The sequence below is a fragment of the Euphorbia lathyris genome, chromosome 10 (genome assembly GCF_963576675.1).
Source record: "Euphorbia lathyris chromosome 10, ddEupLath1.1, whole genome shotgun sequence".
Lineage (NCBI taxonomy): Eukaryota > Viridiplantae > Streptophyta > Magnoliopsida > Malpighiales > Euphorbiaceae > Euphorbia > Euphorbia lathyris.
Genome location: NC_088919.1, coordinates 70,621,178 through 70,693,266, shown reverse-complemented (window position 1 = coordinate 70,693,266; position 72,089 = coordinate 70,621,178). Strand labels below are relative to the sequence as shown.

The window sequence follows — 72,089 nt, the reverse complement described above, 5'->3', positions numbered from 1 at the left end:
AGAAAAGAAAGAAATAAGATTAAGATGATGATCGTAGCTCCTGGAACAATTTGGGATTTATATCCCAAATTTGACAAATATCCATTTTGATCTTCCATCTTTATATAATCTTTTAATAATTACCCTAAACTTTTAATTTGCACATCAACCCATCAAATTAACTCCAAATTTTTCCTATAACACCAAATAAAAATCACATACCCCATAATAATAATATATATTAATATCTAGGTATAAATTTTAGAAATTTAGACACGGACGTGACATAGGCCGCTCCGTCTACAAAAAAAATTACACTAAATTAATAAAATTGTAAACAATGTAAATTATACTAAAATACTACTAAACTAATACAAATGATAATAATAAATTACACTAAATTAATAAAATTATAATAAATTATACTAAAATTGTACTCAATTTATACTAAAGTTATACTCAATTTATATAAAATTATACTAAAATAATACTAAATTAATAATAATTATAATAATAAATTACACTAAATTAATAAAATTATAATGCATTATACTAAAATAAATAAATTACACTAAATTAATAAAATTATAATACATTGTACTAAAATAAATACTACTAAATTAATACTAAAATTTTAAATAATATTTTTTTATACAAAAACAGCGTGGGGTGTAAGGGAATCACGCCCGAACCACTGGGCGGGCGTATGAGCATCACGCCCTATCAGTGGTTCGGGCGTATGGCTATCACGCCCGCACCACTGGTCGGGCGTGATACTCATACGCCCGAACCGCAGATCGGGCGTGATGTTCATACGTCCGACTGCGATTCCGGTGATTTTTTTCAATAAACCAACAGATTCAATTCGAGCTACAAATCAACGAAATAAAGCGGTAAATCTTACCATTTTATCTTTTCCTTTACAAATTCTGTCACCATCCATGATTCAGTTCAGTAATTTGTTCGGATTTGAGCAAAAATCGTATAGGGTTCTTGAGAGGTTTTGGGTTATTTGAAATTTAGTGCAAAGGGTAGTATGGTATATTTTAGGGGCTAGAAGTATAAATTTAGGGCTGGGTTTAGTAACCCACTTTTTAAAACATGTAAAGTTCATGGCTTAGTTATGTTTTTTTTCCAAATATTAAGGGTAAATATGAACATTACTCCTTTTAAATTTTCGTTTAAAGAACGTTTTCTTTAACGTCGTTGAGTTACGGAGGTGTAACGTAGCCATTTGTCATGACCATTACAAAGTGAGAAGAATACAATTCAGGTGATGTTGTGTGGGGTAGATAAACAACTTGATCATTCATAGCGACAAACCTAATCTAAGTATATATCAATTCAATATTAATAACTTAACCATGAAAGCCTATATAAAAATAAGAGAAAAATAATAAAAAAGTTTGTGATTTTATCAAGGAATGTAAACGAGTTGAGCCACTTATGAGCGGTTTGATATTCGGTTTGATAAAAGTCCGACCGTGTTTGATTTGATTTATAAACAAGTTGAGCTTCAACACGACGAAACTCGGCTCGAAAGCTCGAGAGCATATCGAATATAGATTTATGAACAAGCTCATGAGTAAGCTCGATTATAATTTTCATGAACATATTCTTGAGCAAGGTTGGTTCAATTGTTTTTTTAATAATAATATTTCTATAAAGGGGAATGTAAAACAACGTATTGTAAATTTCAAAACTATATAGTTTTATGTTAAAGGAATTTCAAATAAATATAAATAACGAGTTGTTCGTGAACGAAGTTTATATAAAAATAAGAGAAAAATAATAATAAAAAAGTTCGATATTAATAACTTAACCACAAAAGTCTACATAAAAATAAGAGAAAAATAATAATAAAAAAATTTTGTCTGCAAATGAGTTGAGCCGCTTATAAGCAGTTCGATATTCGGTTTGATAAAAGCTCGACCGTATTCGATTCGATTGATTTATAAACAAGTTGAGCTTGGGCATGACGAAATTCAGATCGAAAGCTCGTGTTCATGCTTGATTATAGGTTCATTTACAAACTCATGAGTAAGCCCGATTATAATGTTCATGAACATACTCGTGAGTAAGTTTGGTTCAATTATTTTTTATAATACTATTTCTATAAAGAGGAATGTAAAACAACGAGTTTTTATGTCAATTTTAGTTTTGTAAATTTCAAAACTATGTAGTTTTATGTTAGAGGAATTTCAAATAAATATAATGAATGAATATAAGTAATGTGTTGTTCATGAACGAAGTTTATGAACTGAAGTAAATAAATACTTGTGAGTAGCTCACAGACGGAATGTTGAGATCGAGCTCATCAATTTTCTAACGAGCTGGGCATAAGCGGGTCAAAGTTCGGCTCGACTCGGTCCAGCTCAATTATAGTCCAACAACCTCATATTTCTCAATAGAATTTGTTGTATGAAAAAAATGAGAGACATGCTCTGCCACGTGTTAAAGTGTTTGTCACGTGTTAAAAATAAAATGTCAAATAGACAAATAATTATGAAATTTTGAAAGTTCACGGGACAGTTGAAGTTTTGGAATTATTTTATGCAATTAGACAAGATTATGATATTATTAAATGCAATTGAACAAAAATAGAAAATCATTTAAAAGTTTTGAAAGTTTAGGAGTGCAGTTGAAGTTTTGCGCCATATAGAATATCATCGGATGTATTAAGCAAAAAAATAAAAAAAAATTAACCAATACATTCTCATGGACTATCAAAAGTCAATATTTTATTATGCGTCATTGAAGTCAACATAACAACACTTTTAATTAGGAGTGTATATGATTGATTAACCATTCCATTAAAAAAAATATTTATTAGTGTATTTAATTCAGTTAATCATATTTCGATTAACCTATTATTTCAATCGGTTAATTTATATTTCGCTTGGTTAACTATTAATAGCTTTTCATAGGAAAAAATCACTTTAAATTTATAATTTTTCACTTTAAAATAAACATATAATTATTTAAATATTAAGTAGAAATATTGAAATTCAAATACAATTAACATCATCTTCTAAACAAATAAATTTTAATTTATTTTTATACTTTTAACTTAAAAACTAAATATAAATATATACAGATACAATTATATATTGTTATATATAGGGACAGATCTACACTGGGGGTAATGGGGACACGTGTCCCCACTGAAATCTAGAAATCTATAAAATCTCAAGTATTAATTTTGCATTTTTTTCAGTTTGCCCCAACACTAGGACGTCATTGTTGAAGCTTGATTTGATATTGGGGTTAGGCTATGCTTACTTTGTTTTTAACAAAGTAAACCGTACTTTGTTTTTTTCATCATTGGATGGTGATGAACTTTGACAAAGTAAACTCATCCAATGGTGGAAAAAACAAAGTAAAGCTTACTTTGATATTGATGCTGAAGGAAGGAGGAGGAGATAGGTTAACTTTTGTGTTCTGATTTTTATTACACAAAAAGACGTAGACGAGGTTTGAACGACTTCTTTTTTTTTTTTGATTAATTTCAGAACAACTTCTTCTTTTTGGATTCGAACAATAAGCAGGAGGTTCTGGTTTTAATTTTTTTTTGGGTAATTAATTTATTAGTCCCTATATTTTGACAAAACACACTGTTTAGTCCCTGTATTTTCAAAAACACACACTAAAGTCCCTAACGTTTTTCTCGGTGAACTGTTTAGTCCCTAATGTTTTTCTTGGTGAACTGTTTAGTCCCTGCCGTTAGACTCTCATGAAGATTCTGTTAGTCAATTTGGATTTGTGTTCTTCTTTTCCTTTATTTTGCTTTCCTTTAAACTCTAATGCATCTGAAATCAACTTTGAGTGTTCTTGTTCTTAATTTTCTTCTTAATCGTTCAAATTCGTAAGTGTTGAGTCTGTTCTTTTTATTGTTCTCCATGCAAATAGCTTCTTCTTCTAAATTGGATTACTCTTCTGAAGTTTGAAGGTAAATAGTAAAGGGTAATTTAGTCATTTCCGAAGTCATAAACGGTAAAAAATGTAACAAACAGACGGAAGGACTAAATAGTTCACTGAGAAAAAGGTTAGGGACCTTACCATGTGTTTTTGAAAATACAGGGACTAAACAGTGTGTTTTGTCAAAATATAGGGACTAATAAATTAATTACCCTTTTTTTTTTTTATGTATTTTGATGTTCTGTGAATCCTTATTATTTAGGAAGTGTTGTTTACTAATTTTATGTATTTTTCTTTGCTGCTGTATATTTCCTGAATGAAAATTGTTTGATGAAGACAAGAATAGAGATGAAGATATAAAGGAATTCAGGAATTCATAAGAATTCATAAGAGCAAGAGAAGAATAAACAATTAATTGTTTATAATTAATGGCTTATATTATAAATAACACAGCTTTCTGAACTAGATAAGAAGTTGAAGTATAAACCCATAATATTTGGCTGTGAATAATTCCACCTGCAAACTTACATGAGTTGCTAAATTTTTTTCATGTACTTTGTAAATTGTAAGAATTATATGGATTGCTAATTTTTTTTTATGTATTTTGTAAATTGCAATTCTTCGGATCTTCTAGAATGAGATTTTATCTTAAGTTAGATTCTTATTGAATGATTCTTAGTGTAAGTAAGATTTCATATTTCAATTGTGATTTAGATATTTCAATTGTTATTAAGTTGGTTTGAGCGGTTAAAGACATCAAGTTGCTTAATCTAGTGATATTATCCGAGTTATATGCAGAAAACTTTAATTAAGAGGGTATTCATCTAAAGGGTGTTTGACGAGTCTCGAACCGAATAATCGGAAAAATTATCAAAAAAAAATTTGTTAATAAATTTGTGTACAATTTTTTTTACACTGTAGATATAGTTTGCCCCCACTACCTACAAGTCCTGGATTCGTCCCTGGTTATACATATATTTATATTAATTTTATGTGCAATATATAATCGGTATCGGTTTTTGAAATGAGAAACCGTAACCTAATCTATTAGTTTCAATTAACCTATTTTTCGATTTGATTTCGGTTTCGGAAATCGGTTTTTCAGTTAGTTTTGTGGAATCCTACTTTTAGCCACTTTTTTTTTACTGCTAACAGAGTTAACTACATGTAATCTTTTATATAAAAAAGGCTAAATTGTAAAAATATCTCTAACGTTTACAATTGGAAGCAATTTTACCCCTAACGATGCAGTCAAGAGTAATTTTATCTCTAGCGTTGGCAAGTTGGGTCAATTTAAGACATCAATATAAGACACGGATATTTTTTTATTTCTTGTACACCAATTGCATATATCAGTTGGTCCTTAAAAAAAAGATTTCATATTTTTGTGACTTGATAATAGGATTGGAGATAATATTTTTAATTCGGTGAAATATTTGAATTTTATTTATCCAACTCGTACAAAATACAGTGTATATATTCTTTTCACGTCTAATCATATGTTAGTGAGCCGTTGCTAATTAGTGATTAAATGATGCACATATGGAGATAACAAGATTCATGATTGAGAAAATAATTTGATAAATTATTTCTCAAATTGACCCAACTTGTCAAGATTTAGGAATAAAAGTGCTCTTTGTTGGTCCCTTATAACGTTACAAGTATAGTTCCAAGGGGGGGTTAGGAACTATTTAAAAATTTTAAGTTAGGGCAGACTTCTTTTTCGTGAGAAAAAGGTTTTAACAGCGGCGCTGAGTGAATAGCAACATACGCGGGCCGAGTTGCTTTAAACTGTTTGACTTGGGCTTTGACTTCCGTATTGGGCTGTGGGCCTTTTAATCTGTGTGTCTTATAAACAATTTAACTCAACATTGAACAAACACATTAGTAGAATAAATCAAAGCATTTAAACTTAGTGTGTTTAGAATATATTTTAATTACACTTAAACAATTTTGTCAAATCAAAATTATGTGGAAAGGTGTTTCAACAAACTCCCCCATTTTGATGTTGGCAAAAATATTCAGCGAAGAACTCAGTATTGAGCTCCCCCATGATAGTTGACCTATTATAGCTTAGCAAACTCCTCCGTCAGGGTTGAGCTACTGACTGAGTTTTACTCTAAACATTTGAAGGTTTAATCGAGTAAGTCTAAGGTCAGTTTTCAGATATAGGTCAGCTCATGGAACATATTCTATTTTACTCAGTGTTTAAGCGGAAGTTTTAACATTCAGAGAGCGCTGAGTAATTTGTTGTTCAATGAGTCTTATAAGACAATGTTTTATAAACATATAAGTCAATGTCAAACATGTTATCAGCATTGGGTACGATCAATAAGTTTTATAAGCATTAAACATAGTTGATGTACTTGAAGATACATACTAACTTAATACTCAGCATCGTATATAATAACTCATAACTCAGGTTTGGAGAAAAAGATGCAAGTATTGATATTAATAGAAGTAGTCAGCGTATACAACAAAAGATAAACATACACATAGAGACTACAAACTTAGCATAACTGAGCTAGCCTAATTTCTATTTCTTTTTCTTTTGTTTGGACTGACTATGCTCATGCTGTGTTCTAGCTTGTTCTTTCTCCCCCGTTTTGTCAGCATCGGGAGGAGGAATCCTAAAGGCGTCGGTTAAGACGGCTCTGGTCAGTTCTGTGGACAACGCCTTAAGTCTATCGGCGCTTTCATTGACGCCGTCAAAGATAGCAACTCCATCATCTGAGACCTCGGCGGGTATATTAAGTTCAGCAGCGCTGATCATGCTTACTATGAAAGCTTGAGATTTACCTATCCAGGTAAGTGCATCGGACAGACCAACAACGACTTGATGAAAAGTCTTCAGTAAGGAAGTGTCGTAGTATTGACACTGAATGTTGCTGTGACGTACATGGTTGAAAGTTTATCTGGTGACAGACAATATCTCATTTTGCTTTATGGCGTCAGTGTCCATCTCTTGTTTGTTCAAGTTCAACAATCTAACAGCCTCTCCAATTTGCTCCACTGAGCATTGAGAATATGAGACCATTTGCTCGTTGGTCTTGATTTGCTCGGTGTTAAGCTGAGCAAAGAGCATTTTGACTTCATCAGAAGTTGCATATCGCGTGTTCACAGCTGACAAGGTCTGAACTTGACCTTGAAGAGTGTTGAGGTGTTGAACAATTGTCAGCTGGAGCTCAGCCAGCTTTGTGATGGAATCCTGCTTAGGTTGCTGTGCTTGAATGGAAACTATGACACTCAGCAAATCCTTGAATCCCTTAACTTGATTGAGAAGTTGGGTTACGTGGGAGAGCTGAGTTGTCTCAACAGTAGAAGATCCAGCAGCAGGTGGAGTGGTTTGATGAAGGTCTTTAATTAATGTTTGCACCGAGTCGATGATTCTTTTACCAGACTCGGTGGCATGCAAGTAGCTGAGAGAGCCTTCATGAACTTTCCTAGTTTCCTCAGTATGACCGGTTGGAAGAGGAGTCAGTGGAATAACATGGTCAGTGACTGGAAGTGTGTTTTCAATCTGCACTTGAGTCTCGGGTAGAGCTGATTGATCGGCAGAAGTGTTGATTGGAGAAGAAGTAATCCGAATGCTGTCTGTGCTGACTGGAGCAGGAATGTCTTGAGTCAGCACAATGCTTGTAGTAACAGCATTAACGGGAATTTGCTCCATTTGGCTTGTGGAATTAGCTGAAGCATTCAAGTCGGCGTGTTCCTTTGGTGAAGAAACAGAGGCTTGCTTTTCAAGAGAAGCCGATGGAGTAGAAGATGGTTGTTTTCTAAAAAATTTCAGCTTGAGTGTAGAAGGATCCTTGGTCGGCTTCTGGATAGCAAAGTTAGGGACAGATGGTTTTTGAATAGGAGGGTCAATGACAGACTTCTGACTTGCCTTAACTAATCTTCTTCTGGGAGGAGGAGTGTCAGCTTGGATAGACTCTCCTGAGTGAGAAGGAGAAGTTTCTTCTTGATCAACATTAAGCTGGTCAGCTTCTTGTTCATCTCCAGCAGCCAACTCAGTGTTGGTTTGCTCAGCATTAACCTCGCTAGCTGTCTCCTCGGAGTCAGTATCATCCTGACCGCTTGCTTCTTCTTGTTCATCATCTTCTTCACTATCGCCATCTAACTCTTCCTCAACTTGTGCAATGAACTGATCGTCCAGATGTACATCATCTTCTTGATGCACAGCTTCGGTTCCTAGACACTGTGTATAGTGAGAATCACCAGGAACAACGACGTCAGTAGGGATAGCATCAATAGGGGTCAGCTCTGAAGACTTATTCTTCTTTAGGGGATGCTCTTCTGTTGCAGGCTCATCTTGCCTGCTCCTCTTTTTAGCCGACTTAGGTCTTTCCTCACCTTGATGAGTAGCTGACTTCTGCTTCTTAGTCATAGGCCCAGCTTTCTTCGAAGGTGTCCCGATAGCATTCCTCTTTCGGGCAGCTGGAGCCTTTGTCCTTTTGCTTTGCTTTGGAGCTGTTTCCTCAGCTTGTTGTTCAGCAGCAGCTTTTCCTTTCTTTACTAGCTGATTGAACTTCAAAGCCCTCAGCGAAGCAGCGGTTATCTCAGATCCTCTAGCCTTAGTTTCCTCAGATAGATCAATTTGATAATCTAAGAGGATTCTGGTGATGAGCGAGCCCAGCCTGAGAGTTCCAGTGCTCCTTTGGAAGCCAGCAATCAAGAATACTGGCATATTGATCGGCTTGTATGTCAGCATATGCCATATGAAGCATTGCTCAAAATTCGTTGCTGAGGTAGTGCAGTTGATCTTGGGATAAATGAAGAAGGTCAGTAGATAGTGAGCCATCTTTTGGTGCTGACCCATTGAGGTGCTTGAGATTTCTCCAAAGTGGCCAGCGGGCTTACAGAAGGTGGTATCGTACCCAGTTCCTTCGTGATCCCCAGATCTCCTCAGTTTTGTTCCCTCATTCTTTAACTTCAGCAAGTTAGCAAGATAGGTAGGGTTTATAAAAATGGTCTTTTCCTTTACCACAGTTACCAGATAGTCCTGGTTATCGTTAGCAACTCGGAGATTGTGGTAGAACTCCCTTACTAGGTCAGGATAGGTGTGATCCCTAATGGAGAACAGCTTGGTCCAGCCATTTTTCGATATCCATTCGCAGAAGGGTTGCTCGGATGTCACGAAGGCCTCAGAAACCCATTGTGAGAAGTCTATTTTCCATTCCCTCACGTCTTCGAATACCTTGGTATAGGTTCTGGCCTTGGTCGGCTTACCCTTAGAGGAGGTAGCTTGGCCAGCTTTGCCTTTGCTCGGCGTAGTGACCTTGGTGGTTTCAGGCAAAGTAGTTTGCCTGGAGGGTTCATCGAAACTGGTCTTAGTGACCGGCACCGGAGATGTTGATGGAAACTCTAGTCATTGTTTCCAAAAAAGGTTGGGAAGCTTTTAGAGTCTTAGAGAGAGAGAATGCTTTGCTAGAGATTTCGTTAAGTGTAAAGAAAATAAAAATGGGGATTTACCCATTATTTATAGCGGTGAGGAGTGGATCTTATCGAATCCATGTGTCAGTTTTGCCTTGGGATTGTCAACCGACAAAGATCCTGGCTTTTATGACACATTCGACGCATACGTCATCTTAGGTGGCTATTCGCGTGCTTTTGCATTAATTACAACGGATCTTATACTCAGCGTTTAGAATACTAAGTGTTTTAAATTCTGAGTGGTCAGTTTATACATACGGATGATTTCTCAGTTTGAGATTACTACTCGGTGTGGACATTTACTCAGTATTGATATATATTGCGTTAAGTACTCAGCATGCATTTGCATAAATCATTCAGCGTAGTAATTCACTCAGCATAAGTTTACATTTTGAACAGGAATTTACTAAAGAGGATTAAACATACCAATGGCTTCTCTCAGTATGCTGAACTGTTCACGAGCCAGTGGCTTTGTGAAGATATCCGCAAGCTGCTCATCCGTTGGGACGTAGGTCAGCTTTATCTCACCCTTGAGTACATGGTCTCTAATGAAGTGATGTCTTATGCTGACATGCTTCATTCTGCTGTGTTGAATTGGGTTCTTTGATAGATCAATTGCACTTTTGTTGTCGCATTTGACCTTAATTGTCTTTGTTTGAACAACATAGTCTTTAAGCTGTTGCTTAATCTATAGGACTTGAGCAACACAGTGACCAGCAGCAATGTACTCAGCTTCAGTGGTAGACAAGGCTACTGACGCCTGCTTCTTGCTGAACCAGGACACAAGACAGCTTCCTAAGAAGTGACATCCTCCAGAGGTGCTTTTTCGTTCTAGCTTGTCTCGACCATAGTCAGCGTCAGTGTATCCAACGAGTGTAAAGCCATGAGTGTTGGGATACCATAAACCTGCGTTCACTGAGCTTTGCAAATATCTAAGGATTCTTTTTACAGCTATGTAATGAGATTCCTTAGGGTTAGATTGATATCTAGCATAGTAGCATACTGAGAACTGAATGCCCGGTCTACTTGCTGTTAAGTAAAGTAGAGAGCCTATCATACCTCGATATAATTTGCTGTCTACCGACTTACCATTCTTGTCAACGCAGAGGACAGTATCAGTGCCCATAGGAGTGGATATTGGCTTGCAATTTCAAGATCATATTTCTTCAATATCTCCTTGGCATATTTAGCTTGACTGATAAAGATGCCATTTTTCCCTTGTTTGATTTGAAGTCCAAGGAAGAAGTTGAGTTCTCCCATCATCGACATTTCAAACTCAGTCTGCATTTGCTTGCTAAATTCCTTGCACATTGACTCATTAGTAGCACCGAAAATAATATCATCAACGTATATTTGAGCCAGCAGGGTATCTTTACCCTTTCTCTTAATGAATAAGGTTGTATCAGCTTTGCCCCTGATATAGTTTCTAGTCAGTAGGAAACTGGTCAGCCTCTCATACCAAGCACGTGGTGCTTGTTTGAGGCCGTATAGAGCCTTTTTGAGTTTATAAACGTGGTTTGGGAATTTAGGATCCTCAAACCCTGGAGGTTGATTAACATAAACTTCCTCGTTTATAACTCCATTAAGGAATGCACTCTTAACATCCATTTGAAACAGTTTAAAGTTCATATAGCTTGCATAAGCGCATAAAATCCTAATAGCCTCTAGCCTTGCCACTGGGGCAAAGGTCTCATCGTAGTCAATACCTTCTTGCTGACTGTAGCCCTGAGCTACAAGCCTTGCTTTGTTCCTGACTATGTTTCCTTGCTCATCCAGCTTGTTGCGGAAGACCCATCTTGTTCCAATGGTCTTCTGAATCCTTGGATGTGGCACTAGCTCCCATACATCATTTCTTCTGAATTGGTCAAGTTCCTCTTGCATTGCGCTCATCCAGAATTCATCTTCCTCAGCATCAGCGAAGTTCTTAGGTTCTTGAACTGAGACGAAGGCCACATTGCTGAGGTATCTCCTGAGTTGATTTCTTATCATCAGGGTATTCTCAGCGGCATCAAGGATTGCACTCTCTGAGTGCCCTCTTGGAATCCTTATCTCCTTGGGTAGATTGATGTCTTGTGCTATCTGTGTTTCAACAATCTCTACAAGTGTAGACTGGTTAGTGAAAACAATGTTTGGTTCACTTTTACCTTTGGTCAGCCCTTGAGGGAATGACTCAGCGGCTGTATCTTGATCAGCGGGTGCTGAGTGTGGATCATCCTCGGTCAGCGGCAGATATCTTCCTGCAGGGTTAGTTTCGTCGAACTCAACATGGACTGACTCTTCTAAAACTTGAGTTCGTTTATTAAAAACTCTGTATGCTTTGCTGTTTGTTGAGTAGCCTAAAAAGATAGCTTCATCAGCTTTTGAGTCAAACTTAGCTAGGCTATCCTTAGTGTTTAAAATAAAACATTTACAGCCAAAGGCACGAAAGTATCCAATGTTGGGCTTTCGTCCTTTCCAAAGCTCGTAGGGGGTTTTCTTTAGTATAGGTCTAATAAGAGCCCTATTAAGAATATAGCACGCTGTGTTAACAGCTTCTCCCCAAAAGTACTTTGGAAGCCTATGCTCACTCAGCATTGTCCTGGCTATTTCAACCAAGGTTCTGTTCTTCCTTTCAACAACCCCATTTTATTGAGGCGTTCTAGGAGCAGAAAAGTTATGGTCAATGCCGCTGGCTTCACAGAATTCAACAAACTGTTGGTTTTTGAATTCTCCACCATTATCACTTCGGATGTGAGCCAGTTTTAGGTCTTTATCATTTTCAAGTTTTCTAACCAAATTTGAAAATGTCTCAAAGGTCTCATCCTTGCTACTCAGCAAGATGACCCAAGTGTACCGAGAGAAGTCATCTACAATAACCAAGGAAAATCTTCTTCCACCCAGACTTAGCGGCTGGACTGGACCGAAGAGATCCAAGTGTAGTAATTCTAACGGACGCTTAGTTGAGACAATATTTTTGCTATGAAAAGATTGTTTGGTTTGTTTTCCAGCTTGGCAAGCGTGGCATAATTGATCTTTTTCAAATCTAAGTTCAGGCATTCCCTCAACCAATTGCTTTCTTGCTAATTTGGCCAGGAGGTCCATGCTTACATGACCAAGTCTCATGTGCCATAGCCAGGAATTTTCTTCCTTTGAAACTAAGCATACAGTTTTTGAAAACCTTTTCTCTAAGTCTAGCATAAAGCCATTATCAATCCGAGGGGCAGTTAAAATTAACTCATTTGTTTTTCCCTCGTATATTTTACATCCAGTAGCATCAAATATAACTTTTCTCCCATTGTCATATAGCTGAGCTATGCTGAGTAAGTTATATTTGAGTCCGCTGACTAGGGAGACTGACTCAATAGTAGGATTACCTCCGATGGTTCCTGACCCTACTATCTTACCCTTTTTGTTGTCTCCAAAACTTACGCTTCCTCCTCGTTTACGCTCAAACGTGATGAACTGAGTTTCATCACCAGTCATGTGCCTCGAGCATGCGCTGTCAATATATCACATCTTTGACTTCTCAACACACCTCAGGCTTACCTGCATTGTAGCTAGTTACTTTTAGGTACCCAATTCTTTTTGGGTCCTTGCATGTTAGGTTCAACAGGTAAAGCATCATATTTTATTTTATGGAGACATACTTGAACAGTATGGCCATTCTTTCCACAGAAATCACAGCTGACTTTCCGTTTAGGATTTCTCACTGACTGGTCAGCACCCTAGTGCTGAGCGTGCCAGCACACCTTTGTGGTGTGTCCTTTCTTCCCACAGAAGTCACACTAGACATTCCGCTGGGGATTCCATCTCTGCTGACTAGTACTTCGGTACTGAGCGTTCAGAGGAATATTTCTTTTATTTTGAACCTTTAGTTGGTTCTGGATATTTGTGACGTCCTTTCTCAGTTTCTTTGAATCTGATTAGACTTCAGAGACAGACTTATGTATGATCTCCATGTTATCATGCAAAGTTGAGTTGTCCTGAAGAAGGAATCTAAGGTCACTTAGCTTGACCTCTTCAACCTCGTCACAGCGCCTGCTGAGTGCTCTAATTTTCTTATTACACTTTTTGACAAATGTGTAGAGGTCACTCAAGGCATTGCCCATTTCGTTTCTGTGCTGGGAAAGTGATATTACCTCATTTGATTGCTCCTCATCATCAGATGCAATGGAGGGGTCAGCATGCTTAGAGACGCATGGCTCAGCAAGTTCGTCAGCTATGAAGCATATCTTCGCTGACTCGGTGGCCTCAGCTTCTGTTGATGAAGACTCATCACTGTCGCTCCATGTTGCCACCATTGCCTTTTTGCCGTTCTTCTTTTCTTTCCTCAGCGTGGGGCAGCTTGACTTGATATGGCCAGTTTGATGACATTCAAAGCATGTAATGGGCTTTGAGTTGTCCTTCTTGTATTTGCTATCGCTGGACTCAGCTTTATACTTATCAAACTTTCTGTAAGGCTTCTTAGAATATTTGTCATTCTTTCTGAACATCCTTTTCATCTTCCTTATGAACATAGCCATCTCTTCATCATCTATTGAGCTCCCATCAGTGGAGTCAGCTTTCATGACAAGAGATTTCACCTTGGACTCCTTTACTTTATTGGTTCCTTCGTAGGTGACCTCCAGCTTCTTCCAGATCTCTTGCGCCGACTCACAACCTGAGATTTTATTATATTCTGCAGCATCGAGCGCACAGTGAAGCATGTTTATAGCCGAAGCATGATTTTGTAGCTTCTTGAGATCATCCTCTGTCCATTTGGCCTCAGCTTTAACAACTGTTTGGCCAGCCACAACTTCGACAGGTACAAATGGGCCTTGGACTATGGATAGCCAGGCACTCATATTTGTAGCCTGAATGAAATTTTTCATCTTATTCTTCCAGAAGGTATAGTTAGACCCGAAGAATAGGGGAGGCCGAGTAATGGACAGCCCCTCAGGTAAGATCTGAGTTGTTTGGTTTCCTGGAGAAACCGAGTACTGTTTTCGCCTATAGTGGGGATCAGCTCAAGGTGGTTAAACCTTTTACAGTGAGCTTTTAAGCTCTGATACCACTTGTTGGTCCCTTATAACGTTACAAGTATAGTTCCAAGGGGGGGTTAGGAACTATTTAAAAATTTTAAGTTAGGGCAGACTTCTTTTTCGTGAGAAAAAGGTTTTAACAGCGGCGCTGAGTGAATAACAAGATACTGGCTTAGTCAACTGGTGACTAGGTCAGTTTTTTTACTTGAGTCAGGAGATAACACTTAGAGTCTATTCCTGAGCTCAGATATTCAATGCGCACAACTCAGCTTGACCTCTTTACTTGGTCAGTTTTTGTTTAAGCAAGCAATAAGTATATAAAGGAGTTTAAGGTTAGAAATATGTTACTCAGCAGATTTATCCAGGTTCGGTCTCCAAGCCTACATCCTGTCCCCGGAACACGTTCCGAGATTCGAATTCTCTACTGAGCTCTTTAACGGTACAGCATCAAACCTTTTACAATCTTAGCAATTGAGTATAACAAGAGTACCTTCCTCTATACCTCTACTCAATCCTAATCTCTCCCTGAGTACTATAACCAAGTACTCAGCCTCTCCTTTCTAATCTCTAGAAATGATAAGTGTTTGTCCTAAACAACGATTGCTAAGACACCTTAGATGATTGAATAATCACTCTAGACTTTTACACAAAAGATATGAAATTTAGTGTAAGATTGCTTTGTTTTTTCTTGCAGAACTTTGCGTAGAAATTTGGTCAGCGTAATGGCTTGATCAAGTTCTGTGTGAATGAAGCAACTAAAGGGCTCTATTTATAGAGACATCTGAGGCATCGGTCATTTCGAATTTCGAAATAACCATTGGAGGGAAACGGCTTCCTGTCGTTGTCATCCTGTCTTGCTCAGAGCTCTCGGCCAATCAGATTTTAGTATCTTCTGTCCTCAGTCAGCTTTTGGTCAGCTCGGCAGAATGTCTCTCCATTTATGGTAAGGTCAACTGGACAGCATTCCGTGTCTTCTGAACTTTACCCAAAGTGGAAACACTTTGCCTGGAAGTTGTTCTTAGCCAGCTGCTGTCTTGTACTCTTTGTCGAATCAACTCAGCAGCTTCGTCCCGAAGTTGTTCCACGAAGGTCTTCTAGATCCTTCTTCCACTGAGTTGCGTTTTGTACATAACGACAACGTTTTGACATACGCGGGCCGAGTTGCCTTAAACTGTTTGACTTGGGCTTTGACTTCCGTATTGGGCTTTGGGCCTTTTAATCTTTGTGTCTTATAAACAATTTAACTCAACATTGAACAAACACATTAGTAGAATAAATCAAAGCATTTAAACTTAGTGTGTTTAGAATGTATTTTAATTACACTTAAACAATTTTGTCAAATCAAAATTATGTGGAAAAGTGTTTCAACACTCTTGGTTGCCAATATTAGGATACTATATCATTTTAGCCGTTAGTGATAAAATTGCTCTTACCAGTAAATGTTAGGAGTATTTTTTTCTCATTATTCGTTTACATGCAAATCGATGAAACTCGCATTATTATTTTTCTCCTAAAAATAAAAATAAGGGTTAATTTTAAATAAAACCCTTGTAGTTTTACGTTTTTACAGATAAGTATCTGTAGTTTTTTTTATGTTACAAAACAAACCTTGTGGTTGTCATCGTTAGTTATTTTGAGTTGACTTTGCTAAATTTGACCAATCACGATTTTAAAATGAACATTTTCAAGAATTAAAGTTGTTTTGCATCATATTTACTATGAGATCACATTTTTAGATTTTTCTCTCTCCAAACATTAACTTTCTCTCTCCTAAAAAACAACATATAAATGACCTCAACTCTAAAAAGTTGAAGAATTAAAGTTACTTAAAATATCATTTAATTTTTAAAATTTTTGATTTTGGAGTCGTTATTGGTTAAATTTGATAAAGTCAATTCAAAATGACTAACAATACCGACCACAAGGTTTGTTTAAAAATCACAGTTACGGATCTGTAAAAATATAAACTACACATGTTTTATTTGAAATTAATCCTAAAAATAACTAGTGGTTTGGTAAGAATAAATCTCAATTTGCTTCTGCTCTTTAGAAATAGGTCAAAGTCCTACTTTCTAGAACAGATAAACTGGCCAGATTTGTCAATGACTCGCAACAAAATTTTGGAAAAAATAATATATCCAACATTTGCAAGCAGAGGATATATTGTTTTTTTTTTTTGAAACAAAACCAAACTTTATTACTCAGAAAATATAATATCTTCAGAAATTATATCAACAAGCCAATGCGGTAAAGAATTGCTAAAAAAATCATTAGCATTGTAACAGGCACGCCTAGCCGTACGGTGGGCAGCCACGTTCGCTAAACGAGGAACGAAGGAGACTGAAAAGTCTTTATTTTCGATAAGAATCTTCCGACAGTCCTGAATGAGGATATATTGTTTTCGTTACGCAGTACTCCTCAGAGTTACGATGAACCACTCAACATAATTTTTTATTAAACTCTCTCTTATCAGAGTGAGTATATATTGAGCACTTATCAATCACTCCATGTTTATTAATCTTTTGCTTATATATATATATATATATATATATATATATATATGTTTTTAAAATAATATGATTGGTTTAATTTTTTTTTATAGAACATGGGACGATACAGTAGAGTAGCAGTGATCATGGAATCCCAACTAGGTTGGTACCCCAAGAGCACGCATTGAAAAACCGATATTATTAAAAATAAAATAGAATAATATGATTGGTTTAATTAATTGGTGGATCATTTGTGATCGAGTGGTTATAGAGTTTGACCATTGAAGTTAGATAGTTTAATAAAATAAAGTTTATTAAATGGATGGTGTGACATGTATATTGAGTGGTTTGAAACCTGAACTACTAAATAAATTTGATTATTTACCGATATTTTTAGACTTATTATAATTTTAGAATGAAAATTCAATGCATCCTGAGACTTAAATTTAATAAATATGTTTATTATAAGTTTACATTAGAAAAAAAGGGTTAATTACATACAGATGTCATGTGGTTTCATCGATTTGCAGAGAGGTATCTCTAGTATTTTTTTACAAACACAACTCTGTGGTTTGCAAAATTTTATATTTGGGTTCACTTTGTCAGAATTTGATCGATAACGATCTCAAAATGAAAATTTTCAAGAGTTAAATGATATTTTAAGCAACTTTAATTCTTCAACTTTTTAGATTTGACGTCATTTATGTATCGTTTTTATAAGAGAGAAAGTTAATGTTTAGAGAGAGAAAACTCTAAAAATGATGATTTTATATTTTTTTTTAAGATGCGTGGAATACATCTTCCTCATTTAACTTACTTTTTTGCCATCAAGTGATCAATTGATTACATTTTACGTAAGTTCATGAGGCTAACTGGACATTTTATGCAAGTTGAGGGGGATACCGGGACACTTTAAAAGTTTTGGAGGCCAATCAAGCCTTTTGGACAAGTTCAGGGAGCAAATTATGTATTAAGCCAGTGATTAATTGATTATATTTTACACAAGTTAAGGCTCTATTCTAGGGATGGCAACGGGTATTGTACCGTGGCTATCCAGCACTACTCGATCCTAATGAGATTACATGTACTATATATAAAAAGGTATGAGACGGGTATAAGATCAATAAAATTACTTGTGATGGGTATGAGATGGGTATGGAAATACCTCATAGGGTACTCGTACTATATTTGCGTATTTATTTTTAGTGAATTTTAATTTCTTGATAATTGGAGTAATTTAGAATTTAGAATCTGGAATATTTGTTAAATTTGTAGATGAATTATTCATGGATGATTTATCAAATTTATTCTTTGTTAAATTTGTAATATTTTTTGTTTCATTTTTAACGGGTAAGGGTACCTCCGACTACCCGCGATTTAAATGGGATTCATGAAGTATAACCGTTGGGATAATGAGACGGGTATGGATAATAAAAAAATTAAGCAGGTACGAGTTTGAGATTGACACTACCCGCGAGTACCCTAACCATTGTCATTCAGACATTTTATGCAAGTGAAATGAGCTGTCGGGATATTTTAAAAGTTTAAAAGGTGAATAAAAAATTTTATACAAATTCAGCGCAAATAATGTATTAAGCCTGATATTAATTAGGGCTAATTACAAGTAGATACCCTATAGTTACACGGATTTGCTGATAGGTACATATGATATTTTTCTTTGCAAACGCAATCCTGTAATTTACAAAATTTTGTATTTTTTGTACTTTGCCAAATTTAGCCGATAACGAACTCAAAATGAAAATTTTCAAGAATTAAAGTTGTTTAATAATATATTTTTAATTTTTCAAAATCATAGTTTTTGAAGTTTTCTCTCTCTAAATATTAACTTTCTTTTTTATAAAAAAAACACCTAAATGACCTCAAACCTAAAAAGTTGAAGAATTAAAGTTGCTTAAAATATCATTTAACTCTCGAAAATTTTCATTTTGAGATCGTTATCGGCCAAATTTTGACAAAACAAACCAAAATGCAAAATTTTGCAAACCACAGAGTTGCGTTTACAAAAACAAGGCCTAATACACAAATAACCCCCTAAACTTGTCCAAATGTTGCAACTGCCCCCCTCAACTTTCAATTGTAACAACTTACCCCTTAAACTTGTTCAATTGTAAAACATAACCCCAAATTGGGATTTTTATCCCGTACTTGAAGCAACAGTAAAAGCGTTTTTCCGGATTCGTATCACGCCAAATATCTGATTATCACACTCCACGAGCGTTGCAGATTTTGCATTTCACGTGTCTCTTCAATTGTAGTCCATGTCAGTAATTTGGGGTTATTTTTTATAATTGAACAAGTTTAAGGGGTAAATTGTTACAATTAGACAAGTTCGAGGGGTAAGTTGTTACAATTGAAAGTTGGAGGGGGCAGTTGCAACATTTGGACAAATTCAGAAAGTTATTTGTGTATTAAGCCCAAAAACAAATATCATAGATATCCATCTACAAATTGGTAAAACCATATGGTATTTATATATAATTAACCCAATTAATTAAATGTCAAATTTTATGGTAAAAAAACCAAAAAAGAAAAAAACACATAAATAACTTAAAAGTTGTAGAAGACCGAGTCTCATATATGTATCATATTATTCTTTCCTAAACACACCTGAAGGAAATAAATAAAAAAGAAGAAAGAGTCATCCTACCAAAGAAAAGAAAAATCTTACCTAAGAAGAAGAAAGAGCCTACGCGTTTTGTATGTATCCTTAGTAGGCTTGGAAATGCTGATAGCGGTTTAGTGTTGAACTCGATAAAAGTTTGATTGTTTTCGATTCGATTTATAAATGAGTTCAGTTTGAGCTAGGGATGCAAACGGGGCGGAACGGGGAATGCATTTCCCATCCCCATCTCCAATAGTCGGAAATTCCAAGTCCCCATCCCTGCGAGTTAAACGGAGACAGATTTATCCCCATCCGCGTCTCGTAAGGAATCTCCGTCCTTATGAGGATCCCGATCTCCGTTTAAAAATATTTTTTCCTTATTCCATATTCCCGTACCCACGGGAAATCACCATTTATATTTTTTTTAAAAATCAGTATAAATTGCCCCCATAAAAAAATCTTGAGGACATTGTGGTAAGTGATAAATTTTAGTTTAGGAATTTTTTATTATTTTCTTTGTTTTAAATCTATAATTATGTTCGCATAAGAAAATTCATGGCAAATAAATTTTAAGAAGTGTAAAGTATCAAATCCATACGTCAAAATATCACCATATATCAGAGGAGTAAGGGATAAGGTGCAAAATACATTTAACGTTTATATTTAGGAGCAATTTTACCCTTAACGTTTAAAATGGTATAATTTCACCCTTAACGTTGCCAACCAAGAGCAATTTTACTTCAACATTGATATGTTGGGTCAATTGAAAAAATTATTAATCAAATTGTATTCTCGGTTATGAATCTTGTCATGTACATTTCACATTTGTGTTATTTTATTACTCATTAGTAACAAATCACAAATATATGATTAAACGTGATTTTTGAGTTGGATAACAAAATTCAAATATTTCACCGAATTTAATATTAATCTCCAATTCTATTATTAAATCATAAAAAAATATGATTTTTTAGAATCAATTTACGTGCAATTGGTGCAGAATAAATAACAAAATATATGTTAATATTGTCTAAAATTGAACCAACTTACCAACGTTAGAGATAAAATTGTTCTTGCATCCTTTTAAATGTTAAGAGTAAAATTGCTGCTACAAGTAAACGATTAGAGGTATTTATACACTTTAATAATAATAAAAAGAAAAGGTAAGGAGTACTATTTTTTGAGAACTTCTATAGTAGTACAGGTGGGGTAAATTACACTCATAGCCACTGAATTTTATCCATTTTAATATTGTGATTATTAAATTTTACACTTTTTAACACCCGTAACCACTCAACGTCTCAAAACGACATCAAAATAAAAAAATTCAAAGAGTTAATGATATTTTAAGAAACTTTAATTCTTGAAAATTTTAGTTTTGAGATCTTTTAGGTATCGTTTGGTTAGGAGAAAGAGTGAATTTTTAGAGAGAGAAGACTCCAAAAAATGTGATTTTGAAAAATAAAAAATGTGGTTTCATGGTAAATGTCATTCTGAACGATTTTAATTCTTGAATATTTTCATTTTGAGATCGCTAACAGTCATTTTAAGAAGTTAGTTAAAGTTGAGTGGCCATCAGTATTAAAATGTGTAAAATTCAGTAGTCATACTATTAAGAATTGAAGTTCAGTGACTATAATATTAAATAGGTAAATTGCGACTTTCCAAAAAAGTTAGCGCTAATTTGTTTTTTTCCTTTTTACTACATTGATCCTTTCTTTTGCACTTTCCTAATATTTCCTCTACTCGTTTCCTGTTTATAAAACAAAGAAAGGGTAAATTACACCCATGGCCACTGGACTTTACCTATTTTTATATTATAGCCATTAAACTTCATTTTTTCCCAGTATAGCTACTGAATTTTACAATTTTTAACATCAGTCACTACTTAATTTTAACTAACTTCTCAAAATTCCCGTTAACGACCTCAAAATAAAAATATTCAAGAATTGTTCAAAAATAAATTTACCATGAAATTACATTTTTTATTTTCGAAAATCACATTTTTTGAAACTTTCTTTTTCTAAAAAATTAACTTTCACTCTCCTAACCAAACAACACCTAAATAATATCAAAACAAAAAATTTCAAGAATTAAAGTTTCTTAGAATATCATTAACTCTTTGATTTTTTTTATTTTCAAACCGTCAACGGATATTTGAGACATTGAGTGACCACTGGTGTTAAAAAATGTAAGTTCAGTAAGCATACTGTTAAGAATTAAAGTTCAGTGGCCATAATGTTAAATAGGTAAAGTTCAGTGACATTGGTGTAATTTACCCTCCTTTCTTTTCACTTTCCTAGATATTTCCTGTTTATAAAACAAAGAAATATTCAACCACCTCTTCTTCCCAATTGACTTCTCTAATCACCTTAAAGACCCTTCCATTCCCTCAATCCAAAACTCGCAAACCCTCTCTGACCAGACTCTATCCCTTTCCTTATCCCAGCAGCCTTCTCTCCCAATTTAATCTTCCTCCATTCAATCCTCTTTCTCCACAATCAATTTCTCCAAAAAAATCAGCTATGAACGATCTCTTCTCCGGCTCTTTCTCCCGTTTCCGCAGCGACCAGGGCTCCCCGGACCACCATGTCATCCAGATGTCCGGCATACCAGCCACCGCCGCCACAGGTGGAGTTAATCTCGATAAATTCTTTGAAGACGTTGAATCGGTTAAAGATGAGCTCAAGGATTTGGAGAGGTTGAATGAGAATCTTCAATCTGCTCACGAGCAGAGTAAGACGCTTCACAACGCGAAAACTGTGAAGGAATTGAGGTCTAAGATGGATGCGGATGTTTCTCAAGCGTTGAAGAAAGCTAAACTTATTAAGGTACGACTCGAGGCTCTTGATAGGTCTAACGCGGCGAATCGGAGTTTGCCGGGGTGTGGACCGGGATCTTCGTCGGATCGAACGAGGACTAGTGTCGTTAATGGATTGAGGAAGAAATTGAAGGATTCTATGGAGAGTTTTAACAGTCTTAGAGAGAAAGTGTCGGGGGAGTATCGTGAGACTGTTCAGAGACGGTATTATACTGTTACCGGTGAAAATCCCGACGAGAGGACGTTGGATCGATTGATCTCTACAGGTATTGTTTAGATTTGTTAACAAAATTAGAAAAAACAAACGAAGATTGATTGAAATTGGATTTTGATTTTGATGTGGAATTGCAGGTGAGAGCGAAACGTTTCTGCAAAAAGCGATACAAGAGCAAGGAAGAGGAAGGGTTTTGGATACGATTAATGAGATACAGGAAAGGCACGATGCAGTGAGGGATATGGAGAAGAATCTGAAGGATCTTCATCAAGTTTTCCTTGATATGGCGGTTTTAGTTGAAGCTCAAGGCGAGCAATTGAATGACATCGAAAGCAATATGCAGAGAGCTAGCTCCTTCGTTCGCGGCGGAACTCAGCAATTGCAAACTGCCAGAGTCTTACAGAAGAATACTCGAAAATGGACTTGTTATGCAATCAGTATTTTGCTCGTAATCATCTTGCTCGTGGTTTTATTCACTGTTAAGCCGTGGGAGAACAATGGCGGCGGCGGAGGTGGCGGAGGCAGTCAACCGGCCGGTCCTGCTGTTCAGAATCCTCCACCAGCACCGCCCTCACAACCGTAATCTCTTCTTTATACACTTTTTGATCATTTGCATATATGTTATATATATCATGATTTAATTTTAAATTTGAGCATTATTTTTGTTGATTTGATTTTTAGTTTATCTTTTTTTTTTTCAATTTGTTTAGGTGAATTTCATAGTTGACCTGATATTAGATCACTTGAATTTCTGGAGTTTTTGTTTAGATATTTCTTGTTCATGATGATTATATTTAAATTCTTTTATTCTTTCTTATTTATTTAATTCTTGAACCATTTATTATTCACGGGATAAGGGTTGACCCCTATATATATATATATATTTTTTTTTTTTTTTTTTTGTGAAGGGTAGAGTTAGGGTGCAAATTTAGTTTTACTTTATTTAGAAAGATCAATTTTATTATGTTACTGGAGATGAGAAACGACTGAATTGAATGTTATTTAATTATCACTTTAGTGTGTTTTTGATACCATTTAAAAATTTGTTAAAACTATGTTATTAATATAGTTACAAATAGCCAGTAAAAAAGATAAAATTATTTTAGTTTGTTGATAAATTTGTTTGGAAAATCCAATGTGATAGTCATTATTTTTTTGTAAATTTTTGATGACACATGGTTAAAATTGATATCGAGGATAGATTTTGTATAATTTCATATATTAAAATTAAATCTACGGTCTTCTTGAAGTGTTAGGGTTATATTTGTCTTTAACCCTTTATTAAATACAAGTATTGTCATTTATTGTTGGCAGGTTTATTGTCTATTTGTTTGCTTGTTTTGAAGGATAAACATGTTCTACATTGACCTTCTTGATTCATAGATTAAGAGTCATATTGGTCCTTAAATTTAATAATTATGATTAAGTTAATTCAAAATGAATTTCTTTTATAGCTCATTTGAAATCGGTTTGAGGATCGTCGGGCATCTTTTAAATTGATAATCATGTAAGGACTTGAAATCGAGATTTAGTTTAAGAGGCTTAAATCTTTAAGCATTTAAGTCAATCAATTAATCAAAGTTTACTTACTAAGTCAACTCTCAATTTGGCAAATTTTGATAAAATTACCCAATTTTTCTAGGTTTTTTTGGTATTAAAATTGATTGAATTCCGATCAATTTGTCAACTTACAAGTTGAAATGATTCAAATTAAATTTGGACTAAATTGATCATAACCCCTAAATTTAGGGGTGGTTTACATTAATTCGTTTTCTTTCCTTTATCTTGGGACACTTGTCACCTCTTTGCATATGTTTATTTTTTAATTGGAAATCTGCTTTGAATAATTGTATTTTTCAAGCAAAGTGGCTTCCATTACAATTGCCAAATGGGAAATTTCCTTGGATTCAACTTCCTACCCTTTGGATTCAATTGAGGGCCCTAATCATTTTTTTGGTGGTCTTAGTAGTTACTTTATTATTATTATTAGGATAATTTAACCCTATTGTTTATTGTTTAGTATATGAAATAGTTTAAGTTTAATCTAATATTTCTAAATAAGGTTAGTTTAGCTTTATCTAATAGAAAATTTGAACGGACTGATTTAACATATATTTGATTATCATATTGGACAATTCAAAAAAGTTTGTCGGTAACTGAAGTAGTTTCGTACATTTTAATTAGTTATTAATACTATATCAATGATATAGTAAATATTTTAGACATTATGATAATTTATTTGGAGATTAACTTATATGTGATAGATTTAGTTGTTAGCGTGTAAAAAGTTTTTTTTGTAACTGTATTAGTGATACGTTAAATATCTTAAACATAATTAATGTTTGGAATGTCTGATATAACAATTAAATATGGAAAAATTACAAAACTGAAACATGTGGTATAGACCATTTTCAAAGACATCGTGTGTTTCAAAACATGACAAACGAGGGTTTTGAGGTTCATTTTGTTAGGAAAGACAGCCCAACTTTACTAACGGTGTTAAAAAAAACAAATGTTTGATCAATTAGTCAAATGCGTATTTTTATCTTTTTAAAAATCAAGTCAATCACACATTCTTAATTAAACAATAATATTCTTCCATTTTATATAATTATCTCTTTTATACAACTTTCTCTCTTCAAGTCTCCCTCTTTATCTCTCTATATCTTAGTAACCTTAATTGATCTTCTAAAAAAATTCTCTAAACCAACAAGGAAACTTGGCTTCAAAAAATTTCTTTGGCAATTTTGAAATTTTCGATTGAAGCTTTTTGTTTTTCTCTGAAAAATAATCAGAAACAATATACGATCTTTTTGACCGATATGTTTTCTTGTACTTGTTTAAGATGTTCCTCAAGCCTTGAAGAAAGCTAAGCTCATCAAAATCTGACTCAAGGCTTTTAATCACTCTAATGCCGCTAATCGGAGTTTGCCTGGATATGGACCTGGATCTTCATCAGATCGAATGAGGACGTCTGTGGTTAATGGTTTGAGGAATAAATTGAAGGATTCTATAGAGAGTTTTAATAGTCTTAGAGAGAAGGTATCAGGTGAGTACCGAAAGACTGTTCAGAGGAAGTATTATACCGTCACCAGTGAGAATCCCGATGAGAGAACATTAGATCGATTTATCTCTATAGGTTAGTAATTGATTGTCACAATGATCTAATATCTAACTTATAGAGATCAATTACTACCCTGTAGAGATCAATTGATCTAATATCCTCTCATCAGGATTCTCATCAGTGACGGTATAATACCTTCTCTGAAAGTCTCTTGATACTCATTCCATATCTTCTCTCTAAGACTATTAAAATTCTCCATAGAACTCTTCAATTTCTTCCGCAAATCGTTAACCATAGACGTCCTCATTCGATCTGACGAAGATCCGGGTCCACATTCAGGCAAACTTCGATTAGCGGCATTAGAGCGGTTAAGAGCTTCGAGTCGGACTTTGATAAGCTTATCTTTCGTCAAGGCTTGAGGAACATCATAAACAACTATAAGGAAATTGATCGCTCAAAAAGATCGTATACTGTTTCTGATTATTTTTCAAAGAAAAGAAAAAGGCTTCAATCAGAAATTTCAAAATTTCTGAAGCCAAGTTTCCTTCTTAGGATACTCATCTAGAGAATTTTTCAGAAGATCAATTAAGGTTACCGAAATAAAGAGATGTCTTGAAGATAGAAAGTCGTATAAAGGATATAGTTATGTGAGGTGGAAGAATACTATGTTTATTAAGTGCACATCAGTTTTTTTTAACATCGTTAGTTAGTTTGTACAATTTTTGCTACTGGAATAAACCCTAAGACTTATGTTTGTCAAGTTTTAAAACACGTGACTGTTAGTGATATGTTATAAAGATAAAAAAAATTAGGATATTTTATTAATAAATAAAATATTCATTTTGAGTTATTTGATTCATTCAAAAAATGTTTTATTTTTATCGCACAATTAATATGATAAAAGAAATTTTTAGTTTATGTTCATAACATAAAGTTGGCATGTTTATTGTCTATTTGTTTGTTTCTTTAGAAGGATAAACATGTTCTACATCGACTTTCTTGATTCGGTTTTCTTTCAAATTGAAAGTTAAATTGCTCCTCAAATTTAGTAGTTATGATCAACTAATTTGGTAAATTTTGATAAATTTATTCAAATTTTATAGGTTTTTTAGTATTAAAATTGATTGAATTCGGGTCAATTTATCAAATTTAACTTACAAATTGAGTCTATTCTAAGAGGTTCTACTATTTTAATTATCAAACGGGATCACAATACACATGTCCAAATGTGAATTGAGAGTCCTCCAAATAAATGGAATACCGGATACTATACGTTATATTTTAATTGGAAATCCGCTTTGAATAATTGTATTTTTCAAGCAAAGTTGCTTCCAATCTAATTGCCAAATGGGAAATTTCCTTGGATTCAATTGAGGGTCCTAATCGTTTTTTGGTGGTCTTAGTAGTTATTTTTTATTGGGATAATTTGATCCTAATGATTTTTTAGATTAGTTTTTATTTAGTTTTAACGTATAAAATATAGTTTAAATTTAATCTAATACTTTTAAGTAATTTTAATTTTAGTTTTATCTAATTTACTGATTTGACAGTTATATTTCACTATCATATTGAACATTAAAAAAATTATCGGTAAACTGATATTTCATATTTTTTTTTGTTGGTTATCACTTATTATATTAGCGATACAGTAAATATTTTAGATACCGTGACAATTCATTTTGTGATTAACTTATATGTGATGGACTTACTTGTTAGTGTTTAAAAGTTTTTTTTTTTTGTAACTGTATTAGTGATACGTTAAATATCTTACACATAATTAATATTTGAAAGGTCTGATGTGACAGTTAAATAAAAAAACCATATGATTTAGACCATTTTCAACATAGTCTCGTGTTTCAAAAGATCACAAATAGAGGCCTTGAGGTTCATTATGTTATCAAAGACCGTCCAAATTGATTAACGGTGTTAAAAAAGCTGACGTGATAATTTTTGATCAAATAGTTAAGAGGGGTTTTTATCTTTTTAAAAATATTCTTCCACTATATATAACTATCTCCTTTATACAACCTTTTCTCTTAAAGCTCCCTCTTTATCTTTCTCTATCTTAGTAACCTTAATTGATCTTCTAAAAAAGTCCCTACATGAGTATCCCAACAAGGAAACTTGGCTTCAAAAAAATTGTTCCGCAATTTTGAAATTTCTGATTGAAGCCTTTTGTTTTTCTCTAAAAAATAATCAGAAACAGTGTACGATATTTTTTAACTGATCAATTTACTTGTACTTGTAATTATGATGTTCCTCAAGCTTTGGAGAAAGCTAAGCTCATCAAAGTCCGACATGAGGCTCTTGACTACTCTAACGCCACTAATCGGAGTTTGCCTGGATCTTTGTCGGATCAAATGAGGACGTCTTGAAGAGATCTCTACACGTTAGATAGATTGATCTCTACACGTTAGTAATTGATTGTCATAATGATCTAATATCTAACCTGTAGAGATCAATTACTAACCTATAGAGATCGATCGATCTAATATCCTCTCATCGGGATTCTATATAGTACCTTCTTTTAAATTTTTTCGATACGCATTCGATATCTTAACTCTAAGACTATTAAAATTCTTCATAGAATCCTTCAATTTCTTCCTCAAACAGTTAACCACATACGTCCTCATTCGACTCGATGAAGATCCAGGCCCACATCCAAGCAAACTCTGATTCGCGGCGTTGAAGCGGTCAAGAGCCTCAAGTCGGACTTTGATGAGCTTGGCTTTTCTCAAAGCTTGAGGAACATTATAGACAAGTATAAGAAAACTGATCGATAAAAAAGATCATATACTGTTTCTGATTATTTTTCAAAGAAAATAAAAAGCTTCAATCGAAAATTTCAAAATTGTGGAAGTAAATTTCTGAAGCAAGTTTCCTTCATGGGATACTCATCTAGAGAAATTTTCAGAATATCAATTAAGGTTACCAAGATAAAGAAAGGGCTTGAAGAGAGAAAGTTGTATAAAGGAAATAGTTATATAAGGTGGAAGAATAATATGTATACTAAGAATGTGTAATTAACTTGATGTTAAAAAGATAAAAATACTCCTTGACTATTTTTAACACATTAGTCAGTTTGTACTATTTTTTGTTAATGGAATGAACCTCAAGACTCCTGTTTGTCAAGTTTTGAAACACATAATTATTAGTATTATATCCTAAAGACAATTATTTTAGAATATTTTATTAATAAATAAAATATTCATTTTGAATTATTTAATTCATTCAATATAGTAAACTATTAAAAAACGTTTTATCGCATAATTAATAGGGTAAATTACAAAACTAGACATTTGAAGAAGTCCATTTACATATATAGACTCATTCGTATACATGCTACCTAAATAGGCTTTTTCACTTCTACAATACCTATAACACCCCTTGATCTACCCAAACCTTTTTATTTTCCCCCTATTGCTAATGGAAGTGTAACTTGCAAACTCACAAGAACTTCAGTGATGTAATGGAAGAGTCTATTTGGGTAGCATGTATAGGAATGAGTCTATATATGTAAATGAGCTTACCCAAAGGTTTAGTTTTGTATTTTCCCTAATTAATATGATAAACTAAATTTGTAGTTTAGGTTCATAATATAATGTGTGCATACAGGATGAACTGAGACTATACTTTACGACTCTAATTAAATGATAATAAGCTTAAAGAATCCAAGTCAAGTATTATGTTACAGGATTGATATAATGTTGACATGCATGTAATAATGTCATATGTTCCTGTTAGTGATATTTTGCGAGTAACGCTAATTTTCAACCTTGTCACGTGTGGTTAATGTGCGGGCGTGCCAGAGAAGATTATTTCTCAATTATTAAAGACGGTTAAGTTTATGGAATTTGCGCGCCAAAACTTAAAATCTAAACAAGGCGACTGGCGAGGCACGCAAGGATTGAAAAAGTCCCTCTTGGGTCTCTCGCGCCATTATAGAAACTTTGCGAGATAAATTATTTTTATTTAAGCTAATACGGATAAATTAAAGACAAAAAATAAAGGAAATTACAGTGTGAAATTGACACGAGATTTTAGTAAAATTGGTATTTTATTGATATAAATCAAGGTTTAAATACATGTGTTCAAAGTAAGCATAAAAAAATGAAAGTAATTACAATTGAAAAATTTCTATACTAAACATATAGCTAATTCAATTGAATTGGAAAAGCAAATCAAATACAAGGAATTGAAATGCAAATAATAATAATAATTTGGAATTCAACGACAAACTCGGAGCCACAATAGCTATCTCGGTTGGACGTTGAATTTTGGTATCGGTTCGAGGTTCTCGGAACACCGCGGTTGATTGGCACGAGCGGAATTGATCTTGGCAATTTCTGACTTATGGTAGGTAGCAATGGGGCAGATTTGACCTTCAACTTCGGGGGGACCGTATGAGTGCTTACGAACACGGAATCAAATGAATCAAAAGGCTAAATCTAAATTCAGGATGTCAAGAACATATGTTTAGAAGGGATCGAAGGCTGAAACAAAATTTAAATAGACGAAAATAGGCCTAGAAAATCACTGGACGAATCTGGAAAAACTGGAAACAGAATGTTTAAAGAATTTGAGGTGTAAAGATTGGCTTGTAAATAGAGTTTCTGGATACAGAATTGGGAAAATAAATAACTAGATTGAACCTTAGGACGTCAGGAACAACTTTGTTGAAGGGATTGGAAGCAAAAAATGACTTTAAATGAACGAAATCGGGCTTTGAAAATAATTGGACGAATCTGGAAAATTAATTTGGAAACAGAATTCTAGTTAAGGATTGAGCAAACTAAAGGCTTAGGAATGCTATATTGAATTGAAAAAACTTAAAAGGAGGCTATTAGAACTTGAATTAAAGTTAAAGGCAAGCTAAAAGAAGGAATTAAAGCTAAGAAAAATGAAAAACAAAAAGGAAGAACTCAAGAACTAAGAACTTAAAATGAGAGCATTGGAAAGAACCTTTAAGAAGGGTTTTTTGTTGTGTTGAGTGTGTGAATAATTATGAAGAATGAATGTCTATTTATAGCATTTTAAGAGGGTATTTTGAGTAATTAATCACCAACTAACCCTTATTTTTCTCTCTAATTTTGACCACTAACTTGCCACCTCACTAACTTCCTCAACCTCCACAAACCACCACTAACTTCCATGCCACATCACCCCACTACCTTGTGGTTAGAGAGACTTTTAAGGCTTGGGCCTAGGTGTGGGAATGGGCTAGGCTCCGTAGGTTAGCTCGTGGTTATGTTCGGGTGCATCTGGAGAAGTCGAATGGACCGAAACGGCTTCCGGACGAGGACTGACCTCTAGCTCGTCGAGCTGGAGGTTAGTATATATATAATTTTTTTCAAAATTTTTTTATTCTTCTTATTTTTATTATTTAGAAAAATGGAAACTATACCCTAAAATTAAATATAAGCTTTCTATATACATGAAAATAAAATTTATTTATTTTGGGCCAACAGTTCCTAAACAGGAATATGATCTCATAAGCTATAAATATATAGATATCTAGACAGTTATATGGATGTGTATGAAAGGATTCATATGCATTTGTTGTCCAACATGAGATAACAGACACATGATGGATACATACGTATGATTTCACACGACTTATCTCATTTATGATAGGTATAACTAATCTTCAGAATTAAACAATCATAAATGTTATTCTAGATTATATAGTGTGATGTTTTGACTCTATTATCCAGTAACATCCATTAGGGTGTGCCTTCCGCAGAGATTGAGTATCACATGAAATAATTACAAGATAGATTGGACATTCATCACTCTTGATAAATGAGAGATATATCCCAAGCCTCTTGCAGTGGAATTACTCTAGACCCTTGCAAGGTGATAGGTTAAAGGGTGAAATTGAGATTTCACTTAAATTATCTATTCTAAGTTAATTCAACTTAAGTAAGTAAACAAACGTCTCTGTATATGAGACTTGACATTTGCCATAGTCACAATTTATTTGGATATAGCTGATGAAATATCGTATTATACTGGAACTATTCACTGAAAGATGAATGGTCATAATTAACTTTGACTTATATAGCTTTGGGGGAGTGAGTCACTTCTTCTTTAAGTCGGGGAAGTCACTTTGTTATACATTTAGTTGGATTAATGTGGATAGAATTAATTGATAGAAATTAGCGAGTTAATTTGCTATCCAATTCATCGTTAAATGATTGTAGTGAATATATACGGCTTGTTGCGGTAAGAATCTGATGGGTCACGCACAAAAAATAATTTTGAAAGGACGAAAAGGTAAATTGGAATTAGTTTTATGTGACATATTAGATGAACCATTTTTTTTATATACGGAGAATTGAGATGAATTTATGTATATGGATTAATTTAAATTAATGTAATTATAAATATAATCATATTTATTTGAATAAGGGGGCATTTGGTTTGGGGTCTTTAGGAATGGGAATGAGAATGGGAGGGTTTCATTCCCTTTGTTCTTGTTTGTTTATAAAAAAAAACTCATTCCCTTTACCCACTTTAGGTTAAGTCATTACCCCACTTTAGGTTAAGCCATTACCCCATTCCCTTTACCCATTCCCTTTCCTAAACATATCCAAACACATAGGGGAATTAATGGTTATTCCTTTCATTTCCTTTAGTTTCCCTTTCTTGATTCCTTTTCCCTTACCCCTTGTAAACCAAACGCCCCTTAATTAGGAGGTTTTAAATTATACTTTGTGGAAATAATAAATTAGTTATATATCCTTACGAGATTTAGAATAAAGTCTAAATGAACATCACTGGAGCAATAGAAGTTAGGGGTGGGTACGGTTCGGTTAACCGGTCCATTAGGCAAAAAAAATTAACCGAACCGTTATCAACGGTTTTTTAACCATCCAAACCGAAACTGGTCCATTTCAATCGGTTAACCATACAATCGGTTAACCATTAATTTCGGTTAGGTTTTTCGGTTAACGGTTTTTAACCAATTCACACTAGTTAACCAAAAATTATCGGTTAACAACCTAAATTTTTAAACAATATCAAAACAAATATAATTTCAAAAATTCAAACGAAACGAATTCATATAAAAGTTCAGAATTTAAACATAAGTACCGAACTAAAAAACAATCCATCAAGTTTACATTTAAAACATAAAGAAATGTAAATAATATTTCGTCAAAATACTTATGTTTAAAAGAGAGCATATTTTTTTTTTGTAAAGTAAAGCAGTATAATCTATGTTATATATTTATATTAATATATGTTATAATCTATGTTAAAGACTTTTTTTAATCTTATAATATAATCTATGTTATATAATATATTAATTTTTTAAAAAATTTATATTTATTAAACGGTTCGGTTAACCGTTAACCGCGGTTTTTGAACACTCTAATCCGAAACCAAAACCGAAACCGGTATCTATCTATTTTTTTAACCATTAAGAAAACCACCGGTTTGGTTAACCGTTTTTCCCGGTTCGGATTACTGGTTTTCAGTTCGGTTACCGGTTTGATCGGTTTTTTTGCCCACCCCTAATAGAAGTAATGACCAGTAACTATCGGAGTAAAGATTTATCTAAAGAATTAACTACTCGGAGGCCGAAAACATTTTTAGATATGATGCGAAAACCTCGTGACTTCGTTAAATTGGACGATCAACATCTAAATAGACATTTTCATTCTGATTCCATGACATTCCGATTTCAATTCTGATTTTAGAGTTTAAACCGAACACCCCCTTAAATTAGTAAATCATCTCTTTATATATCTAGGAAAAAGATACAAAAATACCTCTAACCTTAATAGTCAAGAGAAATTTCATCTAACATCTAAAATAATACATTTTTACCCCTAACATTGACAGATAAGAGCAATTTTACCCTTATCATTAATAAGTTGAGTCAATTTCAGACATCATTATGGAACACATATATTTTGTTCCTTATTCTGGACCAGTTGCATATCAATTAGTTATAAAAAATATTTCACATTTTTTTTGTAATTTAATAATAGAATTGGAGTTCATATTTTTAAATTCGACGGAATATTTATGATTTTCACGTTTATTCATATGTTTGTAATATGTTACCGATGAGCGATAAAGTGATGCACATTTTATATGTAGATGATAAGATTCACGACTTGATAAATTAATCCAACCTACCAATGTTAGGATTAAATTTGTTTTTTACTGCCAATATTAGGGTTAAATTACACCATTTTAAATATTAACGGTTAAAATTTCTCGACTATAGGTTGAATATATTTTTACATCCTATACCATAGATCTAAAAACAATTAAAATTGACTTAAATAGTTAAAAGTTGGAGTTGTTTAATAATAAAATTTAAAGAGCCCTACTCATCAGTTAGAGCATCTCCCATAGATGTTGCCTTAAATAATGCTAAAACTGAACACATCATATTAAAATATAAAATATAATATTTTATTAATTTAATTATTCACGTCACTTTTGACAACTTTTGTTAAAAAATACTCCAATAATAATCAACTTTAAAAGTTTCCACAATGATCCAGAAATCATTACTTTATATATAATTTATTTTAATTATAAATATTATCAATCAATAGTGAAAGGAGAAATACTCATAAAAAAAGTACACCAATAGTATTCAAGTAAATCATTTTTTTATATTAAAAAAAGTTTGGCAACCTTGAAGCAAGGTTGCCAAAAATTTGTAATCTTCTTTCGAGAAATTCTACTATGGTCCCGGTCCATTGGACCTTACCAATAGAAACATAACAAGTGTACATCTTTTTTCATTACACCAATCATCTCCCAACAGTGGCGAATACACCAATCATCTCCTAATGAGGTAGTATGATTCTCTTTTTTCATTGGTCGGGTCCACTATAAAAGCTCTCCTTTCTTTGGCACCCACCATCACTTCAATAGTAGATACCTGTGAATGATAATAGGTAGAGTATTTATGGATAGTGTAAATACGAAATTTTTATTCGTTTTACTACTCTAACGGGTATACTTCATGAATCTCATATCCGACCTATTTAAATAACAAGTACTTTTATCCGTTAAGAATCAATACGTAAAACAAAAATATTACAAAAATAACAAAAATAAATTTAATAAATCATCCATAAATAAATAATCTACAAATTTAACAAATATTCCAAATTCAAAAATTATAAATCAATCTTAATCAATAAAAATACATTGGCTTAGTGGTTAAAATCAATAGATGAAAGTCAAATATATGATGTGTAGCGGGTAACAGGTACACGAGTGGATATTCCCATACTCGTCACGAGTAATTTTTTGAATCCATACCCGTTCCATATTCGTTTATTAAGGATATGGGTAATCCTATTAGAATTGGGTATCCGCAGGAAGAGTACCCGTTGCCATTCCTAAATTAAACAAGGAAAATTAAGTTTAGATCCTATCAATGTAGGTTCGCTAAATTCCATTTATTTTTGAAATTTATAAAAATAGCATGAACCTGCCAAGTTCGCTAAATTCCATTTATTTTTGAAATTTATAAAAATAGCATGAACCTGCTCGGCTCGACTTGACACACTTTATTAATATTAATTGTTAAATTTGTATATTTATATACTAAATATTTATTTTTTTATTATAAATTTGATTTTTTAATATTAATATATTTTTTTATTATTTTTTTATTTATATGTACTGCGTTTGAGATTTAACTTTTAATTCCGACTAGTCGAAAACCCGTGCGATGCACGAGGTATAAAACTTTTATATAATTTAGATAAATAAATAAATTGACATATTTACTTTTAAATAATTTTATATCATGCTATGAAAAAAAATTATATTATGTATATTTGAAATTAATATATATTTTTTAATGATAATTCAAATTAAATTAATTTTAAAAATAATTGACTACTTTTTTTTATAGAATTTTAACTAAAGATGAATGATTTATTTTTTTTACAAAATTCAATGATTTGTACTTTTTAGGAATTTTGATACATTTTCATATTCCAAATATTCTGTGAAACAATAATAATAAAATAGCAGATTAATTAAGAAATATATTAGAATATAATAAAAAACCAAAAATTAAATTAAACTATAATTAAAATTAAATATTATATTTATGATACAAAAAAATTACAATATATGTTAAACAAAAATTGAATTAAACTACAATTAAAATTAAATATTATATCTATTACAATCAATACTTTTCTAATGTTACATATGAAGAAACTTTATCAATTCAATATGTTACATATAAAAAAATAAAATTCGTAAGAATTAGTCACAAATTCATCTTGATGATAATTATTTTGGTTGATGGAATTTCATGATCACAAAGTATTCGAATTCAATTATTCATTCTACTACAATAACCCAATATATCTAATTGAATCAGTTTAAGATGATGATTTCTCCTATTTTCATCTCGTAATATCTCATCAAGACATTCGATCAATTTGTTCTTCATTCTTTCACTATATAGAATATCAGCTATACTCGCAGATATCACTTATTTGACTTCATTAATATTTTCTAATAATTATATATTCTTGAATTTTGTAAGTAAGAAAAACAAACAAAAGAATTGAAAAAAAAAATGAAGGGACGAAAAAGATAATTAGGAGAGAACCATCTTCCTCTCGGGTTTTTTTTTTTTTTGAAAATAAGAGAGAATGTCGAGACATAAGCGTATAAAGAGGAGAGTGAAAATATTTTTTGCCCATTAATTAAACATTTTATTTTTTCTTAATGAAGTATTAAGTCCATAAATTAATTTTAGTTAAATAGAATTAAATCGCAATTGTAACCACTCAGTACAAATAAAACGTTTTATAATTAATATCTGAAATTAATTATATTAATTAAAATCATTATGCTCAACATTTAAGAATTTGAAGAGATTCAAATAATAATATTTTCTTAATTAATATTTTTCAATAATTTGTCCTATGATCATATTTCATTTTCATCTGTTAACAACTCTTGAAATACTAACAATTTTGTACGAACCATAATATAATAGTTAAAAATTATATAAGCAAATGTTGCAAAAACAATTATCTCAATATCCATAATTAATGTACATTTTTAGGATTTTGAGTATTCAAATTTATTTTTATTTACCTTGATTTTGAATTCGTATCTAGCATAATTCACATCCTTCAAGAATAAACATCTTATCAAGCGTATCAGACGCTTACAATCTCCTTGTCTAGAAAATTGGGAAAAAAATTAACTTCTTGATAATAATAATAATAATATAACATAATTTATATTGAAATAAACTTCATTGTAAGTATAATATTCCAATATCTCTTTAATATTTTATTTAATATGTCTCAAACTTCAATGAACAACTATCGTGTGAAACTTTATATCTATTTGTACCAAAATACATAAAAATAAAAAATACAATCCATATCAATTAGCTAAACTCAAACTAAAAAAAATGAGTGGATTTCAACATGTTTCGAATTACAAAAATTAATCTAACTTCAATTAAAACTAAAAATTGAGTTCATAAAAAGCCGAAAATCTAAATTTTAGTTAGAGTTAACAATCAAAACGATAACACCTAGGAACATATACTAAAAAAGAATGCAAATATACAAAATCTTTATTTTAGTCATTTTGAAAAATAAATAAATAAATAAGAAAACATGGATAAGGTAGCGAGAGGTATGGAATCTGGATAACGACAGAAATGGAATTTCATCTCTGAAAGATGAAACTATAACAACAATTGTTTAATAAAAATAAAACAACAACACAATTGAGAAAGCCAAAAATTGAGTTCATATAAAGCCAAAAATCTAAATTTTAGTTAAGAGTTAGCAATCGAAACGATAACACCTAGCAACATATACTAAAAAAGAATACAAATTTACAAAATATTTATTTTAGTCATTTTGAAAAAAAAGACAAATAAAAAAGAAAACATAGATAAGATAGCGAGAGGTATGGAACCTGGGTAATGACAAAAATGGAATTTCATCTCTAAAAAATGAAACTATAACAACTATTGTTAATAAAAAGAAAATAACAACACAATTGAGAACAAAAATAACTACAACATATGAAAAAAAAATCGAATAATTACTTTGAGAAACATAAGAATTTCTTGTAATTTTTGACACTTTTGTGTTTTCCGGTTTTAGTTGTTCATACATCTTCTATTTCTGTCGGATTTCTTCAATTGAAGCTATCAGTTTGGAAAAAAAAGACAAATAAAAAAGAAAACATGGATAAGATAGCGAGAGGTATAGAATCTGGGTAACAACAGAAATGAATCTGAAAGATGAAACTATAACAACTATTGTTTAATAAAAATAAAACAACAGCATAATTGAGAACAAAATAACTACAACATATGAAAAAAATCGAATATTTACCTTCAGAAATATAATACTATCTATCGTGACCAATGAATATAATGGTGGAATACTATCTATCATGCTTTATATAGAAGTTTATTTGTGACTTTTGGATTTTTTTTGCTTTGTGTTTTTCATCTTCCCGTAACTCTTGCTTTCTTTTATTATTTTAATTAATAGGCTAGTAATTATTTAATATATTATAAATATAAATTTGTTATTTTTAATTAATTAAATATTTTTAATCTGATTTTTTATTACGTTGACAACTCATCAAAAAGACCTCTAAAACACTTTTTCTCATTTCTCTCCTTCCGTAATTATATATAGTATAGATTCGAGTTCTGTCTTAGCCTACCTAAATTAACAACGGACTATTTGTTTAACAAAAACTCATTGACCCGGCCCAGCCTGGCATGAACAGGTCTGAGAGAAGAACAACCACTGCACTGCCCAAGTTGTATCTCCGTTTATCTCCTTGCCATGGGGCCAATACGAATGATAGGCAAGTCTAACCCCCTACTCTGCAATTCTTCTTTACTCTATCTCTCTCGAATTGCATAACTAACGATCACTTCATTTTCGATGTCTTCTCTCTTTGCTCAAAGCAGATATAGCGGTTAACTTCACAGGTCAGTCAGGCATTTCATCGAACACCTGATTTACAACTTTATATCTCTTCTTTTTCCTTCTCTTGTGTGTGGTCTCTGTTCTTAAATTGGGAATTTAATTTCGAGCTTTATGCAGATGGAATGTTCAATGGAATCTATAATGGAAAGCAATGCCATGTAGCTGATATAGCTACCGTCTTGAGCCGGGCTTGGAGCGCCGGTGTTGATAGAATTATTGTAAGTCTCCTCTCCTTATACAAACTAACTGAAAATGAAGTTCATTGAATTATACAAAGTAATTGCTTATTTTCTACTCATTGTCCTGGGGAAGTTCATTGAATTATACAACATATCAAATAGGTTCTCACTTCAATTCTCTATGTTGTGAACTTGATTTAGAGCTTGTTTGGGTGAAAATCAGGCAAGTTTAAATAATGGAAGGTGAGGTGGATTGGAGGTTATTGTCTATGTTGCACTGAAACTATAGCTAGGAAACTATGATGCATTGAAACTCTTCATCACATGTCTTTCACTGTTTCGAGCAGATGTGGGAAACAAAAACTCTCGGAAACTGATACGAAATATTTCTGGGTACTTATCCGTAATTACCCAAAATATAAAATGCGTCTCTGAGTTTTTAAACTTTTTCTCTTCCGATTTTGACTTCAATTCTGGAGATTCAAACTTTCTATTTTGCAACTCCTGTTCCGTCTAAGCTTAGGAAAATTGAAACTTCCTATTTGACCGATAATTCCTTGTATCCTTCGATTTAAAGAGCTTGCCTATATTTCTTTCGCTTATAACTCTTGTCTCTTGAATCTCGATTGAGGTTGGACTTTCTTCATCTTGTTCTTTGTTCTTGTTCTTCACAATTATTGATTTCATCTTCTAGTTCAAGTTATTCTGAAATCTTGAATCTTATTTAAACTCTAATTTCTCAATTATATTGGATTTTAATTAATTTGCAAGACATGCATGATGCTACATATCACACATAATTGGGTGCGTGGAATCAAAAAATGGGGTGGGTGGTCTGCATATTGGTATTGTTGAACAAAATTAAATTTTAAATATATTATTATATTTTTAATATTTATAAATATGCCCCTATTTTTTAATATTTACACGTTTCGGTTTCCTATATTTTTAGAAATTATGTTTCCTCATGTCTGTTTCCGAGCAACATAGCTAGGAAACGGTAATGGAAACGAAAAAGAAACTCAAACGGATACGAACTGCGGAAACACTAATGAAGAAGAGTTTCCGGGCAACATAGGTTAGTGCTTAACGTCCAAATCCCACCAATTTGGTGATACTGAAACTGAAAGGTTTTTTAACCTCCAATTGACCTTCCCAGGATTAGATATCTAACCTTCCATTCTTTAAGCTTCAATAACCTACATCCAAGTTTTCAAAACATTGTTTATTAAATTTTAAAAATTTGAATTTTTAATTTTTTAGGGACTGGCAAATGTAAAAGGTCAAATAAGAATCTGCTTCAGTTTGTAATGATGTTCATTCTTGATAATTTGGCTCTCACAACTACAGTTGGATTTACCATTACAGGTGACTGGTGGATCTCTTGAGGAATCGAAAAATGCTCTTGCCATTGCAGAGACTGATGGTTTGGACATTGCTATGTTTTTAATTCTCTTGTTCACTGTTATTAGAATCTTACAATTTGCGATTCATATCGTAGGATTCGATGCAGCTCTATTTCGAGCCGAATCTATAAGACGAATCTAAATTATAACAGAAGCTTATGAATATTTCGAGTTGGACAAAAAATTCAACAATACTAATTACTAAACTAACTCTCTTCTAGTACGATTATTATTTATCAAGTTATCAACTCAAACTAGTTTCCAATCAATCATTATCAAGTTGACAAGCAACCAAAAAAACAGAGTCAGAAACTCAAACATCTCACTAAGTTATTCAACAGAGTCCGATTTGTGAATTAGTTTTATTAGGATTGAATTTGAAGTAATTGGTTGATATGATTTCTTTTTTGACATTAAAATTGCATTTCTAGACTAATATTTGATAATATTTTAAGTTCAACATGCTAAATATTTTATTTTTCATAGTATTATGAATTTGAACTGAATCTTACGATTCGATTCATAAATTTGTGAATTTCGATTCACTAGTCGAATCTCGATTTGACAACTATCCTCTTGTTGTTTGGCAATGGCATGGGTGATGGATATGGCTTTTTCATGCTTAGCCTTTTAGTGATTTGGATTCTGTTTGATACAGGAAGGCTTTTTTGTACAGTCGGTGTCCACCCCACGAGGTGTAAGGTTGGTTGTTGCTTGTAAAGTTTTGTGATTTCTGATGCAACATAGTTATATCTGCTAATTTTGTATATTTACTCAGGAGTTCGAAGACAGTGGAGATCCGGAGCAGCATTTTAAGGCTCTTCTGTCATTGGCCAAAGAGGGAATTCAGAAAGGAAAGGTATGCTTTATTGGTCTTTGTTAAGGGAAGAGTATGCTTCGTTGGTCTTTGTAGGCAATGGTAAATGGCTGTTAACGTTATCATGTATCTCTATCTTACATGCTTTGTTTTTCTTTTCTGGGTTCAGTATTTTACATGTTGAAACGTTACTCATTAGTAGTTTAGCAGATCGGTATTAGCTACATAGTTGTTAAAGGCGCGCCTGAGGCAAGGCTCAGCGCCTCTCTGTGTGAGGCGGGCGATGTCAGCCAGGCGCACGCCTAGGCGCAATTTTAGGGTTTTTTAAGCTTCTAATCACAGGCATAGAAAGTCTTCATGATGAAGGGCTCAAATTAAGTTAGAAAAAGAAAAAAAAATAAGAAAGGAAAGACAAGAGATGACCTGCCATTCCAAAAGGACAGAAAAACGCAAAACATTTGACAGCTTCTCCTCCAATATGGACTATAAAGACTAAAGAGTTTGTCTTGCTTGAGGAAAAGTCGGTTAATTAAAATTTATCTCATGCATTTATAAGATTGTTGTTATTTGACTGTTTGTGTCATTTTAGAAATTTTAAGTGTTGTTATTTATAATTTTATACATTATTTTGTGTTGTTGCGCATTGTGTCGTTTAGGCACACGCCTGAACCTTGCGCCTAGGCTCATGGACCTCTTGCGCCTTTCACAACTTGGGCTACTTTTTTTTTTTTTTTTGAAAGATTAAAGAAAACGTGTAATTCTGATTGTAGAGGACAATTAGTGTAATATATTTTAGTGTACAGTCCAAAAAAGTCCATGTCCTTTCACGTTTTGTCACGTATGGGCAAGAGGGATTCACCTGATTTTGACCTATTGCTGATGGGATTTATTGATTCTAGGTATCTTTGTAAACTTTTTTTGTCCTAAACAGGATTGTTTTTTTTTTTTTTTTTTTTTTTTGCGTTTTTCGCTTTCCTGAAAACAAGGGTCTCAAAATTAAAATGAGTGTTGATAACCTCAAAATTGAAAAATTCGAAGACTTGTGATATTCTAAGCAACTTTAATTCTTCAACTTTTTAATTTTGAGGTCTTGTTTGGTGAGGAGAGAGAAAGGGAATGTTTAGAGATGATTTTGGAAAATAAAAAATTTGGTTCCATAGTAAATGTAGTATTAATGAGTTTTTGGAATTTTCTATTTTGAGGTCGTTAACTGTCATTTTTATAGTGTCAAACTAAAAGATTCTCGTTTTTTAGCAAAACGAAAACCTCAATCCCCGTTTAGACGAAAAAATTCCACAAGTACGTGTTTTTTTTTTTTGACTTCACCCTATATTTTATTAGAATTCTTATAAACTCGGATTTGAAGTCCGTTTCTTTTTCCCTTCAAATCTTTCAAATTTCAGTACACATTTAACAATGACAGCCATATGCATAATGTGTCTTAATTGCTAACTATATTTTCTTGTATTTAAAAAGTCTCTTGTGTATTCCAGTCATTTCTAAATTTTCCTTTTTGATGTGCTACACACTTCAATGTTGAACATAAGGTTGTGGCGATTGGTGAGTGTGGACTGGATTATGACAGGCTTCATTTCTGCCCAGCCGATGTTCAGAAAAAGTAAGACCTTGCTGTGGTTCCGTTTAATTGCCATTTTGTTGCTAGTTTTCATCACATCTCATGTACATTTGAAACTTTAGGTACTTTGAGAAGCAATTTGAATTAGCATATGCCACAAAGCTGCCTATGTTTCTGCACATGCGTGCTGCTGCTGAAGATTTCTGTGAAATTATGGAGCGCAACAAAGACAAGTATGTTACTGATCTCTGCTAAATGCTTAGCTTTTTTGCATTGATTTTACTGATCTCTTAAGATTTTGCATTATTATCTTTCTTTTTTGTACTGGTCATACTCTGTGTGTAAAAGGTTTATGCAAGGCTTAATACATATGTGCTCCCTTCTGAACTTTCAAAAGTTCAAATAAAATTGCATGCATTAACCCCCTGTTCTAGTCCATTTGCATTCAATAATCCTTTATTCTAGTCCAATTGCATTCTCCCTATTCTTGTCTAATTGCACTCAATAATCCCAAAACTTCAACTGCCCCGTGAACTTTCAAAAGTTCCTAATTATTACCTATTTAGCATTTTCTTTTTGATACGTGGCGAACACTTCGACATGTGGCAGAGGGTGTCTCCCATTTCTGCATCCAACAAATTCTATTGAAAAATAGGGAGTTATTAAATGCAATTGGACAAGAACAAGGGTCATTTGGAACTTTTGAAAGTTCAGGAGGATGTTGAAGTTGTGGGCCAAGTACGGGGGCAACACATGTATTAGGCCTTTATGTAATAATGGTCTATTATTATTATCATTTTCTAAAAAGGAAGAAAGAAAATTGGAACTCCATTCACTTTTAAGCTCATTGGATTCGGTTGACCTGCGTGGGGAACGGTCCCTGGGAACAATCCGACGATCAAGTTAGGGAAAGGAAGTGTAATGGAACAGCCTCTATCTAAGGGTGTCACCTGCCCTTTTATAACTTCTGTTGGGGGCAAATTCGACAAATTATATCAGCAAATAGGGAATAAGGTATTTTGCGTCTTTTGTTGATGAGGCGACACCTGGATTTGAACTGGGGAAAAAGGATTTGCAGTCCCCCGCCTTACCACTCGGCCATGCCGCCAAGGCGACACAAAGTAGACAAAAATATCGCCCCTTGGGGGTTCTTTTTTTTTTACAGACTTTGGCTAGGGGTAATAAGTCTACATTTCCCTTGACCCTTGACCGGATGTGCAGTTCGAGACCACTAGGGTTGTCCGATTCCGTGGCAGTAACGTGTGTGGGATTGTGGATGGACCTTGCTCAAACTGGCCCACTGAATGAGTCTCACTTAGGCGTTGGTCGGGCCTTAGGCCCAAATGCCTCATCATTGTTTAACCTTCCAATTTAGGGAAACCAAGAAATGCTGAAATTTTTAAGAGCAAAATAGAAAACAATGACATTTCCCTGTCTTGTGTCACTATTTTTTCTTATCCTAGATAGATTTTAGGTCAATTGTAACTAGGTATGCTTGTCTCTGTTGACATATATGTAAGGATTTGTAGATTGACTTTTCAGTTCTGATATTGCAGATTCAGTGCAGGCGTAACTCATTCATTTACTGGAAGTGCAGAAGAACGTGATAAACTTCTCTTGTTCAATAATATGTATATAGGTGAAAACTATTTACGTTTTCAAGTAGTTGTTGATATGAATATAATCCTGAATTAAGGGTCAAAATGGCCCTTGATGTTGGCAGGCTGGAACAGTTTAGTCCAAATCGAAGTTTAGGTATCAACTTAGTTTCAACGGCAAAACTTGTTAAATTAGCCCAAATTTGATAAACTTTTAGGTAGGGCTGTAAATAAGCCGAGCCACTCATGAGCGGCTTGGTTTTCGGCTCGATAAAAACTCGATCGTATTTGGCCCGACTCATAAACGAGCTGAGCTTGAGCATGGTGAAGCTCGGCTCGAAAGAGCGGCATGGTGTTCGGCTCGATAAAAACTCGATCGCATTCGGCTCAACTCATAAACGAGCTGAGCTTGAGCACGGTGAAGCTCGGCTCGAAAGCTCGTGAGCAGGCTCGATTATAGGTTCATGAGCAAGCTCCATTATAATATTCATGAGCACGCCCTTTTTAATAATATTTCTATAAAGGGAGATATAAATCAACGTAGTTTTGTGTAAACTTTAGTTTTTTTTTTTTTTTTGTAGATTTCAAAACTATGTAGTTTTGTCTTAAAGAACTTTCAAATCAATATAATTAATAAGTTGTTCACAAGCGAAATTCATGAAATGAATTAACAAGCTAGTCGCGAGCAGCTCACGAACAGAGTGTTGAGATCGAGCTCGTCAATTTTCTGATGAGCCGAGCATGAGTTGGCCAAAAATCGGATCAGCTCGGCTCGATTACAACCCTACTTTTAGGTATTAATACTGATTGCTTTTGGGCTAATTTGTCAATTTTTGCCAATTTCATGACTAAGTTGATGCCTAAACTTCGATTTGAGCTAAACTGACCTTACTGCCAATTTCAGGGCCATTTTACCCATAATTCATTTAATTCTTCTAATGAAGTTTAACTTAACAGGTGTAAATGGTTGCTCACTGAAAATGGCTGAGAACCTTGATGTTGTGAAGGGTATTCCTGTTGAGAGGATGATGATTGAGACAGATTCTCCATATTGTGAAATCAAAAGCACTCATGCAGGGATTAATTTCGTAAAATCAATATGGCCATCAAAGAAGAAAGAGAAGTATGATCAGAACAGCATTGTCAAAGGGAGGAACGAACCCTGTTTAGTTCGGTAAATTTTTTTTTCTTTCCAATACCGCATCTCATGATATTTAAACACATAAAACCTATGAAGCACTGATACCGTACTCATACGGGTACGGCGGGGATACGCCAAGTTATATATATTTGGTTCAAACTTCAATGATAACCATAAATCTAATGATAACCATAAATCTAATAATAATATCGCTGTAAATAATTAGAGAAAAGATTTTCTAAAATAAGGAGAAAAAATAAATACACTATGAAGCACCGACTCGGGTGCGGACACGGCAAACGGCATTTTTAGAAAATATGAGACACGGGTGCGGCAGGACACGACAAATTCTATATAATTAATTATATATATATTAGATATAAAATATATAAAAAAAATTGCTAAATGACAAAACAAATCGAAGAAGGAAGAGAAAGAAGCTCTAAGCGTTTATAATCGCGATACAAAGGTGAGAATTAGATATAGTTTAGGTTTTTTTTTTGTCAAAATTTGTAATTGAACCATAAGTTTTAAAAGATTTTAAAAGAAACCCTAAACTTTTACATATTTTCACCATTAGTCGAGTCCCCGCCGTGTCCCCTCGAGTCCCTGCCGTGTTCCACCGAGTCCCTACCGTGTCCCCGCCGTGTCACCGTCGAGTCCCCGGCAAGTCCCCGAGTCCGACGAGTCCGACACGGCCACGGCGACCCCGGGGAAGAGTCCGTGCTTCATAGTTAATACATAAAGTATATATTATTATTATTTAACTCCTACAAATAAATACGTAGGAGAAACAATTATTTGGAGGTGAGTTATGGAGGAAATCTTCTCTCCAAAAATCTCCTATAACATTTTACGTTTTGTAGGAGATTCCTACAGAACATGTTTGTAGAAGAAAGTGTAGTTGTTTCCTATATTTCCTACACGGACCTTAAATTATAAATTTTATATTAAAGGGGCCTTTACTACTTATTTTGCTTAGGGTCCCTAAATTGTCAGGACTGGCCCTGGGTACGGCAGGGATACACCAAGTTATATATATTTGGTTCAAACTTCAACTGCCTTCCTGAATTTTTAAAATTTTTAAACGACTCTATTCTTCTGTTGTATTCAATAACCCCCTATTTCTTAATAAAATTTGTTAGGACGTAGAAAATGGGAGGCACGCCTCGTGTCAAAGTGCTTGTCATGCGTAAAGAAAAAAAAAAAAAATCCAAATGGACAAGTTTAATTTTAGAAGGCCTCCATATAGTTTAGGCCAAAAAAAAATGCTTAGTAGCATTTCTTTTGCTGTCCATTTTTGTTAACTGCTTCTTGGAATATGGCTATTGTACTTTTCAGGCAAGTTCTTGAGGTTGTGGCTGGGTGTAAAGGTGTTAAGGACATAGACGAAATGAGCCGGACAATTTACCATAACACCTCTAGGTAAGCACCTTAAGGAGTTCACTCCATATCTATACTGCTGATATAGTAGCTGATCACTTGATCATCTCGTGATTCGATATTGGCAAAAAGCATCTTGAGGTCGTACTCGTTCATTTTCCGATTCATTAAACGCAAAAAGCATCCCGAGGCTCCTAATTTTTCATTGTTTGGTGTATTTAAGATTTCGATTTTTCATTTAGACACGTTGAGCTCTTGACCTTTTATATATGGGTATATCAAGTCCTTCAGTTGCTGAGATTAAAGGCAGTGTACAACACGCTCGTGAGTCAGCTTTTTCTACACCTCAATCACACATTGAGTGACACCTGTATGAGAGAGAAACCTATATTTTTAGAAGGTCAGGTGAGAAAGAAAGAAGCAGGATCAATTTAAATACAATACCAAAAGGCTTTCGGTATTGTATTTGTTTTGATTATGCTTCTTTCTCACGTGACCTCTTAAGAAGATAGGTTTCTCTCTCATACTCGTGTCACCCAATGTGTGGTTGAGGTGTAGAAAAAGCCGACTCACGCGTGTGTTGCACATTGCTTTTAATCTCAGTAACGGAAGAGCTTGATACACTCATATATGAAAAGATCAAAGACTTAAATGTATCTGAATGAAAGATTGAGGGCTTAATGCACCAAACGATGAAAGGTAGGGATCTCATGATGCTTTTTGCTTTCATTAAATCTTTTATTTGGATATATTAAACCTTTAGTTTTTTTTTTTTGGGAGGGGGGGGGGGGTGTCAAATTAAGCCCCGCTGACACAAAAAGTCAATTTTGAAACATAAAATTCAGTTGACGTAGTGTTACATTTCACATGTGTTTGAAATTTGTATTTTTCACAATATGAGAACAGTTTTTTATGTGTAAGATCAGGTGCTGAATATGACTCAAATAAAAGATCAAGGGCTTAATGAAATATTAGGAGCCTTGTGATGCATTTTCACATCTCGGCTATTTAATGATTTTTTTTTTTCTCTTGGTTATTGAATTAGATTTATATTCCATTTAGTTATTGCTAGGGTTGTAAACGGGGAGGAGGGATGAGGAATGATTTCCTTTTCGGGGATCCCTTCACCATAGATGAATCGCAGAAAATCTCCCCTTGTCGATCCCGTGAAGATTTTACTTTATTTAAATATTAATTAAAAATTGAATTTATATAAAATAGAACATCATATTAATAAGATAACGGTAATAATTCAATATTTTCATCAAATATAATATGTATAGTTTTTTTTATTTAGATTTATTAAGTATAAAATTAATATTTATGTTTAAAATATAGGGTTAAGGTGCAAAAATACCCCTAACGTCTTGGGTCTGGAGCAATTTTACCCCTAACGTCTAAAATGGTGCAATTTTACCCTTAACGTTTGTAGCCAAGAGCAATTTTACCCCTAACGTTGATAAATTGGATCAATTTCAGAAATAATTCATCAAACTGTCTTCTCGGTCATGAATCTTATCATCTACACTTCATATATGCGTCATTTTATTAGTAACAAATCATAAACATATGCTGGGATGTGAAAAAAAAAAAAATATATATTGTCTTTTGTATGAATTAGATAAAAAAAAAAATTCAAAAAATTCACCGAATTTGTAAATATTAATCTCCAATTCTATTATTAAATTACAAAAAAACATGAAATTCTTTTTTTAGGATGAATTGATATGAAATTGGTGCAAAATAATGAATAAAAATATATGTGTTTTATAATAATATCTGAAATTGACCCAAATTACCAACGTTAGGGGTAAAATTGCTCTTGGCTACAAACGTTAGGGGCAAAATTGCACCATTTTAGACGTTAGGGGTAAAATTGCTCCTGACCCAAAACGTTAGGGGTATTTTTGCACCTTAACCCTAAAATATATGTATAATATTTCACGAATAATTTCGGGGATCTGCACAGAGTTGGGGATGAGGATCCTAGTAGGGTAGGGATGACATTCCATCCCCGTTTCCGTCTTAACTTCGGTTAAAATTCCATTGCTACCTTGTAGGGAAATTTTTCGGGGATTCTCTGTCTGTTCTGACGGGGAGTTGGGGATGAGGATCCTAGTGGGTAGGGAGGGCATTTCTCATTCCCATCTTCGTTCTAACTTCGGTCATAAAAAAAAATTCATCCCTACCTTATAGGAAACTTTTTCGGGGATTCTCTGTCTTTTCGGATGGGGAGTCGGGGATGAGTATCCTAGTGGGACAGGGATGGCATTTCCCATCCTCGTATCCATCCTAACTTGGGTCATAAAAAAATTTCATCTCTACCTTATAGGTAGGGCTGTAAATGAACAGAGCCGCTCATGAGCGGTTCGGTGATCGGCTCGATAAAAGCTCGGCTCGATTTGTAAACGAGCCGCTCGTGAACACGATTTACTGGCTCGGTTCGTAAACGAGCCAAGCTTGAGCAGGCCAAAGCTCGGTTCGAAAGCTCGCGAGCAGGCTTGATTAGAACATTTATGAACAAATTTTAGTTTTGTAGAAAACTATATAGTTTTGTGTTAGTTCACAAATATCTAAACTTAATATTATTTCATTTGCTATTTGTAAGCATCTTGTTTATTTATTCACGAACTTTGCTTATGAGCTTGTTTATGTACACAATTAAAGAGTTATTTGCGAGTAAACTTCATAAATATAATTAACAATTTACTCACAAACATGGTTAGATAATTTTCTTAATGAACCAAGTCCAAAAGAGGATTTTGGGCTCGAAACAAGCTCGAAGCTCGGCTCAAGCTCGTTGAGCAAGCCAAAGCTCGGCTCGGGTTCGGCTCGTTAATTTTATAGCAAGCTCTGCTCGGGTTCGATCTCGTTAATTTTATAGCGAGCCGAGCTTGAACAGGCCAAAGCTCGGCTCGGTTCGATTACAGCCCTACTTATAGAGAACTTTTTCGGGGATTCTCTGTCCGTCCTGACGGGGAGTTGAGGGATGAGGATCCTGGTGGGACAAGGAGAGCATTTACCATCCTTTCTCCGTGGAAAGAATCCCGCATCGTTGATAGCTCTAACTATATTGCTTTGTCAATTACTCCCTCCATTCTTTTTTATATGTCGTTTAAGGTTTTTCATCAAGACCAATGCAATATTAATGAGACTATTAAAATGACTAATGTACCCTTAATACTTTTCTCCTGGATCTCTACTTTCTATGCAAAATTTCTCTTTCTTATTAATTTTTATGACTTAATTAAGATAATTTGCATTAATAATTATATCTCTCTTACAATAAATAGGGGCAAATTAGAGAAAGTATTATAAAAAGTGCATTGGTAATACAAAACTACATATAAAAATGAACAAATTCAAAAGTCCAAAACGTCATATAATAAAAGACGGAGGGAGTATCATTTAGCCTTTAGGGTTTTCTTATGTGTTCAGGACCTTGCTTGTGCTATTGCAGGGTTTTCTTTCCACATGACTTGGATTCTACTGCAGATGCTCTCCTGGCTGGTCATCATAATGCTTAAGGAACTTCCCACAATTTGTTCGGAACATTTAGTCGCGGATCTCAAACCTCGACATTCCCACAATTTCTACTGCATATGCTCTCGTGGCTGGTCATATGGTGGTTAAAACCTCGACATTCCCTCCGATCCCAAAAATATATATCGTTTTAGGATTATTAATTCGGTCTTTTTTATATGAAGTTAATTTAATCTTTTTTACATAACATTTTATATTATTAATATATTTTTGACAATTTTTTTTCTTTCTAATTTGTCCTTATTTATAGTAAGAAAGAGAGAGTTGTTAATTAATGCAAATAATTCTAATTAAAGCATGATGTTTAAAAAAGAAATAATTTTTTTTGTATAGAAAGTAGAGATTTAGGAGAGAAGCGTGGAGGGTAAATAAGTTTAAAATATTTTATTGGTTTTGTTGAAAACCCGAGTATTACTGAATTGCTATATGAAGTATGTGACCTTGAGAGCCAAAAAATAAATTCGGGTTAAACCCCATGAAGGGGTTGTTTTTATCTCTGTAATTAAAAACAGTCCTGTGACATCTAAGACACCATAATAGTATAAAAGACAAAAGTAAAGTTGCTTGTTTTTTTGTACCATTATGACGGGTCTATCACCACCATAATGGATTGTTTTATAAAGTTAAAAAATTCAAATAAATTATTTCCCAACCTCTTAATATTTTTTAGAATAATTCTCTTAAAGCCAATTTCTTAGGTTTAACCTGAATTTTACGTTCATTATAGGGTAAATTACACCCACGGCCACTGAACTATATCTATTTTTATATTATGGCTATTGAGCTTCATTTCTTTTCGGTATGGCCATTGGACTTTACATTTTTTAACACCGGTGTGGCCACTCAACGTCTCAAAACGACCGTTGACGGTTAAAAATAAAAAATCCAAAGCGTTAATAATATTCTAAGGAATTTAATTCTTGAAATTTTTTGTTTTGAGGTCATTTAGGTGGTGTTTGGTTAGGAGAGAGAAAATGATTTTTAGAGAGAGAAAGCTCCAAAAAATGTGATTTTCGAAAATAAAAAATGTGGGTTCATGGTAAATGTCGTTCTGAACAACTTTAATTCTTGAATATTTTCATTTTGAGATCGTTAACGGTCATTTTGAGAAGTTAGTTAAAATTGAGTCGCCACCGGTGTTAAAAAGTGTAAAGTTTAGTGGTCATACTGGGAAAAAATGAAGTTTAGTGGCCATAATGTGAAAATGGGTAAAGTTCAGTGGCCATGGATGTAATTTACCCATTCATTATATTATAGAGGAATTTAAATAAATTAATGTTTATATAATGTTTATGGGTATATATTTTATATAATATAAATGTGATAAAAGTAATAAATGTGGGAAACAAGTTCTCTTTTGAATTGTGTTGATAGGTCAGAAGTTGATAGCTCAAAAAACTACATGGAAGCGAATGCACAAAAAAAATATTTCAGACAATGTTTAGAAGGATGCAAGAGTAGGAATTAAGGATCAATTGGGGTAATTAGCACCCCTGTCCACAAAAGTTTAGATAATATTTTCAAAATATTACAAAAAAATTTAATTTTTCTTGACAAAATCATTTCAGTTTTTGTTTTTTTATTCCAATAAAGTCACTTTGAATATTTTCCAGTCATTTTGCTGCCAAAGTTAACTACATGATATCTACTCACATGTCTCAACACCATGTGATATAATAAAAAAAAGGATAATGTGCAAATTTACCCCTAATGTTTTTAGGGAGGATCACATTTACCCCTTAAGTATAAAATAGCAAAATTTTGGGTCTATGGTTTTACTATAGGTGCAATTTTGGATCTGTTGAATGGAAAAGTTAAACACTGTTAAATTCTATCCTTCTTCTTCACTCTCAACTCGTGTTTCCTACTCTCCGGTCATCCCTTCCTCTCATTCAACTTTATTTTCTGCTATCCCTTCGTCCTTTAATTTCTGAACGTTTAATTTGCAAGACTCTTCGTCTCCCTTCCGCTACCTAAATCCGAAATCGATGACAGAAAACCGTGTAAGAAGAATATGACTAATAAAAGGGAAAATCAAATAGCTTATCTGGATTATGTCGTGGCGTGATCGAAATCACTGCCCTAAAGTCGAATTTGCCCCGTTAATGCACACACGGACTCTTAGCAATCAACCTCCAGGGATACACGACTCCAATTCCACGGTGTACTGCGGAGAATCAGATTGAGAACAGTAATGAACAATACCCAGAAAACAGAGATTAAAAATTGCGTTGTATTTTTGAGGATTTTCTGTTCTTATATAGGAAAAAGAACCATCCGCCTTCAATGGAAAACGGCTCTGTGATAGTGAGGGCGTGAAAATAGCAAGCCGCAGTAACAACCCATGACTGCAACGTTTATAATTTATGACTAAGTCTAAAAGGCCACAAACTACCAAGCCCAAGTCCAAGCCCGAAAAGTATTCTTTTGAAGCATAAAAACCAGCAAACCCAACAATCCCCCACATGATTCAAAAGAATATATTTTTAGAGAAGAAAGAAAGTTTCTGGGTAATGGATACTAAGATTTAAGGCATCAATGTCTTGTGGACTTGAATTGACACCTAGTGCATACAAGAATGTCCTACAGCCACTTAGGTGGATTTAACCTTGAACCTTTCCATGGAGTTTGTAATGACACAATTGAGCACTCACCTTTTCTCAAATAAATACATGTTCTCGCGACCAACGCATTTTATTGCGCTTTCAGATGTGTACTCAATTACACATTCCAATTAGATGCCCCAAAAAAACCTGGATTTTTTCATGAATGCTCTAAAGGTTCAAGCCTAAGAAACCTCATAGGAGATTGGGCGTAACCCCCACATTCACATAGGTAAGTTCATCAAGTTTGTACTGTCACAAACCACCTCAAAAGAGACTATGAACTTATTTAAGAGTTTCCAAACTCAACCTCATACTCATGACAGTATTAAAAACTACTACATTACTTTATTAATAGGAATGGTTTGTAGTACATCATATGAGCACTTTGTAACTTCGTTTGACCCATTTAACTTAGCTAATTTCTAAGTTAGGTATCAATTACAAATTACTCCTCAATAGGCTTTAAACCCATTCCATGTGCTGATTCCAACACTATTTTCCTACAAAGGCCTTTGGTCAGAGGATCTGCAATATTTCGCTCTGATCATATCACATTATTTCTGATCAGATTTCGGACAATAGCATGTCTCAAACGAATATGTCTTTTTTTCCCATTATAAGACTGACTATTCGCCACCCCAATTGCAGCTTGAGAGTCACAATGGATTGATACTGATGGAGTTGGCTTCCCCCACAATGGAATATCAGCTAGCAGGCTCCTTAGCCATTCAGCTTCACTACCTGCCAATTCTAAAGCAATAAATTCAGATTCCATTGTTGATTTAGCATGACAAGTTTGTTTAGAGGATTTCCAAGAAATAGCACCACCAGCAATAGTGAACACATAACCACTAGTAGAATGAATTTCATCATTATCTGACACCCAACTAGCATCACAAAAACCTTCTAAAACACATGGTGTCCTTTGATAATGCAAACTATAATTAATAGTACCTTTCAAATAGTTCAATAATCTAATCAAAGCATCCCAATGCGCATGATTAGGATTATGAGTATACCTGCTCAACCTACTAACAGCATATGCTATATCGGGTCTAGTAGAATTCATTAAAAACATAACACTTCCAATTATCTTGGCATACTCCTCTTGTGAAACACTTTTACCTTTATTCTTTTTCAAATGAATACTAGGATCATATGGAGTTTTCACAGGAATGCAATCAAATTGATTAAACTTTTTCAGAATTTTTTCAATATAATGAGATTGGCTTAAAGATATTCCATATGAAGTCCTAGTAATCTTAATGCCAAGAATAACATTTGCCTCACCTAAGTCCTTCATTTCAAAGCAAGAACTTAAGAAATCCTTAGTTGAAACAACTATGTCCAAATTAGTGCCAAAGATTAACATGTCATCTACATATAAACATATGATAACGCAACCAAAATTATCAGATTTGGAATAAACACAAGCATCAGAATCATTTACCTGAAAACCATTAGACATAATAGTTTGATGGAACTTATCATACCACTGTTTGGGTGCCTGTTTCAGCCCATATAGTGATCTAACAAGTTTGCATACCTTGTTTTCCTGTCCAGGAACTATACAACCTTCTGGTTGCTTCATGTAAATCTCCTCATTCAAATCACCATTCAAAAAGGCTGTTTTCACATCCATTTGATGCACAACAAGATTATAAATAGATGCAATTGCAATCAAAGCTCTAATCGTGGCTATTTTAGTAACAGGAGAATAAGTGTCAAAGAAATCAATACCTTTCTTTTGACGATGTCCGCCAACAACTAGTCTAGCTTTGAATTTATCAAGAGATCCATCAGTTTTATATTTCTTTGTTAGGATCCATTTACTACTTAATGCCTTACAACCTCTAGGAAGGTCACAAAGAACCCAAGTATTATTACTCATGATTGACTCAATTTCACTATTTATGGCCTCCTGCCAAAAACTAGAGTCAACTGATCTCATAGCCTCATCATATGTCTTAGGTTCAACCTCTAAAATGAATGCACACACATTATGCTCATCTATATGCTCAATAAAGAAAGTAGTAATGAAATTGGGTCCAAAGCTAGTATTTGTCCTAGCTCTTTTACTCCTTCGAGGTTCTAGAACCTCACTAGATGATGCAACATCACGCTTCAAATTAGAAGAAGGCAAAACATAAGGTACACAAGATTGAACATTCACTTTCATGGGAAAAATATGCTCAAAAAACTCAACATTCCTTGATTCTTTAATAGGACCAAAACCAGATGCATCTTTAATAATAAGTCTATATGCAGCACTATTAGATGCATAACCGATAAAAACAGCATCCATAGTCTTAGGTCCAATATTACTCCTTTGGAACTCAGGTATTCCAATTTTGCCCAAACACCCCCACACTTTCAGATAATTCAAGTTAGGCTTAAAACCTTTCCATAATTCATAAGGAGTTTTATCTAACTTTTTATGGGGAACACGATTAAGTACATAGCAAGCAGAAAGAATAGCTTCACCCCACATGTTATTAGGCATACCCGAACTAAGAAGCATAACATTCATCATATTTTTAAGTGTTCTATTTTTCCGCTCAGCTATACCATTTTGTTCAGGGGTATAAGGAGCGGTAATCTCATGAATAATACCATTTTGTTCACAAAATTGTTTAAGTGAAGTCCCATCATATTCACCACCTCTATCCGATCTTAATCTTTTGATTTCAAGGTTTAATTGATTCTCAACTTCGGCCTTATAAATAAGAAATTTTTCCTCGGCCTCATTTTTAGAACTCAACAAATAAACCTTAGTGAAACGGGAGAAATCATCAACAAAAGTAATGTAATATCGTTTACCCCCTCGACTCATAGTATTCCTAAAGTCACCCAAATCACTATGTATTAACTCAAGCAAAGAAGAGGATCGATATACATTTTTTGAAAAAGGTTTCTTAGGGTGTTTAGCCTCAACACACACTTCACATTTATCAAAAGAAGTACTGCTAAAGTCTGGAATAAGACTAAGTTGTTTAAGACGCTTAATGGATGCCACATTAACATGACCTAGTCTCGAATGCCATAAAGAAACAGACTCAGCAATATAAACAGAAGAAGATGCATTGTTATTATTGTCAATCACAACATCCAAAACAAACAGACCACTATTACAAAAACCTTTACCCATAAAAGCTCCATTTCTGGTGAGTACAAGTTTATCAGATTCAAAGGTTAACTTAATACCAGCCTTGTTAAGTAAAGCACCAGAAATGAGGTTTCTGCGGATATCGGGTACATGTAAAACATTATGTAAAGTAATAGTTTTTCCAGAGGTTAATTTTAGAAAAACTTTTCCTTTGCCAAGAACACTCACAGTACTTGAATTGCCCATGAAAACACATTCTCCATCGGCTACACTCTGGTACTCTTGGAAGATCTCCTTGTTGGAACAAATGTGGTGGGTTGCACCGGTATCTAGCACCCATTCAGTCACGTTGCTCACCAAGTTCACCTCGGACACAACATCAGCAATTATCTCATCTTCAAAAAGGTTTGCTTGTGCTTTATTCTCCTTCTTCGATCCATATCGTTGATGACAATCTTTTGCGAAATGTCCTTCTTTATCGCAAGTATAGCACTTGCCATTAAATGGTCTCTTGCCCTTCTTGTGGTTGTTATGATTATGTCTTGTCCCATGAAATTGATTAGGACCCTTGCCTTTTGGACCTCTATGACCTGTAAATTTATGATTACCTGCATTCTTAGGTTCAACAAGGTTAGCATTAGAAGAAGAATGTTCATGTGATTTTCCTTTGGTTTGGATCCGATTTTGCTCTTCAATCTTAATTCCAGAAACTAACTCTTGAAGGGTAAACTCTTTCTGTTTGTGTTTCATGGAATGAACAAAATTCTGCCAAGAAGGGGGTAATTTTTCAAGGAGGCAATTGGCTTGAAACTGATCACTTATGTTCATTCCCTCAGCAATAATATCAGAACACAAATTTTCATACTCATGAACTTGATCAAGCACAGGCATATTATCATTCATACGAAAATTCAACCAACGAGAACAAGCATACTTCTTAGTCCCAAAATCATCAGAACCATACTTAGACTTCAAAGCATCCCAAATATCCTTAGTATTTTTAGACTTACTATAGATCATGTATAATGGAGCAGTCATATAATGCAACAACATTCCACGACAAGTCTTATTATCCTTATCAAAGTTCCTAACAGAATCAGCAGGAGCAACATCAACCAACAATGTATAATCAACACCAATCTGACCCAAGAAAAAATCCATTTTGTTTGACCACATCTTATAATTTTTTCCATCAAAAGGATCTAATTTTGACATATCAGGAATAAAAGCATTAGACATCATTGAAGCAGAGATAGGAATTGCCGTAGGAATTTCACCAATAGTCATATTCAAATAACAGAAATTCGACTTTAGATTGTAAGAAGAATATGACTAATAAAAGGGAAAATCAAATAGCTTATCTGGATTATGTCGTGGCGTGATCGAAATCACTGCCCTAAAGTCGAATTTGCCCCGTTAATGCACACACGGACTCTTAGCAATCAACCTCCAGGGATACACGACTCCAATTCCACGGTGTACTGCGGAGAATCAGATTGAGAACAGTAATGAACAATACCCAGAAAACAGAGATTAAAAATTGCGTTGTATTTTTGAGGATTTTCTGTTCTTATATAGGAAAAAGAACCATCCGCCTTCAATGGAAAACGGCTCTGTGATAGTGAGGGCGTGAAAATAGCAAGCCGCAGTAACAACCCATGACTGCAACGTTTATAATTTATGACTAAGTCTAAAAGGCCACAAACTACCAAGCCCAAGTCCAAGCCCGAAAAGTATTCTTTTGAAGCATAAAAACCAACAAACCCAACAAACCGTTGAGGAAAGAGAAGCAAATTTCATTATTGTTTTCAACCGATCCTTCCCTAAAATCTTTTTTAGTTCCAGCTCTTACTCATACCATTCTACAAAATTTTAGAAATTAACAACTAAAAAACAAACAGAAACTGCAGATGCATCATCAGAAAATTTAAGTGTTTTTTCCTTGATTAGAGTTGGGCGACATCAGGATGAAGGGGGTAGAAATGAGTGCTGGGGAGAAATAGGACGCAAAGTGGAAATGATTTCATGGCAGAAATCGCTGGATCTTTATACTGTTGAAAGGTGTAGAAATTGAAAATGATATCATGGCAGAAATCACGATGAAGGGATTGAAATTGAAAATGATTTCATGGCAGAAATCGCGATAAAGAAGAAGGAGATAAGGATCGTGATTGAAGGGAAGAACGAGAGCAGAATTGCAAGTGAAGTGAAGAAGGAGAAGAAGCTAATAGCATAATCAAAATCCCAATTGAAGGGAAGAAGAAGGAGACATGTGATTCTGGGGAAGAAGATGGAAATGAAGTCACGTAATTCTGAATATAATAGAAAAACTTCAACGGTGGTCAACTTTTCCATTCAAGAGGTCCAAAATTGCACCTCTAATAAAACCATAGACCTAAAATTTTACTATTTTATACTTAAAGGGTAAATGTGATCTTCCCTAAAAACCTTAAGGGCAAATTTGCACCTTATCCCTAAAAAAAAATTGGACTGTCAATTAAAATTCCAGCCGAAGGATGACTGAAAAACATTCAAAGTAACTTTATTGGACAAAAGTAAACTTACGTGATTTTATTAAAACAAATTAAATTTTTGTGTTCTTTTGAGGATATTGTACTAACTTTAGTGAACGCTACTAATTACCCATCAATTGGGCATATGGAGGTGGCTAGTAGGATCAATTTAGTCCATAAATTTGAGTATCAATTTGATTGAATTAAATGCACCATTGATCACTGAAGTTTCATGACTGTCTTAAAATGGTAACTCAATTTCAATTTATTTTAATAAAGTCATTTTGATGACTTCAAGAACAAAAAGATATTAGAAATGTGACATGGCTTTCACGTTAGCACTGATCAATTTTCACCAATAACTGAAAAAAAGACACGTAATTATCATCTGGTTGACCGAAACATGTGGCTATCATCTAGTTGACACATCATTTTGGTCAGCTAGGTGACAGCCACATATCGACTAAGTGACATCAACATGTCATTTTGACCAGCATTAAAAATTGAATACTATTAGTGTGATAACCAGTTAACTTTTTCAGTGTGTTTTTGCTCTTAAAGTTACCAAAGTGACAAAATCTAAAGTTCTCGAGACAACTGAAATAAAATTCATCAAAATAACACATGTCAATATATGATTAGTAGTTATTTAACACATATCACTTTCTCATGATGACATGTGTCATTTCGAATGAATTGGATCTTAAATGTCAAGTTGAAGAGTCACATTAATACCCAAACTTATTTTGAAAGTAAATTGATCCTATTAACTAACTTCATAGAAGTCGCGATTTCGTTTACTGAACATACAATCTACCTCAGTCGCGACTTCATTTTCGTGCAAGTTTAATACCATAACAATGATCTTACAGCTGAAAACACCTCAAACAGTTGGTTATCTCAAAGTCGATATAATACATAGCCGTAACAATATAGCCGTTAAAATATAGCTTTAAGTTCGTAAACCGCGTAAAACTCTTGTACAATTAGAACTACATCACTCAAAAATGCACATCAATGTGATTGCATTTTAAGTTCACTTTCCCGATTCGCACGAACCCTTTTGTACACATCTTTACAGCAGTGGAAAACTAGAACAATATGCAGATGTTACCCGTATCACCGCGTTTTAAACAGAACGAAAAATCATTCGTTAAGTTCCGATTTTAGCTTAGGAGCCAATGCCAGAAAACAATTCGGTGCTCTCGAGGTTATCTTCAGCATTTGCTCGCTGATACGCAACAGGGCGCGCTCTATCTGCAGCCAAATTCAATCTCAGAGGCCGTCCTTCCACTTCCTAATCACGTCACAACATCCAAATACTCAGAAAAACGAAACCCGAACCGAAACAAAATAATGCAAGAATAAAACATCCAAATCCTCAGAAAAACAAAACCCGAACCGTAACAAAATAATGCAAGAATAAAACGCAGGGTAAATACTCTATTAGTCGCTACATTGTTGCTTAATACACTGTTTAGTCTTCGTACTTTCAATAATAAATTACAAGGTCCTTAACTTTTATTATATATAACCGTTTAGTCATTTTATCCATTTAAATTACTAATTTGCCCTTTACTTATTAGGAATAAAATTGCATTTTTGGTACCTGAAGTTTAACACGCTTACACTTTGATACCTGAAATTTATTTTTTCACTTAAAAACTATTTTTTAAATAGGATTAATGCCTTATTTGGCCCACATGGTATCCAAAATTTTGTCATTTGACCCCTGAAGTATTCCTATAGGTAATATTTGATCCATTTTGGATGAAAAATTATCCGATTTGTTAAATTTTTCGCATGCCACAATTTTTAACAGGTGAAAAGTACACGTGCCAATTGTTTTAACTATTTTTTTTCCACATAGACTTAATATGTGGATAAATAAGGAATTGATTTTTTTTCTTATTTATTAACATAAAGTCTAAATGAAAAAATAAAAACTAAAACAATTGTCACATGTTAAAAATTGTAAAAATTAACAAATCCGATAAATTTTCATCCAAAATGGGTTAAATATCACCTATGAGAATACCACGGGTCACATGGCAAACGACAAATTTTTGGATACCACAGATAGAATAAAATTTAAGGACTTTATAATGTATTTATAGAAAATACGAGTAAACAATGTGTTAGATAATAATGCAGCGAATAATAAATTTACTCTAAAAAGCAATAACCAACTCAGTAGTCTTACCACTCCATTCATGGATTCTAGAGCAGCTTCAGCAGCTTCAGCAGTCTCGAAAGTTATAAACCCGAAACCACGAGACCTTCCTGTGTCTCTCTCGTAGATGACTTTGACACTTAATAAGCCCGGTTGATCAGCGAATGCGTCTCTAAGAGCTTGAGATGTGAGAGTCCAACCGAGGTTTCCTGCGTAGAGCTTGTGCGGACTGTCTACAAAGCCCTTATACGTGCTTTGCATCCTTGTTCCCATTACTTCTCTTTCGCCTCCCTTTGGAACTTCCGGGAAGTTAACCCTCGCAGTTCGGCCTCCGATTAGCTATTAAATCATCAAGATAACCATTTTCATCTTGTTGCACATGCATATGGTACTCAAAATAAAAGCATGGTTCCAGAAATTCTATTAAACATTCAAGCTAAGTACATTAATATATATCAACAGACACAATTAAGGTTTTAAACCTACCGCGACAGCCACGACTAAGATTGAGGTCTACAGTATAATAAAGTAGCTACGGAAAAAGTCGATCCATCGACATATAGACCGGAAGGAGATTCAAAATTCAGGGTTCTGGGTACAATCATAGTTATTTAAGGCACAAGGCTCAGGCGTGCGACACACTCAGACACACACCTCTTGAACAGAGCCCGCCTTTTGGCTTCTTAGGCTACATGCCTAAAGCCTAGCGCCTTTTGAGCTTGAGACGCGCCTTAAAAAACTATGTTTCAAATCCTAACACCTACTTAAAAAAAAACTAGGAAGGTGAATCCTCTGTACTTGTCCAAAAAAGTCGATTGCCCCCTATACTTTGAAAAAGTTCTATTTACCCTAAACTTGCTTAAAGTGATCAATTGACTCTCTGAAAGATACCTATTACCCCCTGAACTTGCTTAAAGTGATCTATTGCATCTTTGAAAGGTACCTATTAGCCCTGAACTTGCTTAAAATAATCTATTGACTCTCTGAAAGGTACCTATTAGCCCCTGGATTTCTTTGAAGTGATCTATTAGCCTCATGAACTTGTTTAAAGTGAATACGTTTCAACTTTTCTAAAATCTCTCCTTACTTTGCCACGTGGATTTTAAAGGGTTAATAGGTCACATTAAACAAGTTCAGGGTAAATTGAACATTGTACTTTTAAAAGTACAGAGGAACCATTAACATTTCTTTTATAAGTAGCTAGGGATGTATTAAGCCTAGTACAAACTTGATCACATTCCTACTAATCTGCATAAAATATCTTGGAGCCAGGAATCAATATCTACAATGCAAGGAAATGATAATATTAGACTTTAAAAATAGCAATAATTAAAATAATAAGAATAATAATAATAATGGTTCTAATAATAATAATAATAATAATAATAATAATAATAAGAAGAAGGCCTAATACATCACCAGCTCCCTGAACTTGTCCATAATAATAGATTGACTCCCTGAACTTTATAAGTGTCTCACCAGTTCCTTGAACTTGATTATTCCGTATCAACAACTTCGTGAACTTGTCCATAAAAGTAGATTAGCTCACCAACTTCCTAAACTTACTTATTCGGTAACTCTTATAATAGGTTAAAAGGTATGAGAAGTGAAAAAATTACCTTTTGAATAGATGAAGGTGTAGTTTTAGAATTTATGTTTAATAAGCTTTTGTATTTAGTTGTTACAGAATAAGTAAGTTTAGGGGGTGGTGACACACTTATAAAGTTCAAAGAGCTAATCTACTTTTATGGACAAGCCCAGAGAGTTGGTGATACGAAATAATCAAGTTCAAGGAGCTGGTGAGACACTTGCAAAATTTAGGGAACGAATCTGCTATTATGGACAAGTTCAAAGATAATAAATAATGATAAATTACTGAGCTGAAATTACCGGTACTGAAATTAAATGACAAAAAACAGGACTTTATTCATTTGAGTTTCATATCGGTTTCTGTTTCCATTAGGGTTTTCTAGCTATATTTTTCAGAAATAACATTTTCTTGTACCCGTTTTAGTGCCCGATTTCGTTTCCGTCCAACATAGATCAATATTAATGAATATACTTGCCTATCATCCAAATGCAAGAAGCAAAATCAAACATCAACAATTCAATGAGCATTAGCAATGGCACTTACTGATCCATTGAACATTTGAATTGCTTCTTTAGCTTCTTCAATACTTGCCATTGTAACAAACCCAAAACCCCTGCTCCTATCCGTCACTCTATCATAAATAACCTGATAACAACACAAAGAAACAATTCACAAAAATGAAAAACCCGAAAAGGTTAAATACATTGTTGGTTACTAAATTTCCATGTTGTCTCCTAAACCTCATTCAATTTTAATTTGAGTCAATAAAATAATTTAACTTTAAATTTTATCTCAATAAATCAAAATACACGGAAGATATAATGTGTCTTTCATATCAGCACTAGTCAATTTTCATCGTTGAGCAAGACGATACGTGGCTGCTACCGAAACAACACGTGACCACATGTCAGCTAGACAGTAGACATGTTGTTTGGTCAGTGGTAAATGTTGACTACTGCTGATGTGGTAGTCACGTCACTTTTTCGGTGTATTTTTGCTTTTAAAGTCAATAAAATCATTCGGTTTTAAATTTTGTCTCAGTTAAGTCACTATGCAACTTTAAGAGAAAAAAATATAAAGTGGCTTCCACGTCACCACTCGTCATCTTTCACAGTTGACCAAGACAATACGTGACTGTCACCTAGCTGACTGAAATGACACGTGACACCACATGTCATCTAGTCAGTAGCCATTTGTCATTTCGATCAGATCAGAGGTGAATGTTGACTACCTACTTATGTGACAGCCACGTCACTTTTTCCTCTTGAAATTAATAAAATCATTCAACTTTTGAATTTTATATAGATTAAGTCACTACAAGCAAAAATACACTTAGAAATCGGAAATATAAAGTGGATTCCACAACACCACTAATCAACTTAGATTAATGCTAATCAACTTTCACCGCTACTGACCCAGACCATATGTGGCTGCCATGTGTCATCTAGGCGGTAGCGACTTGTTGTTTGTGTCTGCGATGTGGCAAATTATTAGAAGCATCAAATTGTCCATGTCATTAGGAGGACCTTCCATATATATTTTTACACATGTAACATGTATCCACACATATTATAATAGACTCCACTATTTTAATTATATAGAGTCACAATGCATATGTACATATGTGAATTGGAGATAATTCGAGTTACATGGAAGACTGGATGCTAACTACTGCTGTGAATACAGACTAATACGGATGTGGCAGCCATGTGTCTTTTCCGATGTAATAATATCATTCAACTTCGTATTTTATTTTAATTAAGTCATCTGATATAATTTGACAGCCATTTTTTCCGATGTAATAATATCATTCAACTTCGTATTTTATTTTAATTAAGTCATCTGATATAATTTGACAGCCATTTTGATCCGGGAGAAAAATTGAAGCTGAGTGACTATTTTATCAAAGTTCAGTAACGAATTATCCATTTAACCCATTGGAAAAAATGGAAAATCCCAAATTGAAATTGAAATTGAAATTCACAAACCTCGACACTAGCCACACGACCAGCTTCTTGAAAAATCTCAGTCAATTGCGATGAAGTCATAGAATACGGTAAATTCCCCACATAAAGTCTCCCTTCTCCATTAGATCCCGACGGCTTCTCTTCTTCTTCTTCTTCTCCATCATCTTCTGTTTCTTCTGTTTCAGATTCTAGGTCATCTTCAGATGTTACATTATCATCTTCGGCTGATTCAAAGCTCTCGAAGGCGGTACAAGCGAGGTGAAAATCGGAGGAAAATTGGGGGAAATAGGGATTGGGGAAATGCGTATTGAGTTTGAGAAATTTGAAGGGTTTATAGGGTTTTTGTGAAAATTGGGTGGGGAGAGGAAGAGGAGAAGGTGAGAAAGTGAGATTGGAGAGTTTAGTGTGCAGAGGAGAAGAAGAAATGGTTGAAGCTGCCATTGATAGAGCTGACATTGTTTGTTTGGGGGTGAAGAAGTTACAGTAGAATGAAGATATCAAAATCTTGTTGATGGAGGTGGATAAGGTTGGGTGGCTACTTTGCTCATTTATTGGTTTGGGCTGGGATTGGAATTTTATTTTAGGCTTAATGCATCATTTACCTCTAAACTTGACCGAAAAGCTTGATTAGCTCTCTGAACTTTTTAAAGTATTCTAATAATCCTTTAATTTGTATAAAATATTCAATTAGTTTCCTAAACTTACACAAAATATAATCCATTAATCAATCGGTTGTAAAAAATACATTAAATGAGGAAGATGTATTGCACGCGTCTTAAAAAAAGTAAAACGACAAAGATCGGAGGTATACAATTTTAATATTAGCGAAGACAAGCTTTATAGTTGAACAAGTAATAACTTTCTTTTTAATCTATTTTTAAATTATGTAATAACATTCTAAGATGCGTGGAATGCACCTTCCGCATTTAATTTACTTTTTTTTTGCAACCGAGTGATTAATTGATTACATTTTACGCAAGTTCGAGAAATTAACTAAACATTTTATGCAAATTGATGGATCTATTGAGACACTTTAAAAGTTCAGGAGACCAATCAAGCTTTTGGACAAATTCTGAGAGCAAATGATGTATTAAGCCTTTATTTTAATGTTTTTTATGGGTTTCTACCTAAATACTAGGGTCTATAATATTTACGTAATGTAGCAATTTTACTCCTAATTGTGTAATTTTACTCTAAACATTAGCCAGTTAAGAGCAATTTTATCTTTAACGTTGACAAGTTTGGTCAATTTCAGCCATTATTATAAAATATATTTATTTAATTCCTTATTCTACACCAATTGCATATCAATTTGTTTAAAAAATATATTTTAATAATAGAATTGAAGATTAAAATTTACAAAACATAATTCTTAAAATATATTAAAAATAATAATTTACTTAATTTTACATAATTTAAATTATTACTTGACATAATTGTAGATAATTTTTTAAAAATGAATTTCTCTATAAATTTTCCATTATCTTATCCAAATTTAGCTCAACCCGTATTATATTTACATCGAACTCGGACAAGGCTGGCTAAGGCATGGAAATTGATTCCCAAACCAAATCCAACCCAACCCAACCCAACTCATTCAACTAATATGTATATATTTTGAAGCAGGATCCGAGACATTTTTGAAGGAATTGAGTTCAGTTAGAAGTCTGTTGAATAAAGACCTAGTCTTTAGGGATATTGAGTTGTTTTTGAATTTTATTATTTACGTTCCTTTGTTTTTGCTAAGTAGGCTGCTATATCTTTTCTGTTAAGATTGGATAATATTTGTATGGCTATTTAAAGCCAAACGTTATTTCTAATAAAACAGAGTCATCATTTGATTCATCTGCTTGAGTTCTATTTCTTTCAATTAGTTTAAAGTTCTCAACATTTGGTATCAGAGCCAACACTGGGCTAAATTAATCAAAACAACAGTCTTTGATTATGACTACATAAGGGAGTTTTGTTCAGCTGGCCATTCCTCGTTTTGATGGTCATTATGACCATTGGAGTATGCTGATGGAAAACTTCTTGCGATCTAAAGAGTTTTAGGGGTTGGTGGAATCTGGCTATACTGAGCCAGAGAGTGATTTAGTGCAAATAGAAGCACAACGAAAGAAAAATGATGAAATGAAGTTGAAGGATGTGAAAGTGAAGAATTATCTCTTCCAGGCGATCGACCGAACTGTTCTTGACACTATTCTGAAGAAGGATACTGCTGAAGACATATGGGATGCCATGAAAAAGAAATTTGAAGGAAATGCAAGGGTCAAAAGATCTCATCTTCAAGCTCTCTGCAGAGAGTTCGAAACTCTGGAAATGAAAATTGGTGAAAAGGTGATGGAGTATTTCTCTAGGGTCATGACTGTGGCCAACAAGATGCAGATTTATGGAGAGGAGATGCATGATGTCAAAGTGGTAGAAAAAATTCTACGCTCTCTAACTGAGAGGTTCAATTATATCGTATGTTCTATTGAGGAGTCATGGGACATCGATACTCTTACTGTTGATGAGTTACAAAGCTCATTAATTGTACATGAACAGAAATTCCAGATAAGTAGTGATGAGGAGCAGGCTTTGAAAGTGACATCAAACGAAGGAGGAAGAGGTCGTGGTCATGGTACATACCGAGGAAGAGAAAGAGGGAGAGGTCGAGCCAATTTCAACAAAGCAACCGTGGAGTGTTACCATTGTCACCAACTTGGACATTTTCAATATGAATGTTCAAGTAGAAATAAAGAAGCAAATTATGCAGAATTTGCCGAGGAAGAAGAAATGCTTTTGATGTCTTACGTGGAGGAGTATAAATACAAAAGGGAAGATGCATGGTTCCTTGATTCAGGGTGTTCAAATCACATGTGTGGTAATCAAACTCTATTCAATGAACTCGATGAAACATTTCGTCATTCTGTAAAGTTGGGAAACAACACGAAGATGGATGTGCTTGGAAAAGGAAGTGTGAAGCTACTGCTGAATGGTGTCATACATGTTGTTGCTGATGTATATTTTATACCAGAATTAAAAAATAATCTCTTGAGCATAGGGCAGATGCAAGAAAGAGGCCTGGCTATTTTGATCAAGGAAGGGATGTGTAAGATATTTCATCCCGAGAAGGGGTTAATAATTCAAACTATAATGACCTCTAATCGGATGTTTGTCTTACTGCCTCAATCTCAAGCTCAATCACAAATGCAATCTGATCAGTGTCTCCACTCCAGTACTCAAATTTTGTCTCATCTTTGGCATCAGAGGTATGGGCATCTAAGCTACAAGGGTTTGAACACTCTGTTGTGTAAAAACATGGTACGTGGACTGCCTCAACTATCTCTTTCAAATGAAACATGCACTGATTGTATCAATAGGAAGCAACACCGTGATTCGATTCCACAGAGGAGTACATGGAGAGCAACTCAGAAATTGGACCTTATTCATGATGATATTTGCGGTCCGATCACTCCAGCATCTAATAGCAATAAGAGGTATCTTTTGTTATTTATTGATGATTTTAGTAGAAAAGCATAGGTATATTTGTTGGTAGAAAAGTCAGAAGCTTTTAATTATTTTAAATGCTTTAAGACTATGGTTGAGAAAGAAACAAGACTGTTTGTTAAATGTCTTCGCACCGATAGAGGGGGAGAATTCAATTCAAATGAGTTCAATGATTTTTGCCAACAAAGCGGAATCAAAAGGCAGTTGACGACCGCTTACACTCCGCAGCAGAATGGAGTCGCTGAACGAAAGAATAGAACCGTAATGAACATGGTTCGTTCTATGCTATCAGCCAAGAAAATTCCTAAAAGTTTCTGGCCAGAAGCAGTGAAGTGGACTATTTAGGTCCTAAACATACATTGGTGGTAAAAAATGTTACACCAGAAGAGGCTTAAAGTGGAGTGAAACCATCAGTAGATCATTTTCGGGTATTTGGCTGCATTGCACATGCTCATGTTCCAGCAGAAAAGAGGACCAAACTTGACAACCGAAGCATTGCTTGTGTACTCTTGGGAATAAGTGAGGAATCAAAAGGTTATAGGCTATTCGATCCTATAGGTAAGAGAGTTTTTGTGAGTAGAGATGTAATTTTTGAAGAAGAGAGGGATTGGGATTGGGATGTAAATTATCAAAAATTAATAACTGTTGATTTAGAATGGGGTGATAGTAATGGTGAGAGTGATGAAGAGGTGAGTGAAAATTGTGAAAATGGGATGAGAGAAAATGGTGAAAATTGTGAAAATGAGGTGAGAGAAAATGGTGAAAATGAGAATGAAGAAAATAATGTTAGTGATGGGAGTGTGAGTGAAGAGGAAGATGACCCTAATGAGAGTGAAGGGAGAGTGAGGGAGTTGAGACCATCACGTGAGAGGCAACCTCCTGTGTGGATGGAGGATTATGTTAGTGGTGAAGATTTAAGCGAGGATGAAGTTCATATGGCACTTGAAATGTCTACTGATCCATATTACTTTGAGGAAGCTGTGAAGAGTGAAAATTGGAGATTGGCCATGAAGAATGAAATCAATTCCATCGAAAAAAAAAATCAAACATGGACTCTCACTGAGTTACCTTTGGAGCTAAGAAAATAGGGGTGAAGTGGGTTTTTAAAACCAAATACAATGAGCATGGACAAATCGATAAATACAAGGTTCGTTTGGTCGCGAAGGGATATTCTCGGAAATATGGAGTGGATTATACAGAAGTTTTTGCACCAGTGGCAAGAATGGATACCGTAAGGATGATTATTGCTCTTGCAGCATAGAAAAATTGGACAATTTTTCAGCTAGATGTCAAGTCGGCTTTTCTTCATGGCGCACTAAGTGAAGAAGTCTACGTGGAACAACCAAAAGGATATGAAAAAAGGGTAAAGAGCACCTGGTTTACAAGCTACAGAAAGCCCTATACGGATTAAAACAAGCTCCACGGGCTTGGTTTAGTCGGATTGAAGCACATTTCATTATAGAAGGTTTTTCAAAATGCGATAGTGAGCAAACACTATTCACAAAGCGAAGCAGAGAGGGAAAAATTATCATTGTAAGTGTTTATGTTGATGATTTAATTTTTACTGGTAATGATGAAGTGATGATGTTAGAATTTAAATACTCTATGTTAAGAGAGTTTGATATGTCTGATTTGGGGAAAATGAGGTTTTTTCTTGGGATTGAGGTTCTACAAAAACCTGATGGTATTTTTATATGCCAAAAGAAATATGCATTAGAAGTTTTGAAAAGGTTTGGTATGATGGAAAGCAATTCAGTGGGTAGTCCAATAATTCCAGGTTTCAAAATTAGCAGTAACAAAGATGGTGTTGTTGTTGATGATACATATTATAAGCAGTTAGTGGGAAACTTAATGTATCTCACTGCTACACGACCTGACATGATGTTTGTTACGTGTCTCATAAGTCGATATATGGCTAAACCAACAGAGTTACACCTACAAGCAGCCAAGAGAGCACTTCGATACTTAAAAGGGACATCAAACTATGGAATTCATTATAAAAGAGGAGGAGATGGCAAGCTATTAGCATTCACAGATAGTGACTGTGCTGGAGATATGGAAGACAGAAAGAGTACATCTGGTTACATGTTTTTAATAAATTCAAGTGATGTTTCATGGTGTTCAAAGAAGCAACCTATTGTGACTTTATCAACCACAGAAGCTGAGTTTGTTGCTGCTGCTGTTTGTGCCTGTCAAGGAATCTGGATGAAAAGAATTTTAAAGGAGCTGGGGCATTCTGATGAAGGTTGTACTACTATAATGTGTGATAATAGTTCAACCATCAAGCTATCTAAAAACCCAGTTATGCATGGTCGCAGCAAAACATGTTGACGTAAGGTACCACTTCCTACAGAATCTTGCAAAGGAGGGTGCAATTGAATTAGTTTATTGCAGGAGTCAAGATCAGGTAGCAGACATAATGACAAAACCATTGAAGCTTGAAGTTTTTCAAAGGCTGCGACAACTACTAGGAGTACGTGAAATTTCTGATGTAAACTAATGGCTTTTCAGCACTTAGTTTAAGAGAGTGAATGAAGGAATTGAGTTCAGTTAGAAGTCTGTTGAATAAAGACTTAGTCTTTAGGGATAATTGAGTTGTTTTTGAATTTTATTATTTACGTTCCTTTATTTTTGCTAAGTAGGCTGCTATATCTTTTCTGTTAAGATTGGATAATATTTGTATGGCTATTTAAAGCCAAACGTTATTTCTAATAAAACAGAGTCATCATTTGATCTATCTGCTTGAGTTCTATTTCTTTCAATTAGTTTAAAGTTATCAACAATTTTCTTCAAGGGTTAGGTGGCTACCTCCATTAATCGGGTGCTTTAAACTCAATTACGATGCGTCCTTTTCCTTATGGACTTCAGATGGATCTTTTGGTATGATTGTTCGCGATTGCAATGGGTTGGTTTCATTGTCTGGTGGTGGCCCTATCGGAACCACTTTGTCTGCTTTACACGCTGAATTATTAGCGATTTTTTTCCCCTGCGTATTGTTAAGGATTGTGGATATCAAGGGATTCTAGTTGCATCAGATTCAATTTCGGCGATTTCATTACTTCAAGGAAGATCAAAGTTGTCAAATTGGTTAGGTGTAATTCTTGATGACATAATTGAAGTGGAAAGAGTATTTGTTTCAATTGAGTTTGTTTTTGAGAGACGTCAAGCGAACGTTCCTGCACACGAATTAGGTGCTTGGGCACGATCTCTCTCTCATTTGAAAATTCTCGTAGAAGATTTCCCTAATTGTATTTCTTCTTGTATCCAGGATGATATTTGTTCAGTTGGTTTCTAATACAAGTTTAATTATTTTAAAAAAAAACTAATATGTATATATTTATTAAAAAATTTAAAATTAAATTAACATGAACCATAAAAATGTAACAAATTAAAATTTTAGTTAATAATTCAATAGAACTCAACAAAAATAATTTATATAATAAAAATATATTTAATAAGGTAATAAAATTCAAATAAAGGTTAATAAAGGCATAAGGTCCAATTTGCACCTTATACTATATAAGAACTCAATTGGATCCCTGTATTCTTCAAATCAACAAATCAATCTCTGTTCTATATTATAGCTACCAATTAACGCCTCAAAATGGCTATTAAGGATCTCAAAATGTAAATATTGAAGAATTAAAATAGTTTAGAATCTCATTTACCATGGAACATCATTTTTTTTTTCAAAATAACTATTTATAGAGTTTCTCTCTCTAAATCGTCACTTTATCTCTCCTAATCAAACAATATTTAATTGACCCCAAAACGAAACAAATTAAAGAATTAAAATTACTTAAAATATTATCGATTCTAACAATTTTCTATTTTGAGGTTATAAACGGTCAGTTTAAGGTGTTAATTGAAGGTCACTCTCCTAATATTAGAAAATGTAAAATTAAGTAACTTTTATGTTCCATTCTGAATTCTATTGATTATACTGTAAAAATGAGTAAAGTTCAATAGTTAGGGATGTTATTATCCAACAAATACCAATTAATTAATGGGTAATTAATTTATTAGTCCCTATATTTTGACAAAACACACTGTTTAGTCCCTATATTTTCAAAAACACATGGTAAGGTCCTTAACCTTTTTCTCAGTGAACTGTTTAGCCTTTCCGTCTGTCTGTTAGATTTTTTACCGTTTATGACTTCAGAAATGACTAAATTACCCTTTACTATTTACCTTCAAACTTCAGAAGAGGAAATCCAATTTAGAAGAAGAAGCTATTTGTATGGAGAACAAGAAAAAGAATAGACCCAATGCTTACGAATTTGAACGATTAAGAAGAAAATCAAGAAGAAGAATACTCAAAACTGATTTCAGATGCATTAGAGTTTAAAGGAAAAGAAGAACGCAAATCCAAATTGACTAACAGAATCTTCATGAGAGTCTTAACGGCAGAGACTAAACAGTTCATCGAGAAAAACGTTAGGGACTGAACAGTTCACCGAGAAAAACGTTAAAGACT

The 72,089-nt window shown here is 33.9% G+C and overlaps 3 protein-coding genes and 1 non-coding gene across 4 annotated transcripts; 2 read left to right on the top strand and 2 right to left on the bottom strand.

Moving 5' to 3' along the window:
- The first annotated feature begins 21,800 nt into the window (after positions 1–21,800).
- LOC136208599 (syntaxin-121) lies at positions 21,801–23,296 on the top strand. The gene is made up of 2 exons (XM_065999650.1): positions 21,801–22,529; positions 22,615–23,296. Exons 1-2 carry the CDS (start codon positions 21,968–21,970, stop codon positions 23,058–23,060), a joined length of 1,008 nt encoding a protein of 335 aa, XP_065855722.1. The 5' UTR covers positions 21,801–21,967; the 3' UTR covers positions 23,061–23,296.
- Positions 23,297–38,262: 14,966 nt separating this feature from the next.
- Positions 38,263–50,424, top strand: LOC136209693 (uncharacterized). Its single transcript, XM_066001255.1, has 12 exons — positions 38,263–38,399; positions 38,506–38,526; positions 38,642–38,742; positions 40,072–40,129; positions 40,768–40,811; positions 40,888–40,968; positions 42,474–42,544; positions 42,625–42,735; positions 44,059–44,141; positions 45,058–45,274; positions 46,583–46,666; positions 50,085–50,424. The coding sequence occupies exons 1-12, from the start codon at positions 38,378–38,380 to the stop codon at positions 50,149–50,151; spliced, it is 960 nt and encodes a 319-aa protein (XP_065857327.1). The 5' UTR covers positions 38,263–38,377; the 3' UTR covers positions 50,152–50,424.
- On the bottom strand, positions 43,540–43,610 carry TRNAC-GCA (transfer RNA cysteine (anticodon GCA)). The gene has a single exon. It is a non-coding gene; the product is annotated as a tRNA-Cys (tRNA).
- An 8,863-nt stretch (positions 50,425–59,287) lies between the features above and the next one.
- On the bottom strand, positions 59,288–64,662 carry LOC136209185 (RNA-binding protein CP33, chloroplastic). The gene is made up of 4 exons (XM_066000585.1): positions 64,145–64,662; positions 62,700–62,801; positions 60,596–60,904; positions 59,288–59,689 (listed from the first exon to the last, which is right to left on the bottom strand). Exons 1-4 carry the CDS (start codon positions 64,577–64,579, stop codon positions 59,564–59,566), a joined length of 972 nt encoding a protein of 323 aa, XP_065856657.1. The 5' UTR covers positions 64,580–64,662; the 3' UTR covers positions 59,288–59,563.
- Positions 64,663–72,089: the final 7,427 nt, after the last annotated feature.

What these genes read in the sequence shown, in the direction of transcription:
- LOC136208599 (XM_065999650.1), top strand. Translation starts at nt 21,968, where the DNA reads ATGAACGATCTCTTCTCCGGCTCTTTCTCCCGTTTCCGCAGCGACCAG. An exon ending in GGATCGATTGATCTCTACAG is followed by an intron (nt 22,530 to 22,614) that starts GTATTGTTTAGA and finishes GTGGAATTGCAG; the next exon opens with GTGAGAGCGAAACGTTTCTG.
- LOC136209693 (XM_066001255.1), top strand. Translation starts at nt 38,378, where the DNA reads ATGGGGCCAATACGAATGATAG. An exon ending in TCCACCCCACGAGGTGTAAG is followed by an intron (nt 40,812 to 40,887) that starts GTTGGTTGTTGC and finishes ATATTTACTCAG; the next exon opens with GAGTTCGAAGACAGTGGAGA. An exon ending in AGGGAATTCAGAAAGGAAAG is followed by an intron (nt 40,969 to 42,473) that starts GTATGCTTTATT and finishes GTTGAACATAAG; the next exon opens with GTTGTGGCGATTGGTGAGTG.
- LOC136209185 (XM_066000585.1), bottom strand. Translation starts at nt 64,579, where the DNA reads ATGTCAGCTCTATCAATGGCAGCTTCAACCATTTCTTCTTCTCCTCTG. An exon ending in TTCAAATGTTCAATGGATCA is followed by an intron (nt 60,905 to 62,699) that starts GTAAGTGCCATT and finishes ATGATTTAATAG; the next exon opens with CTAATCGGAGGCCGAACTGC. An exon ending in TAGAATCCATGAATGGAGTG is followed by an intron (nt 59,690 to 60,595) that starts GTAAGACTACTG and finishes TGACGTGATTAG; the next exon opens with GAAGTGGAAGGACGGCCTCT.